This window comes from Megalops cyprinoides, chromosome 5, assembly GCF_013368585.1.
Source record: "Megalops cyprinoides isolate fMegCyp1 chromosome 5, fMegCyp1.pri, whole genome shotgun sequence".
In the NCBI taxonomy this organism is placed as follows: domain Eukaryota; kingdom Metazoa; phylum Chordata; class Actinopteri; order Elopiformes; family Megalopidae; genus Megalops; species Megalops cyprinoides.
Genome location: NC_050587.1, coordinates 14,948,949 through 15,013,651, shown reverse-complemented (window position 1 = coordinate 15,013,651; position 64,703 = coordinate 14,948,949). Strand labels below are relative to the sequence as shown.

At 41.1% G+C, this 64,703-nt stretch overlaps 1 protein-coding gene and 1 non-coding gene across 2 annotated transcripts; both read right to left on the bottom strand.

Annotated features, from left to right (window-relative positions):
- Positions 1–23,112: 23,112 nt before the first annotated feature.
- On the bottom strand, positions 23,113–33,976 carry LOC118777653 (centrosomal protein POC5-like). Its single transcript, XM_036528760.1, has 12 exons — positions 33,669–33,976; positions 33,040–33,187; positions 31,842–31,952; positions 30,515–30,678; positions 29,610–29,786; positions 28,812–28,916; positions 28,033–28,212; positions 26,815–26,974; positions 24,706–24,848; positions 24,353–24,454; positions 23,807–23,986; positions 23,113–23,512 (listed from the first exon to the last, which is right to left on the bottom strand). The coding sequence occupies exons 1-12, from the start codon at positions 33,750–33,752 to the stop codon at positions 23,369–23,371; spliced, it is 1,698 nt and encodes a 565-aa protein (XP_036384653.1). The 5' UTR covers positions 33,753–33,976; the 3' UTR covers positions 23,113–23,368.
- Positions 33,977–59,598: 25,622 nt separating this feature from the next.
- On the bottom strand, positions 59,599–59,670 carry trnaa-cgc. Its single transcript has one exon. It is a non-coding gene; the product is annotated as a tRNA-Ala (tRNA).
- Positions 59,671–64,703: the final 5,033 nt, after the last annotated feature.

Genomic DNA, 64,703 nt, shown 5'->3' with positions numbered 1-64,703 from the left:
TGCCCCTATTTGAAAAGTACCAATAACCATCTGGCAGCTTGACTAAAAGCAATTATCTCATATAGTATTTGACATGTTAGACATTGCCTCTTCAGCGGCATTTAATGTGTTTAACAATGGATTAACTAAGCTTTCTTTGAGTAAGTAAAGGAAACATATGGGGTTAAATGTCACACTGAGCATTTTTTGACAAAATATTTATCTTCATATTATGGTTGTGCTTACTGTTCACTGCTAGAAGGTCTTGCACACAATTTTTTTCAGGCACTGTTGAGAGCTAATTAAAGTGCAGCTAGGATATATAACTTCTTGAGGAACAATAAAATATGAACACTTCCATTGCGCTGGAAACTGTCCATGGTCCTCACACTTTCCTGCTAGCAGTTTCCCTGCTAGCACAGCTATTGAATAAGAGGATATCCTAAGCAGAAACACTTGTGCTGGGCCAACAGTAAGCTGTGGTGTTACATACATGTGGATGCAAAAGCCAAACAACATCATCTTCCATTTACAAAGGGGAATGTCCAATTTAAGCAGGCACAGACCAAACAAAGTGACTATATAATTCTAACATATTGTTTGAGATGAGGATTAGTGATGTGTTCCGTTACGGGTCTAATATGGATAAAGCATTCTTTCATTAGCTTAACATTTGTTGAACTTGACATTTGACATACACATAAGGCATCCTTGTAACAGCCTCATGTATAGCAAGAACATAAATACAAGTGTGCTGCTGAGGAAGTCAATAACATATATAATTTATCACATCCTGATGGTTAAACAAGCTAGAGCTTACCCCTTACAGTATCATGGCCGGATCTAGAGGTGGGCAGGGGTGGGCATTGCCCACCCAAATTTTAGCATTGCCCACCCAAATTATCTGGCCAGAAGCATGTGTAGGCTATATCTGTCAGAGTAGTTACGCTCATTTGGAATCCTGTAGACGAATCGCTTTTTTCTGCCCTCCCCACTGTCAATATCATTGGCTAGCTGAGCGATTTCAAACTGTTCTGATTTCTGATTGGTTGGATGGACACTACAGTGCATGGCTCTTGATTGAAAACTAGATCATAGCGACATTTCTCTCATATATGTCATTTAAAATTGACATATTAAAAAATCATTTATTACATTTATTTTTTGACAGTTTTACTATTATTGGTTTTGTGTTGTGCAGTATAAGGGGCATTTCTGGTGGGGTTTAGGACACTGGCGACACCTAATTTAGGACACCTAAATAATAATAATAATTAATAATAAAAAAATAATAATAAATAATAAAAACATTATTGTTATTATTTTCTGAAATCATTTTTAGCCCCCTAACGTTAGATTTTGTTAACTTGTCTGTAGAGACGGGGCACACAGTTGCAGGTTCAAATGGCTTTATTTAAACAGGTTTATACCACAGCTTGGTTAAATACTTGTTTCTGATTGGCTGGAGGGGTGTGCATTATTCCCTTCCCCATTATTTCACTTCAGGGTGGTTAACAGCCCCTTGGCCCTCGCCGTGGGGCCGCATCACACCACCCAGTCGTGGTTTATTTTCACAGAACTGCACCACCAGTCATGCTTTATTCCTTACTTAGAAAGTGTCTGGTTATAATTCCAAGGTGTGAATACTGTCAACGAACATTAGCTGACGTAGTTCGCTAGAGATTATTGCCTAATGTTAGCTTTCTGAGCTGGTCTGCTTTCACAGTTGCCAGCTAAGGAGTTAACTGATGCACTTTATTATTTTAGTTAAAATAGCCACATGTTTCTTATTCTGATAGAACTGGGCTTTATGGTATATTTACAGTACATTTGAACCATTATTATTATACACTACAATAGACCACCCAACTAATTAGGTTGCTTCTGAAGGTAACATTGTGTACCTAATTGAATTGAGGTTTGCCAAAGTGAAAGGGGTTGAATACTTTTGCAAACAACATATTTCATTTTTCATTTTCTTAAAAAAATATTTTGTGGTGTAAAACTCATGTTATTTAGGCTACTAGTAATTCATTAAATGTATTATTGTTGTAAATTAAAATATCATATATAGAACAATAGAACAATTTTAATGTATTAATTGTTATCCAGTGAAATGAGTGATTTAGCAGGGGGGGTGAACACTTTTGCAAGGCACTGTATGCATGTCACATTCTCATTAGAGGCTGAGCCCCCCTAAAGGTTTGATCCTAGAATCGCCCCTGATTTAGGATAGGCTACTTAGCTAGCTAGCCAGTTCCCCTACCACTCTTGAAAGAGTGGTAGCTTTAGGAATCAGAAGCTTTATAAATCTGATTTAAACAATTTCTTACCTGGCTAAATTATATGGAGGACTTCTGATATCCTGCATAGTTACAATCAAACAGAGTCAAAGGCACTGGGTCCGGCGCCTTCGCATGAAGTGCCGAGTTCACGTAGTGCATTTTCCGTGCCCACTCCGCATTGACACATGATGCTCATAGTTCATGTATATATAGTTAGTTCATAATTACTTCAGGCAGCCTGGTATTTACAGTTTTTCTCAATTGCTTTGGCTAATGATATTTAATATTTTCAAAACAACAAGTGCAAAACTCACTTTTTGAAAGTTAAGCCAAAGTAATTGAGAAAAACTGTAATAACACATCGATATTCCAGCATTTTTTCTATCTAAATGATTGGCTGTAGCAGATGACTTATCATCAACAAACATTGGCAGACAAGCCATGTTCAAACACCCTCAGTAGGATGCAACATGAAGTGGGATTTGAACCAGAAACCATTCAATTCCCTATCTGAGATACTGCCACCCCTTATATCTTACATTTCTGTCAAGTTATAGGCTGTTGGTAGCCTATAGGCTGTACTATGTATTTTTTGATATGCTGTAAAAAGAAAATTATGCATTGGTGAATAAAAATTGCCCCCCCCAAAACTATAATTTCCCCCCCAATTGGGGAAATCTAGAACCGGGCCTGTACAGTATTACAAACAAAGCAGCATAAAAACCCTAAGGATTACAATAAACACATCCCATTTAAATGGCAGGGGGGGATATAGTATGTATAGTATATAGGATGACACTGACCTTGACTCGACACTGTAAGCGGGTTGGGGAGAAGCAGGAAGGGTGTTCATTGGGGCTGCCAAGGATGTCACCCTTCACAACACATGGGGAGGGTAAAGAATACTCGCAATAGCTTCATAAACATCACTGACCTGAATTTCCATCGGATTCGCTATTTCAGTTTATAAACAGCATGTATCAAATTCAGTTCTGTTTGAGGGACTGAACAGAACGTGATTTTCCTGACAGCTTGACATAGCCTGTTCTGTGAACCTCCGGCACTAGTACGCCCATCATTATCAACAAGCCAGCAGTTCACGCACAATGAATTTCTTGAAACTGCCCGGTCCTGTATTGACACAATGATAAAGTACAGCGTGCTGCGATGTCGGTGAAGTCGAACAGCAGTGTTTGTGTCTTACAAAGGCTCGAAGTTCCATCAGGGGATGGAAAAGTAGGTGAACCAGCGCATCTAGGATACACGTCAGAAAGCTGACATCACAGAGCACCATCTACAAAGAGCACAGCCACAGGTGTAGACATCATCGCTCATCACCTGCAGTGCACACACATCAGCTGTGCAGAGTGCAAATATGGGTACGGTTACACATGACCGGCCCTCAGCTCCCATGTTAACAGCAGCAGCGAGAAGGGCAAACCCGGGTGGCACACCATTGGCCCTGGAGACTCGTGTACACATCGGCTCTGGAAAGCGCAAACACAGGTTGCCCCTATTCAGTTTGCTCAGCTCTCTTTTGTACCCTCTCCCTCTGCTCTAGGCTCAGTAATTTGCTCAATCTGTTGAGCTTTTCAGCCAGTCATGTGGGTGTTCAGCGCTTGTCCATGCTCATTACTTTTCTCTGCTGCTGAATATTAATCCCCAGATTGCACACACAAAGATTTCCACAGTGGCTTACACCCTGATCCGAGGGCATTGCCTCTCTGATAAGGTCCAGCTCCCAGCATTGATCCACTTACTGTAAGACTGCCATTTGTTGACGCAGAGGCACGCCTACCCCGCTGGTCAGTCATGAGATATGCAGCGCAACATGGCCTGTGTGATCATAAGACTATAAGAAAGCACAAGACCCCTGTTAACTAAACAGTGCACTCCTCTTCTTTCTAATCAACAAGATTACCACTGTTTCTGGAATTCTGCACATATTTCTGCTTTAAAAACAACCTAGTTCAGTCTTTCACCTCAAGCCCTGGTTTCAAACCCTTTCAGATAAGAGTGCACAGTCTCCTTTACTTAAGAGCACACTATTGCACAGTGTGCCTAAGAAAATACTGCCACACACTTTTTCTCACCCTCTTATGATGTGATACAGATAACCACACCTTTCACCATTTAAGCAGTGTAAATGGAAATTTATGCATCGTACGCTTTCAAAAACTTTATTATCGTTTAACCCCTGAGTGAACACAGTGGTCAAAAAGGGGCTAGTCCTTAGCTCTGACTCTCTGCTGGACTTCCCAGCTGTAGAATATTACACTTATTTGTAATGGGGCAGCAGATACACAAAAACACACTCTAATGGTAACATCTGACCCGCAAGGTCAGTAAATATGCATAGTGGGAGCAGGCTGTGGTCACTAAGAGCTATAGAATGGCTGCAGGATGAATGTCCAGCACTATTCCCCTGGGGACAGCCTCATTGGCTTCACTTGTTTTTTTTTAACTGTGATTGATTGCTGCTCAGGCAGGTGAGCAGCTCTCGTTCTTGCTCTTTCTTGAAGTGACAGTGGTTGCTAAAAAGTTTGTTACTGTTAATCAGATACATGAGCGTTCTTTCTTCTTTGACGTATCTGTTTGAGCTGGAATGTGCGGTATCTGATTCTCACTTTATCTTTTTCTCCCTTTATTTTTATTGGTTTTTTTTTTTTTTTTTACTCTGCTACCTAATCAAAAACTCCAAAGCTGATTAAAGAGCGTTGTTTTTGGGCTCGATCTGTCTGAGCGGTGATCCACAAGCGGGTCGATATGATATAAGAACAGACAGAAGAGATGCTATTATTTTTCAATTACTGTCCAGTCCCTAGATATGATAGCTGCCTTTGTTGTCAATGCTCTCTGCTATTTAATAACTCTGGCTTTACAGACCCATCGTATTGCCCGGGATTTTCATTATGCAGTATACCAGTATACATAAGCATATGTCAGGTGTGTGTGTGTTCACATGGCTCTGTCTCCTCCCCATAACCGCCCCTCCAAAGGCTGTGCCTCTGTAGAATTAGGCAGAGATGCATGCTGGCAAAGCATGGCCTCCTTATAGCTGCTCAGGGGGCTTTTATTACAGGGTGGTAAATTCTCTTCTAATGAGTGGCATTTATAGTAAGAGGTCAAAGAATTAGGAATGTAATCCCTTCCTATTCTTGTGCTGGGCAATTCCCACCAACGTGACTGCATGTAAAGCATGACTACCGGTTGCATGCAGCTTGCTAAGTGGTGGCCATGAGGAGAAGAGCATTTGGAAGACATTTTCAAGATCACTTACATGCCATCCAGAATCAATAAGTGCTCCAAAGTCACCATATGTGGCAGCTGTATGTTTATTTGGCTGATACCTACTAAAGCAGTACCCAGCTGCGTACTAGATGTCTTGACCATTAGGTCTCCTGGACAGGGTGATATTGATGTGAATTATCTGAATAGTCAGTCTTTGATATGGAATTTTGAAGGACTGATGGAGAATTCACAACTGTCGAGTGAAAGTGTGTTTTATTCACTTTTTTTACCATCTCTCTTTCTCTCTCTCTCTCTCTCTCTCTCTCTGTCACACACGCTCACACATATAAACATGCGCGTATGAGATGACACATAGGCCCAACAGCTGCAGAGGGGTTGACAGCCGTCTGCCAGCAACAGTACGAGTCACACACTCCCTGAGGAACGGAGAGTGATGGCTATTTTTCGAAGGGGGTTTCCCTCCATTTGTTTGGATCTGAACTCCCTCATCTGAACTTCGATGACGTTCCCTGTTCAGCTCACCTGACTACAGGGGCACGCTGTTCCCCAGGCATGCCATTTCTCACAGTGTCAATTTAAGAAAGCAAGATGAAAAGGCACTGTATGTACTGCTTCAGAGGTGTGGGAGGATACAAGGTACACCCCCTGGCACTCAGCTGACATTTTGCCAGAATTTGACTGTTTGTGAAAATGGGTAGTCGATTGTATTTCTCCCGCTGTTTTCGATATTGGCACATTTGTGGGTGTATTTGTAGATACGAGTCTCTTAAGTTTCATTGAGATTGACTCTGTGTAATCCTATTTTTAGCAGGCTATCATACTTTACATTGTAATATCCATGTAGTGATTATAATAAAGGGATTTCTTTTCATCAAAATGATAAAATTTAAATTCCTACTGTCATCAAATTTCCCGTAGTGTCATTGGTCATGAACTAATCTGTTTCCTCGAAGGAAGATTTGCCTCTGATAACTTTCACCAACTGTCCATCCTCCAATTAAATGTGAACTTAATAGCTTTACAATGGCTTTAATTTAAACACCACAGTCTTTGTTCAATTGGATGACTGCTGGGGCCAAAATAGCTGACATCTCACTCTGGTTATTCATGCGGTCTTTACTTTTATCTCAGAACAACTAAAGAAGCTTGTAAGGTGCCATAAAATTCAGGTATGTTTATTAATCTGGAGACTGGTTTTCTGTCATTGAAGAGATTTAAAACAACACTTGCTATATGAAGCAACATTGCTTTTATGTCTCAAAAATTGTAAACTTCTACATCCTATACAAACTAGTGTGACCTCGTATTGGATGTATTTCACATCTATTCATATATAGTATTCCATATACTGCAGACCACCATGCTGGCACGTATAACTTTAGCTATAGATATGTAGTTGCATTATGGCTAGCTAGCCATCTAGGTAATATATTACGGCAGCAGTGCAAGATCATTGACTGTAACATATCAGATCAGTAAACTGAAAGAGGACAATAGGTCTAGTTCCCCTGATTTGCATAATATTTGCACATAATAACAGGTAAGCAGGAACACGTGGAGGCAGTTCTAGTTAGTCTTTTGCATTAATCTGATTGGTGACAGCAATACCAATCCTCACTTCCCCTTAAGCATTTTCAGTGGTGAATGTGAGACATGTATGCACTGATGATCACCAGTAAGATCACCAGCACACACTTACCCGTTTGCGTTCTGTGACAGTCTCTTTCCTGCAAGTATGTGTTTCCCATTACACGAGAGTAACTGTCTGGATTTGGATCAATTCAGTGCGAGTCTGCAATCCATATTGTGTGAGTGTTTCTGCAGCCACAGCGGCCTCTGCAGCAAGTCCGGGGCCTCGGGAAAGTGCACATGTGGCACTTACCCAGAACAAGCGAATTGACATTGTTGCTTTTTGACTGAGCTGGCAGGGCTGTGGGGGGGGGAGGGCATTAAAATCTGCACAATGCCTCCGTTCCGCTGCAGTACAGAGGCCTGATGATACTTCTCCACACATTCTCACTTCCACAAGTAAGAAGGCTATGTTTCAGTTTGGCTTTCCACATCCACACCAGCAGCAGGAAAATGCCAGAAAAATTAATTTGCCTCGCACCTCATTTTGTTCTTCTTAAGTTACTGATACTGCAAGTAAATATTGTCATTGTTATTCAGTGATAATTTATTATCTTGCCAGACTCTTGTTTCTAGGGCAACATCCATTATTTACACTTACAACGCTTACAACACTCTGTAGACCTCTAATGTGACTAGGTACTTCATGCGGTAATTTAAGTTATGAAATTTGGCCAAGGGTGTGTAACAACAGCAGTCCAGCAGATTTACATTTGCATTTACATTTATTTATTGAGCAGACACTTTTATCCAATGTGACTTACAAAAGTGCATACAGTAAGTACAGCGACAGTACGGGGACAGGATGTGTACAGTTCCACAATGAGACAGTTCTCAGCTGAGAGCAAGGTCTGTTTGAGGACACAGTACTAGTATCAGATTTGTACAACTACAGCGTATAGGGCAACTAATACGATACACCTCCAAACAGCAAACTTCAACAACTTCAAACAGCGCAGTGAGTGTCAGGGTAAAGGCAGCAACAAGAAACAATTTAAAAAGCACAGCAATTTACGACAGCACTGGTGGGGGGGGGGGGGGGGGGGGGTCAGCAATTGTGTGCTGGGTCAGTCCAGGTAGAGTCAGGTAGGTGCGTCTTCAGGCCCCATCTGAAGGAATGGGGTGAAGGAGCTGTCCGTAGCAGGACAAGGAGTTCGTTCCACCACTGGGGAGCGATGTAGGTGAAACGCCGATGTCTGGCAGAATGAGCACCTCCTGCCTTGACCATGCAAGGAGCGAGGCGTCCAGTTGCTGCTGAGCGCAGGGGTCGGGCTGGTGTGTAGGGCTGGATGAGATTTGACTTCCTAGCTCTAACCAGAACTCCACACTGCTAACCTGAATCCGCACATCACAATGCCTCTCTGTGCCACTTTAGCAGGGTTTTAAAAGTACTGATGTTACATTTAATTATTTTCTTGTCTGAAACAGCTCTCACCTATGAACCATTAATTAGTGAATTCTAATCCTAATACACCCCCTGTTGCAGTACTGTGTGTGTGTGTCTCATATCTCTGTCGGAAAAAAGGGGGTAAAGCTATGCATTGTTCCATGTTCTTTCTCATTTATTTTTTCATGTCATTCATACATGACTGACAGGTTTCCATAGCAACCCCATAAAGAGTGTGGATGAGGAGAAAAGAGGTGAGAAAAAGTGAATTGAGAAACAGTCTCCCCAGCACAGGTTTTGCAAATATTTGCACCGCTCCTTCCACTTAAAGCAAACCTTGTAGCTATTATCGCCGTCTAGCCTTATAGTCACGTATCACACTCACTGACCAGGTGAAAGTGTCTTTAATTTCCGTGTTTGATATTTCCTCTCCTCCTTCCCGCCATCAAAGGTGCACAACACATTTGTAGAATGTGACCCCAATCTGTAGCTGATGTGTTTGAACAAGGCTAGCTCTGACACTGGAGCTCCCCCACCATGGAACACTGGCCGGACCTGGGAGCGTTTAGATGTGGTCCCTGCTGCTGAAGGTGCTAAACAGATTTAATGTGTTGAGCTGAGCCTGCTCTGCTGCAATGCGAAAATCATGACACGCTTCAGCAGGCCCAGGACACCTCTGTATATCCACCTGGTCCCAGCGCTGATCTCAGAGCAGCAGATTTTAATAGCCCGGGAAGAGTGGCCGGTATGTAACCTTCGCAATTTCACCCCCCCACCTTCTCAGCCTCACACAGAGCTGTGCACCTCTGCATGTGGAAAGTGGCCTATTTTTGGGCTTTGAGGACACAAGCATAGGCATGTTCTACTTAATTTGTCACATTTGTTTATTTAATAAGTTTGTATATGCTGTTACACTCTTCAAACCTGACAATCAATTTTATTGAGTCCATTTACTGAATCATTGATTCCCTAATTAGCAAAATAGCTAAGTTTAACAGGCTATCAAAGAAGTACACATCTAGCTATAATAACAATGCAACAGGATTCTGGTGATATGCTTCATTATTACAGAATTGCTTTGGTCGTGATATTTTTCATTGCTCACATCACTTCAGGAACACATACTTGTCTCATCATGTCAACAATATATAGTCAGACATTTGTGGCACGGAGTGAAATCTTTATACCATAAAGAAGGAAGATGGAATATATTGTGTAAATTTTACAGGAGTCAGATCTGACCAGACTGATGCTAGACACTGAGGAGAGAAACCTTCACACACTCCCATCGGCCACCCGGGGTGACTTTGTGATTGCAGTCACATCTTCCTTCGTTGATTTTCAACGTGCCCGGTCAAGCTGGCTGTGTCACCATCAGAGCGCTTGCCACACATCAGGGTCACAGGTCCCACAGTGCAGTGACAGCCAGTCATGGGCTCTGTCAGGGTGGACATCCTGAGCAGCATAACAACACCCAAGTGTTGAGGTGATCTTTAAGACTTCAGTGTTGATATGGAACACAGAAGTACAATATCTCAATGATAACGAAAAAAGAAAACCAACTTCAAGCTAGGAGCATATCTGATTAGTGGAAGGCCTTTTGATAAGCAATGCTAATGTATTTGAAAGAATGTTGCCTATGGTTAAGTGATCTTAATGTCACATCAGCGAGAGTGTGTTTCTGCTAATTGGACTGATGCATGTAAACACAGATACCGTTTGCAGCACTGAATCAAAAATGTATCTTTGGAGTCAACTCTTACTAATAGTTGGTATACTCTGAATTTTATTCTGGAAGACATAGGGCCGTTCACAGCAGGCTGTGTTATGGTAATCGTAGAGATCAGTTATAAAATGTGAGAGAGGACATTAGTTTGGAATATAACCATAGACTTATGTAGATGCTAAATATACTCACACATGAAATATTAAAGTACACACAGAGGGATAACTTGTAAAATGGTTAATATTTTACAGCTGTGTTCAGACTGCAAAAGCTGATGGCGTGTAAACTCATTGTCCTCTGTGATTTCCTCCATTTCCAAACGAATTAAATAGCAGATTAACTTGAACATTTTCCACATGAATCTGTTTCTTGATTGTCTTTTATTCCCAGATGGGATTCCTCTTAAACTGCCAGTAAGAAACAAGTTCAACAAGTTGTTCCATTTAAAAGTAAGGACCTCTGATAATTATTACAAATGAAGAATAAGCCAGGGGGGTGCATGATATCTGCTCTATGCACACCTTCCTTTTCCTCCTGTAGACTGTCTGTGATGAGGGGCGTGAATCAGTATTGATGAACAGCTTGCTTCCTCTTTCACTATCTTCTTTGTGGAAAGAAGGGGACAGTGAGGGGTCATATCTTAATAAAAATGTAATAAATACTATGTAGACACATAAGAGATATAAAGATATAAGGAGACAATTAAGGGTGCACTGCACACCCCTAAGCACCGCCATAGCACCCCCATAGCACCGTCCCTGCCAAAACACCACTGCCAGGAAGCTGGTGGGATTGGTGATGCTTCAGATCTAGTGCAATTTAGTTGTTGGTGTCTTTTTGTGTAAATAATGGTTTGCATAAGTTTCTAATATTTTCTATCCAGTACTGACTGCTATTGTGACCATTTCAGGTAGCAGGCAAAAGACAGCAGAATATGTGCAATTGTCCACTTTTCCCCCAGGTGCCAGGGAGACAATCGATGATGGACAGGGTGCTGAGATTTCAGACGATCTTCACCTGTATGAAGCTCCACCAGAAGGGGGCACCCATCTCCCTGCTTTTCTCTGCAACCTTCTGGCAGCACCTCCTGCAGATGTCTCTGAGCTGGGCATCTTGAACAGTGAGAGGCCAGCAAGCAACGTTCTTACACAATGTCAGAGTGATCCACACCACAGACTTCAGACTTCAGAGCACACGTGCACACCAGTGCAGTTTGAATGAAATACAAATACAAAAGTACTGGGTGAAAACGTTCTGAACAGTTTGGGTGATGAAACTCAACAATAGCACAATTAGCAGTAGCAAAATGGTAATACTATAGGATTTACTGCCACAGAAAAATGTATTGAACATTTTTTGCTAAAGATCTTCCCTTTCACTCCCCTTGTAAAACAGCATATTAATAAAAAATGTTCAATACATTTTTCTGTGGCAGTTAATCCTACAATATTACCATTTTACAAGCACGGTGTCACAAAACATAACCAGATTGATGATTTTTTAATGTTAGTTTTAACTATGCCAAACGTAACTGTTACTATTGTAGTTACTAAATTATCTTACATCCCTCTTAAGAGGAATATCACCTTATTCTCCGAATTAGAGCTGACTTGTTGAGCCTCCCTCATGATCTTAATGCATACCTCATGCTGTGCCTTGTCACTTCTTTTCCGTTTCTGTATTTCAGCGTGCAGACTGTTCAATGACAAACACTCCACTGTGCACATGTCAATACATGTGACATTATAAGGCAAACCAAACTGCAGGGACACTTGAGTATGTTGGTGAAATATAGGTGACACTGTGTGAGTGTGCATTTGTGTTCATTGTGTTCAATCTGGCAACAGTCTCCAGTCAAACTAGGAGCAAATCTGATGCAGTTAGAAACCAGGCAACTAGTTCTGAAGGCTTGTACCAGGCAAAATAAACTCTGTAGATAAATTTTAATTATTGATGTTTTGCTGTTGTCCAACTCTTTCAGCCATAATATATGTATATATATATATGTGGTCTCGGCACACCTCTGCCCCACATACATGTCTTTAGGACAGGGCAATAAGAAAAGAAGTGGAAAAAAAAACAAAGGCACAAGAAGGAACCTGAATCTTATCATATGATCTTCCACATACAGTGTTGCTGCACAGTCTTTCTCCCAGGGGTTATTGGTTATGAAAGGTTACACCAGGGGTCACATTAATGTCTGATTTTCAGATCTCAAAAGAAACAGGAAGCAATAAAACTAAAATCAGCTCTCTGAGTATCTCAGAGAAAGCTTTGCACATTGGAACAGACATGAGGCAGTGCTCTGCTGGGTTTCGTTGGCCGGCATTATGTTTTTGTTGCCCTGGAACTGCCTGTTGTGTCATGTCTGATGTGAGATGAGTTGCAGAAAGACAGAATAATTTGTTCTGTTATGTCACATCGCTCTGTGACTTTGCTGTTCAGTTGTCCCCAATAGAAAGGCCCTCAAGTGTAGCCATTCGGCAAAATTAAAATGTCTTTTCATTGTGATCCAACAATATTTTGTCATGTACTTTTCCATCACTGAAAAATAAGATGCTTGTAGAGAGCAATTTTTAATATTATCAAGAGCTATTATTTTCCAAAGCAGGAAATTACAGAGGTGGGTGTCTCCAAACACAGATTGCCATCAGGTGTGCTTTTACATGGAAAAATCCAAGCCAGTAGATACAATCAGTTTAACTAAACAGTCTGTCTGAATGGAGTAAGGGATGGTGGCAATAATGGAAACAGGAAAATGTTACCCCTGACTCAATGGGCAAATTTTCATGCCAGCTTCCATACCACAGCAGGGCATTATAGGGACACATGGCAAATTTTATTAATAAGGGAACTGAAAGAAGGACGTGATCCCTCTCAGATAGGACACAGAAGACAGAATGGTAATAAAAGCAGTAATGAGAACCATGTGACAGTTATGAGATTAACTGAGAATGTCTTAGCCTTGGCTTGTTCACTGCAAACCCCTGCAGAGCCGTCATCTCACCACATTTACGCTGAATATAGCCAAAACTGAAATCACAGTTCTCACTCTTTAAACACACACGTCTAACTGTGTGATTGTGTAATGTTCCATTTTTCAGTTCATATTTATAGCCATGTTTCACTGTCAGGACAATGGCATGTTCATTACAGGTCGCAGGACAATGGTTAGGGAAGTCTGGCAGATTTGGGCAGAGGATTGACGCCAGACCCTGAACCAGGTTCTTGCAAAGCCTGGATCATCTATGTTTGCCGTAACAGAATGATGGAAACACCCTCCAGTATGCTTCTCTAACCCCTCCCTCCCCCATCGCAACAGATATCTGAAGCAGAGCTCCCTAAACAAAGTAAATGAATTACCCTTGATACCTGGCAGAGAGGAAGGCCTGGCAGTTCTGCATCCCAGCTGTGTGGGAAGAAGCCAGCTCTGTATCTACAGCTCAGTGCAAGGTGATCTTTGGGCGCTTGTTAAAACTGCCACGATGGCCTTTTCTCCGTTCCCCTCACGCTCCTGGAGACATGGGTGTGATAGATGTGGCAGCTGTTCCGTGTTGCTCTGCTGTATGCTCTTCCCTCTCTCTCTCTCTCTCTCTCTCTCTGACACGGGCTGGCAGTGTCACAGCAGGGGGGGAGAGAGCGGGGCGGGGCGGGGAGGGACTCTCCCCCCCTCAGCCTGTCAGGTTTGAGCAGTTTTGTGGAACAAGAGCAGCTGAAAGGTTCCCACAAGGCAGATTGCCCGGATACATGCATCATGAGCTGGGGGGGTCGGGCAGAGCAGATCTCAGGAGCAGCAGCAGCAGCTTTGAGATACTCTTTGTCGGGTTTTCAGGCCGAGGTGCTGACCAAGGAGGGATCAGCTGGATGGAACTCTGTGATTTGTGATTTATACTTACTGTCTTTTACAGTAGCATCTGACCACCAATCATACTGATATGGCACAGTGGTCATTGGTGTTGCACAGCCTGCTGATTTTCCTTCAGAGTAAATACACCTGTAGCTGTGATAAAGTCGGAGGTGTGAACCAGTGGAGTGATCTTTTAACATTGAATAACAGATATTTATTGTTTTCAGTGATCTGCTGATATCTCTGGCCCTACCTGGATTTATCCAAGCGATTTTATTCTGGCTCAGTCACGGAAGTTGCCCATAGCTCTTTTCCAGAGATCGTAACATGTCTTGATTCACATAATTCCCTTTGTCATTCTGATTATGCCATTCCCGATTTATTCCCCATTGCCAGCAGTTAAACCGATTAGGTGGTATTATGGGTCGTCTCTACATCATACACACGATTGTGCCGTAACTTCCGAGGGAAGAGGCACAAATCCCAATCAGAGTCAATGGGATCTCGGCGCCGGTTCAAAGCGTGTCTCTCGGCGCATGTAATACCAAATTGATTACAACAGAATAGCTGATGAATTACTCCATCAATCAGCCCCGCCATGCGTCGCCCCTTATCAGATTTTACAGTCTGGGGACACAGCTGCCGCGCAAACGTGCCAGAGGGCTAGTGGCACCGGGACGCCACCGCAATCATTTCTACTCCACACTCTCCAATAAGCGTGCTCCTTTAGAAGAACATCCTCAATTAGCGATGCTTTACCTTTACTTCAGATGTGTGCTATGCATGGTTAATGCCTCTCCTTCACAGCTTCAGTAAAAGGCATTCCTGAGATGATTTGGCGTAGTCACTTCATGGGAGTAACCAATGAAGTCTTACATGGTGAACCACACGTGGCTTTAATTTTTGTTTATATGCAGCCTGTGCATTTCAGAGATTCATGAGTTCAGTGAAGCTGACCATTTATTTTGCTAAGGATTATAAAATGAATTAATGGTTTTGGCAGCAATGGCTTACAGGATTTGATTCATTTTGTGGTGTGAGTGTTAACACAAGGATACTGTAAACACTCCCACCATATCAAAGCATTACTTAAATTACTTAGAAGTCACAGATGTAATTAAAAAAAATGGCAAAGTGAATGTTTCGTCTCTGTAAAATGAACCTGAATTAAATGAATTTAGTTATTTGTTACTTTTTGGGTTGCTTTTCAGGTCACAATGTAGAGGTAGATCATTTACATATGGCTGAGGGAGCAGCAGTCTTTTCAGAAATCCAGCACACAGGATGTCTGACTGCTGCTTCTCAGGGAAGACCCCAGCACCCTCTACAGGACTGACTAGGGCCTGGCAGAGTTTAGGCAGGAGGAGGGCTTAGGGCATGGCTGAAGGCAGGGACATTTCACCTCTCTTGTGTCCCCAGAATGACTCTGGCTGCACACATCCTGAATGGGCCAAACAAGAGAAGCTAGTACTCATTGTGGCACACCTTCACTGTTTGGTCTGTGAATTCCTGTACGGAAGCCGCTTGTTAAAATCTATTTCTATCTTAGCTATGGTAAACAAGAGTAATGACATTTAAAGAGGGTGTGGTCATTAGCCCTGAAGGCCCAATGGGTCATCCGCTTCATTGATTTGATTAAATATACCCTCAGGTAGATCAGGCCTTGTCTTCTTTTTAGTGACAATAATTCACCTCAATCTGATCAATAGGTGTAATGAAACTAACATTTTGTTTCAGAGGATTTTCCTATCACTCATTCAACATCCACCCTCCTCAGTCATGCCTCTGTACACTATTTGGCTTTTTTTTTATAATTTAACAATAAGTACCTTTGTAAATGTGCAGAAAATGCTTAAACAATTCCTCTGGAGTCTTGAACTAGTCTCCTTCGAAACTACTGGGTAATTTTCTCCATGGCATTTCACGTCTATCATCAGTAATGACTCCCTTTGAAGCAGACAATGGAACCTGTAATTATGGTATCGGATAATGGAGCCCCACCAATCCGTCTTCAGATGCAACTACAGTATGTGCATAAAGAGAAGGTTACTATGTCTCTGCTCAGTTAAGGGGGAATCTGAGTCTTTACTAATCACTCCGATTCAGATCTAACCTGGTACCTCTTCAGACTTGAAGAAACAAAAAAAAAGGAAATACCACAGTAAGATCAAAAACAGCACAATAGGATGTAAAGCATGTGTACACTTATATAACTTCTGACATGAGGAAAAAAAAATTGACACTTTGCCAAGACATCCTTGGTTTCAAAGCGGGGTCAGGGAAAGCTAGGTACATTCTGTGCTGTATTATTGCACTGAGTACACTAAAAAGGAGATGGCCATTTTATGTCTTCTTGAGAACAACAAAGGCACACAGAGCAGAGAAGCAAACCTCCAAGCTCCTCCTATAGTTATTTCTCAATTCACTTTTATACCTTTGAAGTCTCAACGGAACAAAATCTCTCCAGATTCCAGTTTCCAGTTCGCTTGAACGTTACTGAGAGCAGAGATGTTTACCATGTATCATGCCTTCCTCTAAAATTGCACGCTGAATCAATTTATCCCCATTTAATCTTGATAATGGCAGGGTGTCTTTAGAGGGCGTTTAGGTTTAAACATCATGCTATAGAAGATTGGGGTCATTATGTTTTCAAAAGGAGGACGTTTGAAGCGCTCTGAAATTCCAGAGCCCCAATCAATATGACCCCATACAGGATTAAATCTTTATTGAGTTCTGTAAGTGTTATCCTTTTAGGCCATTATTTGGAACTGTAGCATTACGCTCACCAATGCTTTCCTCACAGGGAAACATGGAGAAGGCTACAAAAATCCAAAGAGGCAAAGAGGCAAAATGAAATATACTCAGTATCTTTGTAAACAGCATTTTGAATTTCAGATGGAGCTAATTTATTATTAAATGGTTAGGTATTTCTGTTACCAGAAATTACCATTTCAGATTGTGAATACTGACATTGATATTTGAGGCATTATTTTTATATTTTTATCACGGGTAATAACCATTAGAAATGCATATGTTCTGCATATGGTATTTTCAACTCAGGGAGTTCCATAACAGATTGTAGATCATGCAGTGTGTTTACTCATTCTAAGCTGGGATTTCCTCCTCTACTTTACCTGAAAAAAAGCCCAGACAAGCAGGGGGATTTAACCCTGTAGACTCAACCTTCTTCCCTAAAACAGCCCAAATTCAGAACATATTTTATACTTAAATATCAAAATCACAGACACCAGAATTATATCAATGAGTCTACTGCACTTCATAATGTAGCTGGGAGTGAATGTTTTTCTGGGGGCATTTCAGAAATGTCTCTGTGATGAATCACCAGTCATCTTTAAATCTTATGTCGGGATTTAAGTCATGCCATAGTTCAAAGGAGAATTGCATAGATATTATATCAGAATCTGGATTTGAACCAAATGTTTTTTTTTTTGATCAGTGCATTGTCCCAAGAAACATCAAACATAGAATGGCCCTCTCTCAGGACGAAAAAATAAAACTCAATTATCTATCTGTAGTGCCAAAACATACCTCTGGTACTGAGAAGAATGAAATGAAAGTCTAGTTTTTTGTTGACTCTAAATGCAAGCCACTCTGTGCTTGTGCTTCTTTTTTGGCATTTTGAGATGTCCTGCATAATGATGACACTGTGTCCAGGGGTTTCTTTTGGGTTCCACAGCTACCTCCCTCACCCAAAGATATACTGTCAGGGTTCAGTGACATCTCTGCACTGTTGCCTGTGCATGTGTATATGTGTGTACATGTCTGCTTGTGTGTCTGTATGTAGGTGTGAGTGTGTGTATGTATATTATTTAGTATGTATGCATTTGCATATGTATGCACGCATGTGGGCATGTGTGTATATGTATCGTGCTTGTGTGCATATGTATGTGTCCTGTGATAGATTGGCGTTGACCCACTTTGCGCCCTGTGCCTGACACACTCAGCTGTGGCTCACTGGAAAATGCACTGGAATCGGCGAGATAGATGGAAGAAATTTACAATCATGTTGTGAAGTAGATCTTAACATAGGATATTGGCCTTTGTTTTGCCATGTCCATTTCACCCATTTGTGTAGGTATGTTTGGCTAATGGGAAACAGGAACATAAATATGATCCTAACAGAAAGGAAACATATTAAAATCTAAGCTTCTCTTCCACAGTCCAACGATCACAGCACTGTAACTGCTAGCCGTTCATATGAATGACATAGGAAATAGGAAATCTTACAAAGGCATAAGAAAGCTATTCTAACCATGCACAAAGTTAATGACACCATCTACACTGACCCATGCAGAGTACATCACACAGAGGTATGGCTGATGATGTGTCCTTCCCCTGAACTGTGTGAAAACACAGCTCTGATTGAGCTCTGAACGTCCCATGCAGGTTCTTACAGCTAGACCCATGTTACAAAGCTGTGTGTTCAATGGAGGGAAAAGCATGTTTCCTCTCACCAAGACGGACCTCCTGCAGGACTTCTATTATGGGAATGACTCGCAGTGTGATCAAAGAAAAACCATACAGGTGGCAGAGAAGATGTGATCATTTCTAACTGTTATCTTAATGCTGCTGCCTATTGTGATGGTTCATGATCTAGTCCTTTTCCCCTACTTTCTATCAAACTGAATATAAAATGCACATTTGCTTTTCATAAAACTAGTGTCATAAAAACAACAAAAAAATAAAACACTGTAAACAATTCCATATCTAGCAATATACATACAACTCACACAAATGTGCAGAGGTAACTGGTTGCGTCTGATGAAGACTGACATTCTTACTATATAGAGATAATTGAAAAAGAGCAAACATGGGGAGAAAGAGTCTCCAAGGAAATTTAGCATTAGGCAAATGTAATGAGTGTTTCATTCTGCTGAAATCCTATCATGGCATAGGTATATTTTGCATTCAGCAGGAATTTGTTTTCCAAAAGACGGATTTACATTTCTGAGAAACAGACTATTTCAACAGTGTTGGCACCATTAGAGTGGAGATTATTTGCAATTTGCCTAATGGAATTGTTGGGAACATAATAGGCTCTCCTCAGAGAGACGGATAATCTTATCTGTATTCAAAGCTGGAGAGAGAGGAGCTTCAGGACCCTTGAGGAAATTCCATATCTGAACAGGCAGCTCCTATAATCCTTGTCATCCTTTTCTGACACTAGTATTTGAGTATGAGCTCGACAACTATCAGTAAGAGGCAGTTAAAGTTCTGTTTTATTTCAGCACACATCCAGAGTTTATCTATCTATCTGTTTGTGGTCTGAAAGGCACAATACGTATAAATTATATGAATACATTTTCAGAACGTAATGTCAAGTTGACTGTCGATTCACACTGAGGCCAAGGCAAACAAAAATCAAACCACTTACTTATGACAATTTAAATGCAGACATTATTTTAAAGTAGTGCTGTTGCTGTAATTTTCATAGCATGTATCAAAGTATGAAAATAACAATTTGACTTTAAAGTTTTACAATACTTTTACATTTACTTATCAGACACCCTTTTCTATGACAATACCCAGAGTAACATTGAATTGAGTTAACCCTAGCTACCCTGTTTTACTGACTGTCATGTGCCTTAAAACACCATCCAGATAATCGTAATGAATGACACACAGATGCCCCGCAAAGCTCTTAAAGTCTCTCAGAGCCTCATATCCGCTAGATGTTTACCAAGGTGCTTCAGAGGATGTGGATGGTCATCCGCAAATGTTTCTGCGTTGTAGCCCCCGACTTTTACACCTGAGGTGAAGGCCGTCAGGGTGAGGCGGTCTCTCTCGGCCAGGGACAGCTCCAATAAACAACGGCAGGAAGCGGTGCTCACACCCACACACAGCGATTGGTCCTTCCTGGCAGGACCATAAACACATGGCACCACTGCGAAGCCAACGGAAAGGGCCTTGCAAATGTTTATAAAAATGAGAGAGCCTGCTGATGCCGATGGAGTAACAAGGCGTGGTGTTTATAGCACCTCAGGGAAATCGGATGGATTATATTATTGGCCGTATGTTTGCCGACCCAGAACCCTCACGTCATCTGTTTGCAGTACTTTCACACAGCTCCCTAAACAAAGTTCAACTGTGACAATTATTTATGTTAGCCATGAGTAGCTGAGTTGCACAGTGTATGTGATTTTGGGTCTGTGGGTTGGTCTGCACAGCTACTGATGTATTCTTCCCTGGCAGAGTTGAAATCAGCAACGAACATCACCAAGCTGCCCATATGCAAATACAAACCAGTTTCAATACAAACCAGAAATCTATTGCAATATACTAAAATGGCGATCATTTCCATGTTTTAAATATAATTATTAGGATAAAAATATATTCTCTAAAATATATTCTCAGAAGGGCTGGGCGGTATGACCTAAAATTTATATCACGGTATAATTTGAAGCACGGACAGTAACGGTATATATCACTGTATATTCGTTTTTCTTAAAATTTCAATATAAATGCTTCTGAAGGAGTAAAGCACTGGTACGGCAATTGCATGGCAGCTATTACTGTACTCTTAACCGTATTACTAGGACATGTTTCACATAGTACAGAGGTATTTTAAGAACATTTATTGTGCAAAACTGCAATGATACCACCCACATCTTCCGACAGAGAATAATCCACAAGGAAAGTTTATTACAGCAGCTAAGAATCGTGAGCCCAAATGTCGCGCTCACCTGCATGCACACACTAATTTCCCCTCATCCCTAGCACTTGGCCTGTGCGGACGTCCTATTCATCTTCATTTCGCAAGCACACAAGCTTTCGCAAGCACACAAGCTACAAACAATCTGCGCTATTTCACGAGCATAATCATTTATTCTAATTATGTGATTGGTGTCGATTATACTGTGAATTATTTGTTTTATTGTTAATCAAGGAGGATAAAGGGGAACAGGTTGAAAGTAATGATAGATTTAAAGGTAGTGTTCGGGCTTCCCCTGTTTCCAGCTCACCAGCCGACACTGTTAGTATCATGTCTTTTCGATGAAGTTACACCTAGATCTGTGAGGGCTCTACCAGTCAGCACGGTATAGTCAAAATCCATACCGTAGGGCAAATTCATACCGGTGTACTTTCTATACCGTTTATACCATCCACCCCTAATTCTCAGCATATTATTTTTTGCATGGGTGTGCAACTGTGCAGGAGGGAAAAAGTCAAAGCGGTACAGAAGACACGTGAAGCCTCCATAAAGGAGTGTGACTGGTTTTTCTGTAAACCAAGTTAAAATCATCTGTTGGTGTGGACAGTCATAAAGGCATCACCATGCAGCTACATTTTAGGCCTGGCACGTGTTACATTTTACCATGGTTAACATTTTAGACCTGGCACTTTTAAGTCTTGGTCATTTTTATGGGGCTGTTGTTGTTTAGTGACAATTTCGCAAACAGAGCTGGCAAGCACACCTCATGGAAACGACGTGCACCAAGGCATGTCATGATACATTTATGAAAGATGAGGTCACAGCTGTGACCTCTGGCTTGGCGGTTTCAGCTGCATACTCTCTGTGGTCACTCAACTGCACATGATTAATGTAATCCTGAGCACGGTTCAGACAGGAATCTGCCGTTTCAATTACAACCTCCTCACTTCCTGATTCCATGATTAATCGCTACACAGGGGACTGTAGGAGGAAGGAGCTTCAGGTTGAATTTAGAAGTTGCCTGGTACTTTTAGAACACTGTCAATGGGTGAAGGAAAAGGTGTGACAGTTACTGTTTGGAACCGCCCATCAATCTGAGCTGTCACAGCACCCTGTCAGAACAAACGGTGTTTCCTTTTCAAGCTGTAGGGTTAACTGCACATACTTCACTTATGGTGAACAGGAAACAGCCACCTCTCCCAGGCTTTGCTTTACTTCCAAACACAGCTACATCTATGTGAAATTTGACTGGTCGTAACTGCTGTAAGCATTCATTTACAAGACCAAACATCACAAGAAATGCTTTTATTTTTCAATGAACAACTCAATGACACCGTTTGAGTCAGAAAATAAATAAATATAGCTGTGCGCATGCCTGTCTCCCCCACTTACTTCACCTGACTGTAAAGTGTCTGTCCTTTGTTACGGGAAGACTAGATTTGATTATCCTCTCAGACAAGCACATGAATGTCATAAAACTCTTCAGGGCAAATCTTCGGTTGCCATTACACTACAAGCAGAGACCATGTATATTCACAACACATGTCCATATAAATTGCTGGAAGAGAAACAATATTGGCACTTTGGTTGAAGAGCATTGGGAAGATAAGAAATTGCAAAAGGCAAAGGACTAATTTAACCTCTTTTTTTGCAGTACTAACACTACAAATCCCATCATGCAATGAGACGTTTTTTAAAACAATTGTTCATATATCTCTGTCATTAAATCCTCTTATCTGCAACATACCCATATCAAAACTATTCCTTTCTCATTTTCTCTTTGATGTATCAATGTCTCACGTGGTATATAGGTATCACTTTTATATTGGGGCAATTTATGGATCATTCTGATTTAAGGAAGTATTGTATTTATTTTCAATGAAGAATCATTTCAAAAAATAAACTAATATGCAAAATGCTCGCAAATAGAAGCATAAGATCAGATGGGGAGGGTTTAATAAAACGGGCAACTAGTTATATAAATGACTGAGATCTTGATTTGTATTGGGAATGAGGACTGTAATGCATTTACAAATTATCAATAAAATTTATTTGGGGATAACATGTACATGTTATCAAACATAAAAATAATTTTCAGTACATCATGGCACCATTATTGTAACAATGTGCAAATAAATGAAATGGAGATATGACAATCACAATCTTTCAGACAGACTTTGGTCTGCTGAATAACAGGTAGATTTTAGCAATTGTTGGCAGATCCAACAAACCTGATATCCAACACTCACTTTTTGCCTACCACATCAAATTAGACTGTATGATGTGCATCTGAAACCAAGGATCTGCTACAACAGGCTATGGAAGCTGTGGCACTTGTATTCAGCTTTCCTTTTGACACAGCAGGTGTTAAAATGTGCTGCTGTATTAATGTGCAGATGTCTATGGACAGATGTTTTACTTTTAGATGTAGATGAACATGTATGTGCATGCATGCATACAGTACTCACGTATGTGTGTGACTTTGAATGTGTGTGTGGACGTTTGCTCCACTAACTTGAGATTGACTGTTTCTCCACCAGCATGCATGGCTGAATGTGAGGTGGACTGGTGGATTACTATGTACAGAAGTTTACTGCACTACCTTGATGGACTGTACAAAACAAGAGGAATGTGGTGTGGGGCTCTGGTGGGCAGACTTCTTGGCACTTGATGATCCCAAACCGTTCTGGGATGATCTGGGGTACTTTGCTGCTGTCGCCTGACTGACAGTGAGCTGACAAGGAAGAACAAGAAGGAATGCAGTGTTACATAAGTTCACAATTATATAACACTCTAGTAAGAGGTACATTTGGGGGAAAAAAAACGTGCCTATATCCAAATGACCTTTTGTGTGCTGAAAAATTAACTGTAACCCAAAGTAAATCAAACCTACCCATAACCACCTTCAGATACTATACGCAATACCAAGTCACGGCAAACATGTTGCTGCTCGGTGGCAAAAGACTGAAAAGGGCTTTGACGGACGGCCCCGCTGCACTGCCTGCGCGAGGTGGGATTTAGTGCCCACCTGTGTGACAGGATGATGCCGCTCCACCACGACCGTGCTCATGGGCGGGGTCACCCCCATGACCTGGAGGTTGTCTGACACCAGGCTCTTCTTGGCCCTCTTGCTCAGCTGCCCTGCGGCTCGAGGCGCGGCGATCTTCGGGGCCCTCTGCTGGCCGAACGTCACCAGGCGTGCGCTGGGCTAAAAGCGGGCAGGAATTCCATGGAAATTACTTCACATCCGACTTAAAAAATATGATTAATTCAAGCATCAAGAAGCGGTTAGACATAAACTTAACCGGGTATTCTTAAAGCTCGTTAAAAGATACAATCCTGTTTTGCTCCAGGTAATGTTTAATCATATTTTCATTTCAATTTGAACAGAAAACAATTCAGACTTTTTTTTATTTCATTAAGGTTTACGTTAATAAATCAGTACGCTTCACATTTTGAAATGTGCCAGAAAAGCTTAATTTATCCTAATTCTGCAGAAGGAAAAAAATTAACTGAAATAATTCCTCTCTCCTTATTATTAGTGTAGTCTTAGAGGGAAAGTGGTGAATATTACCGGTCTATGAGTGGACGCAGTGCCTCCTGGTGGCGCGACACCACTGATTACAGTTCTGGAGGGGAGTGCTTCTGCTGAGCCAGGCCCAAACTGGAATATCAACTGGAATGACAGACACAAGGCAAAGATGTATCACCTAACAGCCCAGCTAAATGAAGAGTGGCAGTGATGCAGGGAGACTGAAACGCTGTCTACACAGTGACCTCTTGTGGTGTCTATTAACAAAGCAAAAAGACAGTATAAGAATTGACGTTTGACAGCCAAGAGGATGACAGACAGACTTTAGTAGAGTTTGGTGAAGGATTGCCTATTCCCTGCACACAGTCATGACAGCCCGGGCCCTGGGCTCTAACCATCTGTTCCGGATCGCTGCGGGTGGGGGACGGCAGACTGGCGGACTCCGTGCGGCTCGGACCCAAACGTATGGGGGAGGTGGGCTGGACCTGAAAGTGGACCGAGGCGCTGGAGCCGGGCTCATCCTGTGAGGGAGGGGCATCTGCAGGAAGGACAGAACCAACCCGTCACTTCCTGCTCAATAACCGACGGCAGACCAGAGCAATCGCTGACAGAGTCCACACTGCTATCTAGCGGAAGACATTAGAAAGATTAACTGCTTTTGTCATTTCAGCTTTGCAGCAACCTGTGTCATCTGAGGAAATCAGGTTTCTCTCATAATCTATTCTAATTCTTTTTCGCATGCTTCAGGAAGTAGCATTTCTCAAACAGTGAGAGCGTAATAAGCATTTAAATAGCACACGACAGGAAATCATTCAACGGACCAGTGTAATGGAATTTCAGATGACAGTGAAGTCCCCATTGCAGGAAATAAGAAACCGTTGGCAGGAGTGCTTAAGAGATTCAGATAAGCGGAGCGATGTAAAATGAACAGGAAAAGGTGACAGTTCCCTCAGCATCACATACTGTGCCACAGGGCGTTGTGTATTAAAACGTGAAAGGCTCGGCCGGCCGTTTCCAATGACAACAACAACATTCGCCAGCCGTCCCCCACGTCCTTTCTCACCCTACCGAGCACCACAGAGCGGAACAGGACACTCCAGAGTTCTGGAGTAAGAGAGAGAGAGAGAGCCCCAACCTTCCTGCAGAGCCAGTGCCAGTCAGCATTTCTCCCACCGACTCACTGAACGACAGCCAACCCCTGATCCACTCACAATGAACTCATGACAGTCGATGGCTGTGGAGCGGGAACACAGCGCGGTGCTGATGGGGTGGGTAGGGGGGGCGGGGGCTGGGGGTGTCAGCGGTGCTCCAACGCGCAGCCAAATCACAAATACTTCACGTTGCTGATTGCTGACTAATGGTTCATCATTTACCTAATTGTTGTTGTTCAGTGTTGCCATAAAAAAACAAGGGGGCTGAGATAACGAGTGGTGGAAACTGCATTCGTGAACACGTGTGATGTCAACAATTTCTGCAATTCTGCAAGGATTTGTAGCTTATTATCGTTAAATAAACGATGGCTGGTGAGGGAAAAGGAAACGGCCACGGCCTGTTGTGATGATTTTGCTCGGGACATGCGGTTTCCCAGCTCGGTTTTCACACAGCACGTTTTACATATAACCCACTTACGCAGCGGGCTGCTTTTACAGAAGCAATTAAGGTTAAGCACCTTGCTCAAGGATATAGCGGCCCTCAGGAGAATAAAACCTGCAACCTTCAGGGTTCACGCTCAGCCCTTTCACCACTGCGGCAAACTGCTGCCACCACTGCATGTGAGGCAGAGAGCCTGATGCACACTCACGGCACATTTCAGGATAGTATGTTTAATACTTCCAGCCTTTGGCACACTATGAAATATATATGGGATATGCTGTTTCAGTTCAGCATGTTTGATTATTAGGCTTCTTTGCACTTTAATATTGGAAAGTTTGAGTTTCAGGCTGAACTGGAAAGAGTGGTAGAAATGTAGGAGTCCATAAATACTGCAAAGGCAAAATTCAAGTGAAGATCCACATCCAGCCACTGTGTCTTTGCATTTTCGACAATCCACCGAACATTAGAGCTTTTTCATTCAGCTTTTTTGGGCTCTCCTGGTACTTTTCCCACAATATCACTGATCTGAAGCCATTAAAGGGAGGAAAGTATGCAGTTGGTCTATTCTTGTCTAAATGTATCCCCCCCAGTGCACTTCTGCTGCGGTGCAGAGCTTTAGTTACTACACAGATAATGTTCCTATTCCCCGTGTAATATTCTCATGACTCAAGAATTAAACTAAAGAAACTAGGGACATTTATTCTTTGATTACAGGTTGCATCCAGTAAATGCTGACACATATGAAAAAAAAATATATATATATACACATACGTGCCAGCATTCACTGACATATACACACATATACTCATATATTTTGTTTATATAGGCAATATCATGTTGCTTCAACATTAATGTCTGTGTGCAGGGTCTGGTGATGTCTGCAAGTGTGGCTCGACAGGTAAGGTACTCACTGGGGTCCAGCCTCCCCTCTGGGTGGAATATGCTCATGGCCTCCATGTTGAGGGCGCAGACCCCGCGCATGAAGGCCTTCTTCATGGACTCCTCGTAATGCTCCCTCTCATGCTGCAGCCTCTGGATCTCCGCTTGGGCCCGCTCCAGCGCCACCGCGTACTGGGGACAGAGACGGTTAGCATGCCCACTGCTCCCGAACACTGCCCCGGGGGCTCCTGGCTTTTATTCAGACCCCCTCCCATTGCTCCCTCCCTGCCCCACCGCCATCTTGGCCTTGATGACAGCTTTATTTGCCCATTTTGTAGCAGCTTCTTGCTATTCACGCTAATAGCTGTTGAACAGCTTGACGCTTTTATTGAAGGAGATTCAAACCATTCCGCTTCCAATGTATCACATTACTTCCTATCCACACTTATACCTGGCCTCCTGCGGTTTCTCTATTCCGTACAAACCATTTTCCCTCATATAAATACATTTTTTTCAAATTGAGACAGAAAAATTCATATTTCCATGCTCTGTCATAGGGTTATGACCCCAGGTAACACAGCATTCTTTGTGTAAGCGGTACATAAAAAGCATTCAAGACCTGCGCCGAAAGACAATGCAGCACGTCTCTGAAACGCTCTCACGATGCAGAGCAGCATCTGAATTGCGTTTAGCGGTGGCGTGAAAGGAAAGCCCTCTCTCTGTGCACGTCCCCTTCCTTCAGTAACGGCAGAGCTGCGGTAATGAACAGCCAGCAGGCTACACTGCTGCGCTGCCCTCCCGCTCCGCTGCTACAGCACCCTCCATCCATCAAGCTCACTCACTGTGACCGCGTCAGCGCCGCAATTACTCTCAAACATTATGAGCCTTTCCACACCGGCCGATTTACAAAAGAATGCTGGAAGTGAGCATCTCTTTAACGTATCAGAGGGGGCCACGAAGTCCATCGCTGTTTGTTATTTTCCTCTCGGTTCTTGTTTTTTGACATGAGTGAGTGCGATATCTCGCGACACTTCCAGAAGGAAAGCCTGTCTGGTGAGTGCAGGGCTTGACTGGCAAAGATGGCGACCAGAAAGCCAAGTGATTATGCAGGAGCATCCATCCCTTAATCTGACCACACAGGGCTTTCCTCATGACGTCCTCTGGGCGTGCCACTGAGACGAAATGACATACGCACAGACCGACACGCCCCTAACCCTCTGAGACGTGTCACCTATGCCCCGCCCCCTTACCTCAGCCATCTTGGATTCGTAGCCCGTGGACAGCTGCGAGCAGACCTCCTCGGCCCGGCCCTGGCACACCCTTTCCACCCTCCTCTTCCACTGGCTGTGCATCAGAGATTGCCAGGCCGTCCACACCTTCCTCTTCAGCTGGAGCTGGTAGTGCTGCTCCGCCACTCTGGTGCGACGCGACTGTCCACAGGCAGGAAAAAATGGGCCGCTTAGAGACACACCACCTGCCTTTAACTGTTATTCGTCCCATGGGCTCAAGTTTTTACAGTGGGACACCAACGGAGCTTCTAAGTCTTAAAAAAATGCACAGCGCTGCTAACAACAAAATGGTAATACTGGCTTCATGCGCTGAGCCCCTTCTCCTCCTTTTGACTGATTTTGTGCTGCAGTGGGTCATCAACATTGCTAAAAGACAAATACGACAGATAAACTGATGAGGATTTAACGTGCTCATATAATGTGGTGTCACGATGACAGGAGAGTCAGCAGTGTCACTTCATTTGCATAAACCATAATGTTTTTAGATGACTGTCATTAGGGTTTAATGGTGTAACGCACCAAAGATGGAAAAATGCAACTTGTGCATTTAGACCTGTTAGGCTGGTGTTTTTTTGACTGGAGCTGACGTTATTTTGTTCACAAGGGCATAAAGCTGAGGAATGAGCATTTGGGTATAATCTTTTAGGCAACAAAAACAAATGGTGCACAGTTCCGACTCGAAACAAAATAAGGATTTTCTGAATATGAATTAGGCGCATCTCCCTGCAGCGCCCCCTCACCTCCTCTCTGGCCTCGTTGTGGTGCATCCTCCAATGACAGAAGGTCCTCATCAGCTCCAGCCTCTCCTTCTGTCTCTCCAAGGCCTGTGTAAGGTTACTGATCACCTGTAGGAACACAAACACATACATACTTTACCTTATACTCCTCTTCCTCCTCAAAAAGCCCCATCCCCCTTTCCACCCACCAAAGCAGCTGCCAGAAGGAGCCTGGCATGACATTAGAGCTGGGAACATCTACAAAATATCTGATGCATTGATTCATTTACAACGATGGACAGTCGTTCAAAAAATCAGCTTTATTTCGTGTAGTTATGTCACCTGTTACTAACACTTCTCTAATAGAAGTGAGCTGCCTAAAACGACTTCACTGACAATATCAACAATGTCAAACATTGGTATGTTTGATTCTTTAATTTTGACCCTAATAAGAAATAAAGATAACATTTTACATTACATTACATTCATTTAGCAGATGCTCTTATCCAGAGTCACTTCCAGCACAAAAGAACATAAGTGCATTAAAGTTGAATGAGCAGCAGTGTCAGACCAGGCCAACACTCCCAGACCAGTGAGTGTGAGCATAACACTGTTCAAGGCCTAGCCCAATTTAACTTGTGCAACCTCACTAGACAAGGGAAGCCACACTCTACATTTCTCTACATACAATATCTACTACATTTTATACTTGATTAATAATATTTTCATGTAACACATAAAGCAGCTACACATGTGTCCCTGAATCGCTGTGTGGTGTTAAATCCGTGCTTGAGCCAGTGGCGGGGAAACGCGTGCGGTCACCTCGTCTTTCCTCTGGTTGGACGTGTCGTAGACGTGCAGCAGCTCCTTCAGGCCGTCCATCTCCGTGCTGAGCCGGGCCAGGTGCGCGGCGTGCTTCTGCCTCTCCCTCTTCAGGGCCGCCCGGTGCTGCTCGATGACGGCCAGCTTCCACTTCCTCAGCTCCGTCACCACACTCACCTGGAGGGGCGGGAGCGCGTCACGCGGGGAGAGGATGAGACGGTGCGTCGTGAAACCGATCTTCCTGATACCGTGCGTCCCCCCCCGGGGGAAGGTTTAGGAACATGCTTGGCCAAATCGGGTCTCTTACCTAATACCGTACATCCATATGCTCACTGCAGATACAGGGTCTTGCACAGAGATTTTTGTGCGACTGGATCTCTTAAGAAAATTTATTTTGACAGATGCATCCATCCATTTCATTTTACCTTGAAGTTTTATCCAGGTACCCTAAAAGCCACTGATTGTGGTAAGCCTTTCAATTAGATAATTCTAAATGTGGAAAAAGGCAGCACAGTACTGTCTCTTTCTTCATGGTCTTAGCCACATATTTGATGTCTGCACAGACAGTGATTTGCTGTGACAGATGCTGTTGGCAGGATATATCCGTGATTTGAGATGTCAGGGTTAATGTACAAGCCAGAAAGCTGGCCTATTTCTTAACGAGAAGAACACAGACTCCAGACTCCTTAGACTCCTGAGTAAATGACAACAAACTAGCGGGTTACCAAGAAATGTGGAAGTGTTTCACACATTGTGACAGAAAATGGACAAACTGCATATTTTCTTTTTATAATTTTGATGATATGCAAGTAGAGTATTTGACCAATTTCCATGCTTGTGACTTTTCCATGTCTAGCTAGGATGAGAATAATTGCGAGGATTTGATTGCAGGTGCAGTAACTTGCCTTCAGCTCACTGCTCCAGGTGTCTAGCAGATCCTCCATCTTGCTGATGTTCTCTTCAGTTATGAACATCTCTGTCACCACTGTGACCATGGGGTCCGAGCTGCTGGGGTTGGACCTCTCCAACGGAGTTTGTGCTTGCTCTGATTCCAAGTCAGGCTGTTCGGCTAAAACCACAAACAAACACCATTGATGTGACCATTTTCACCATTCGATTTTTCCATGGACGTGAACAGTTCCAGTTCATGTTATTCCCTTCCTTGTATTTAGGCAGAAAACCTGGTGATACTCTGCAGCTCAAGCATGTCAGCTTTCTCCTTCTTGGACTACTAAGTGCTATTCTTACTTTCCATTTATCAACATAGATGTTTGTGAAACCTAGCAACATAAGTTCTCTAACAAGTTCCACTCAAAACACAAATAGGTAATGTTGCTGCAATCAATACGCTTCGTAGAAAATCATCTTCCTCATCTGTTCAGATATCCCAAGATTAGTTTTAGATGAGCGTTACACTGACCTCTGCGCAGTAAAGCTTAGAAATCCCCATACAATATTCATTTTTCATTTGCTGTGTTTAAATTTCATTTAATATTTCATTCTTGCAAGAGCAAGACTGCAATGGGTATTGCCGTGAGATTTTATCAGTGTAGACAAGTACACATAATTCTTATGCACTTCCTGGCTTGACAAAAAGACATGTAATGCATTTTATAAAATGTCCCTGTAAAGACAGCCAGTGCAAACCAACAAAGAGAGAAAAAAAAGAAACAATGAATTATATTCCTTTATATTGGTTTGGTCAGTAGCACTTACAAAACATTTTTATGACACCAAGCACTGCAAATATACAACAAATATAAACAGGTATGTACAATAAAAGCAATGTATTATGTAGGCCGACATTTTGTGTAGAGCCTATAGCACGTAACGTGCTGCTAATGGTAACATTCTGACTTAGAAGAATCTTTGTTAATTTATGACACTAATAGCATTTGTTACCAATAGAAATAGGTGGCTAATTCCTTCCCTCAATTCCTGACATGTCCAATAAGACATGGCCATCTCTTACGCATTACTAAGTACAACCTAACAATATTCTAGTATGAAATAAAAGTTTATAAAGTTGTATTTTAACACGGATACATGCTAAAATGCTACCAAATGCTGTATTACTGAACAGGGCGTCAACCCCTATAAAGAATAATGAGAAACCACATGCTTTCCCAAACAGCCCTACTCCTGCCAAACATAAACTTCAGCCGTTCCCCACAAAACACAATAAGCTAAATTCAATTACATTCAACCACACAGGCTGTGCCCTCCGTTTACCTTCAGAACCTCTGGCTGGTCCTGCAGGGCCTGCTTTGGGTGGTGTGACGTGAGTGGCTGACGTCAGCTCCACGTTGAATGACCTCCTATCCTTGTGTTCAGACGCGGGCACTGAGAAACCAAGAGCTGGTGAGAACAGATACGGCAAGGGCTTCTTGCTTCTCATCTCTAAATGGTTTTATGTCCATTCTTAATGAAGTTACGGAGAGGGGGAAGATAACATCTTGAAGGACAAAAACCTGTTTTGGCACCGTTCCAGCAAATCGTTACGATCAATTGTAAAACCCACGGTCTTTTAGGACCAGCCCCTCAGGCTCATTGTGTTTCATTTCTGACACGCTCTGGTTTGTAGAGGAGTCTATTGATCAAAGCTTGTGAAAGAAAAAGGAATTCATGTTAAAAGTGTTGTACCAACAGAAACTGCCTGATGTCTGATGTTTGTCGAGAGTTGGGTATTCACCGTAGCTTAATGAACTGAGGTTGTGTTTGCTTTGTGTTCATGACCACTTACAGGTGTTGACCTTGTCAATTCATTGATAATTTAATTAATTTACCCTTGGACTTAAGAAAAAAAAATCACTTACCAAATATACTGTAGCATGGGAACTGAAGGTTAATAAAATCTTAATGGCTTTATGTAAGTAATATTCAACATTCCATTAGATATGGAGGCTTAATTTAGTACAGTTGTAATGTACAGTTAAAATGCACTAGTAAAAGTAACCTGGAGACTATGAGCTTATGTTTGTTGGGAAAGGCACATTAAGATTTTGTGGAATACCTGGAGAATTAACTGCCTGGGATGTGAATGTTTCCCAATTAGCTAATCACAAAGTATAATCCTGGCAAAGTATAAACCCTGTCAGAGCTATTTTATCTGAGTGCATGCTCCTGTGTATGTGTGTGTCAATACTGGAGAAGAATAACCATGGGAAACCAGACCAGACAAAACCTTGTATTTTCATTTAACACACTCTTTAAATCAGTCTGTAAGTTATATTTTTACTTTGAAAAGCTCACAGCACAAGCATACAATGTCCTATGCAACAAGGAAACGTTTTCTGTGAATATTAGAGACTTTAGGCTCTTCTTGTCCAGATGAAACAAGTGACAGGGGACAGAGCCTTGAAAAGCTTCGAGATGGTTTTTGTTTTCCTTCAAGCTAACCGAGCGTGTCGCCGTGAGGGCAGCATCTTACCCGCGGAACGCTGAGGGGGAACGTCATCCATTAACGCAGAGGTTCGGCCGTCTGCTGACAGCTGGGAGGCGCGCAGCGACTGCCGCAGGGCATCGGCCGCAAACTTGGGAGTCACAACAGCGTAACGGAGCAACTCTTCATACTCATTCTGTCAAGCCGTCCCAGAGCAAAGAGAAGCGTATAAACACAAAAATCATTGGCATTCTTGTATGGACGCAGAGATTGTTTGCGCTTTGCAGTGGCAATAGGAGAGCGATTCCCTTGGGTTTTCAAACACGTGCTGTGTTCTGGTAAAATATCATCTTCTAATGAAGCTGATCCGTTAAATCTGACATTCTTACAAAAGATTGGCACAAGGACAGACACGTTAATAAGTGTACAAATGTGCAAACATTTAACATCTAACTACAAACTACTATTTGGATCACCAGAAATGAATCAGCGTACAGTTGGTAACTGTTGGAAATTGTCAGACTGATAACACCGTGGTCTGGGATATTTCAATGTTGGCTCTGGCAAAAAAAGAGACTCTGTATGGATAGCCTTACGTTGTTCACTTACTAGTTATTAGCTGTATTTACCACAAACCATTTGCTACAATAAAGATACAGTATTCAGCAGTACCATACCTGCAGCCCAGACGAAACCGAACTTCCCGGATCAGAATCCTTTGGCAGAACGGGAGCATTTGACTCCCCTTCGTCTGAAGACATCTGTGTCAAATAAACTGCTGTAGCTTGAAACGTATTGTGGCCCTACTGTATTCAGCTAGATCAACTAACTTGCGCCCTATAGGATTTACCTTAAAGAAACGCGACATGATATGTAGAAAGTACCAGTTAAATTGACAACTTGCTATCTATTTAACTAAGGAAGCAAGCTAGCTGGGCCAAATTCTCAGAACTAGGTCTAGCTGGCTGTAGCTTTGTGTTACGTTTTAAAGAAAACTACAGCTAGCTAGCTGGCTAACGTTGGTTACGTTTATTTACTCATGCCAGCAGCTAGTTTGCAACAGAAAGAGTCACCTAGTTAGCTCGTTAACTAGCGAGATAACCAGGTAGCGTTAGTAGATTGTTAGTTTGCTTGCTAAAACACCTAACGTCAGGCCAGCTACTTATCGTGACAACGTCGCCATAGGGAGCTACAGTAGCAACAGAGAACCAAAAATTGTGTGTAGCAGTTAATGTTGGCTAGCAACAATTTCGGTGAAAAACTGCAATAAACTAGGTCATTAGCTAACTACCTTAAAACTCCAGGTGATATTCACGGTCCAGCCTCAAAGATTGCATTATTTTGTTAACTTTCTCTTTCCTTCCTGACAGTTTCAAACTGACAGACGCATCATCAACAACACAAAATTCTATTGGCTACTGTAGCACGCATTGTTCCTTATTGGCTTCTGTAGTATGTTCCCATGGCAACATGTTTGGCGGAAACGACGCAGAGACTCTTGTCAACACCAGTCCACGTTGTAGCAAGGTAGCCTGTTCAACTCTAAGGGCAGCAGCTCTAGTTTGTAAATGTGTGCGTTAATTCCAAGTAGGCTATGTAGTTTAGTAAACTTCACGCGTTCTTCAGAAAAATTCAGCAATCTTGAGGAAACAAAAACAAAAGCTACCTCCTTAACGCTTTCTTAAAAGCAAATCATGCTTGATCTGATAATAATAACTTTTGCTACCAGCAAGTGTCATTACCTAAAACTGTATTTTTATTATTTTCATAAACTCTTTGCGTTTAAATCAGCTCAGACTCAGCTGATGAAATTTGTGTACGTGTAATTCTATCAAGTTTACAAATATGTCTCAAAGTAAGTATTGATGAAATGGCCAACAACATAGTGCTGTATTGTTAATGTCAGTGACTTAATTACATACTCTGGATCATGTTCATAAGGGGGCAAAATCTCACTTTGATTTGAAGTGCAGTTTTAGGGTAGCATCGCTGAATAAAGAATGAATAAAAAAAGAATGGCATAACCTGCGATAAGTCACAATACTTACATTTTTACATGTTTATTGCGTGTAAATAGAGCTAAATTGTGTGAGTGTGTGTGAAACTATAATAGGAATGGCAGCTAGCTATGTAAGAAGCATTTTATCAGTTTTAATGGAATCCTTAAAGGAGAGGATAAAAATTTCACAAGCTCATCAATCAGTTAATAAAATTAGTCTCATAGCATTAGTGGTTGCCAGCAGCAAAAGCAGTTTCTGGTAAGTAGGTGGTGACACAATATGTGGTGCTCTGCAATGCAGGGACAAATATAGTCTCTCTAGTTGGATGCCATAGTCAGCCGTGTCAGAGAACCATGAAAACAAATACCAGATTGGACCCCGAAACATCTTCATAAGAGCGTGGGGGAAAACCGTCTGTGACCTGTCTCTACACTAAATTTGAAACAAAAGCCACAGCTACAGCAATAATAAATCACACTGTCAATGAAAGTCACAGGGGATTCCATTACTGTTACAGTACACGCACAAGGCCTATTACAGAAGTAGAAAGTGCTGGTTATTTTACCTATGCTTTCTCACACTATACATTATCATCCATGAATACAACAACAGGAGTGGGATGTTACCAATGTTATGAGATGGAGGAATATTTACCAGTAGACATATCTTTTTTGTATGTAGACCTCTGACTGTAGGGTGGTGCTGGTAAGGGCCATGTGAAGGGGCTGGAGCATGTTATCAAAACCCATGCCCTCGTTGAGTGGATGCATTGGGTAAGCAGAGTTTTTTGAAATATCTTTTTTCTCACATCATCTCGGCACTGGATGCATCAGACATATAGCAGGGCTTTGTCAAATTTTATCAGTTTCTGTTTCAGGTCAGTACTGAGTTTTCAGGTGTAACAGGGTGGGATGTGACATACTGCAGACTACAGTTTAAATTAGATAGTTCTTGGTGAACATTGAAAAATACCTACAGTTATTCGACCTGAATTGTTTTGCAACCACTCCTTGATCTATCATCCAAGTTCACAAAGCTTGAGATTTCTCAGTGTGAGATTCCTCCAGCTGTCCTTCTCTGGCTACATTTTTATAGTAAGGTGATGTTGGGCCTTTTGATCTATGAAGAAGAATTGATATGGTTTGGATTCTGTAACTGAGTCACTCCTTGATGCTCCTTGAGGATATGTCTGTCCTTGAGACAGACATATCCTTCCAAACATTAGCTACACTAGAGCAGCTGGATTAGATCCTGTAACACTAGCTCAGAATCAATCAAAGGTGAAAATGGTGCAAAACCTCAAACCTTTGCTGGGATGGACAGAAAGTCACACGAACCTGAACTTGTCTGTCTCCAAGGACAGAGTGGATGACAGTTTATATGATGAGAATGGTAACATTGGTGAGATCATGTGGATGCGTTAATTGGATCTGCCATAATCTGCGAGTGGGCCCATAGTGCCTTTGAACTCTTCAGCTTATATTTAAAGTTGCCAAGACAATGTCTTATTTTAGGGGAAAAGGGGAACTTTAGCATAAAAGCTATTCATATAGCCTTTAGTTGTAATCTATGTGTCGCAGTGGTACGATGTTGCTGGTGACCGAATGTAAACAGGCAATGATGGCATCTCTTTCACTGCATGTGTCACAGATGCACAAACAGAAGGCATTTCCTCACCTCAACATCACACTGCCTTTCAGACTTCATGATTTGTTTTGATTTGTGTGCAGCGTGCAGGCTTCCTCTCAGCAGATGCCACTCCCCCAGGAAGACTCATCATAAATTTAATTTGTGTTTTGTTCCTCTTTGTTTAATCCAAATGGAAAACTCCATGAGGGGTGTGTTATGCGGTCCCTAGTTGATTCAGGTCTGGTGATTTAACATCCTTACATGAATATATGTCAGTGCTTATGATTTTACAGGATCAGGTTTAAGGGAAAGGTTCCCCTTATAATCTGTGCTTAATCTGCTATTGATAATATTGTTATTCAGCCATCCGGTTTGCTAGTGGACCACCACTACAATATTTATCTAATGTTTAGCACTCGCAGTTGTAAACACCTGAGCAATAAGTCTGGAGCTCCAACTAATTTTGCTTCCTAAATTAAGGACTTTTATATGAAAGGCTCATGCAGTCTATGATTGGAAAAAATGAACACGCAAAGACTGTCTTTTCCCCGTGGAAAGACATCCGCTAAGCAAATGAATAATAACTGAATAATAATAATAGATGAATAATAACAGACATCAGGATATTTGCCATACATAATTGTGTTCCTGTATAAAATGCATCAAGTAAAATATTACAGATTTAATCACACCCTGGACACCAGACAGAGCAAGTTGGTTTTAAACTCTTTGTCTGTTATTCAGGCTTTAGATATATAATAATGTATATATATATATATATATATATATATATATATATATATATATACTTCCCTCTTTTCATGTATTGCATGTATTCTCACTGCAGGGTGAGAGTCATTTACAGGCCCTTTTATTTAATCTGCTTCCACGCATATGCTCCTCTGCTCTCACAGATCAGTGCGAAGCACTACGCGTACATTACTATGATACATGATAATATTTTCCCTATAAATAAACACACTTACAATAGTCCTTTGACATATGTGTCCTTACATTACATGTGTTGCTTAGTAAATGCACCTAATATAGCTTAGTCCTTTCAACATTTTCTCTTGAACTGGTTACACATTTACATGTGGCAGGTGCTCTTATCCAGAGTGTTGTTTGCATATTGCCACAGTATATTACAGAAGTATATGTGGGATTGTGTGTCCCTTGATAAGTGTGTACTGCGTGTCTTTATTTTTTTATAAAAGGGGAGCTGGCAGGCTTGACTCATATGGTTGGTTCCACATCCCAGTTCAGTTCAAACAAAGAAAAACACTGGTGTCCTCCTTTACATACAATTAACCTGAATATCTATATTAGTACTTCAGTTATCTAGTTTATTTCTAGTTTGTTCACACTTGCTAATATAAGTGGAGACAAGTCTGAAATGAAAAGTAGCGACAGTCTAGGCCAGATAACCAGGCATGGATGATTGCCAAGACTTCAATAGCCTTATTGGCCCAGTGGAAATTGACTTGCTGTACATTTTCCATCTCTGGAACATACTGAAAGAATTCAAAATTGGTAAGCAATATTGGAATCTGGTTTTGTGTGTCATTATCCTCTGGGATACAATGAGTATCCATACCAAGTTATGCGGAGAATGGACAGTGAGGCTACATTGCATGCAGATTAGTGTCTGACTCCAGCAGGCATTTGCATAGGATATGGGCTGGATCTGGGTCTTTTGTTTCTAAAAGATTTTTTATACATTATTATTTACTCCCTCATTTGCAAGTATGTACTTCCTGTTGACCACATTGGAAAATTGCAAACGCTCAGTCATTACTATAGACTAGCAGGACCGCTGAAAGGTAATTCTCACAATGCCTTTGAAACATCCAGCAGAAATCCTACCCAGCCTCAGCAGCACTGACCTGTGAACCGTAAATTAGCTACAACAAATGTCAATGAAAATGAATGGTACTTCTACAAATCTAAATGGCTCTTCTTATGAAATGGGATACAGATTGCCTCTATTTGTTTTCGTCTGTATAAACGGGTCAATACAAACAAATGGTATGTCATGAATGAATAATCCTTCAGAAAGTACAGCCCTATTTATCTTTTCTGCCATACCCAGTCACCTCGCGAAAGGATGGCAAGTGAGGCACAACGCAGGTGAAATTTAAAAACGACTCAGTTCAATTTAAACATAGTGTGTTAGGTTTAGACAAATAAAAATAGCATGTGTCAATTATCACAAGATTGTGCCAGTGACTGTGACAGCGTGAAGCAGAGTGTCCTAGTGTTAGCCCTTTGCTAGTGTTCCCGCAAACCGTCACTGTGTACAGAACTCAGCAACATATATGAAACGGGGTGCAAGAAAGACTAAGCGAGAATGCAATTCAATGCAGTTAATTCCTTTTAGCTGTAAATCATTTTGGATGTATAGATGAAAATGCTTTCTCCCACTGCTGGGTATACAGTAAATGTATTTTTAATGCCTCCTGGTAAGAACTGGGAGCAGTTAAAGGAATTGTTCTGTGTCTGGTCCCTCAGCATTGTGCCAATACTTCAGTTTGGTGTGTTAATTAAAACCATATTGAGAAAAGCACATAAAAAATTACATGGCAAAGTCTCCATTATGCTGGATATGCATGAGCGATTCTATCAAGGAATATTTTATAGCACTGTGCTGGAAGTGTGTAAACAGTTTGTAATTAGTCTTTTCTTTGACAGTACTCTCTGACATCTCCCCAATCCTCAGATGAGCAGTGCCGTCCTAAAGCAATATTGGTGTAACAGTAAATTAGGTGTAATCAGCCAATACATGATTAGGGGATTGACATTAACGATCATGCCTCAGAATGCTTTACAGTACATGAAACAAAGTAAGGATTATGCTCATAATAATAAGTCTAATAATGAGTCTAGTTGATTTTCAGCACATTCAATAACACTGCATTTGTGGCATAGAATTTTCACATTATTGCTTAATATAACACACATTTTACCATTGATACATGTATTTTTCATTATTTCCGGGCAGTCCTTTGCAACCCCGTTACCAGCTTCCTACATGTCTGTTCTCTTCCTCCATTTACAGTAATTCCTTTCATCTACTGCAAAGCTTCCGTTCCCCTCTGCTGCCTCTGAGGCGTTACATCAAAAAGACGAAGCCCCCGCTAAACACCTGGAAACACGACGCCGTACTTGAGCTGGCACGAGAGAGGGGGCGTGAGTAATCCTCGGAGACAATACACGAGCGAGGTGACAAATGTGTTTTTCACAGCGGGTTTGGAGCGTGCTTTCCACGCGCACAGCGCTGTGACTCACAGTGAGTCAGGTGGAGAAGAGTGGTCCCTGATACAGCACGATGCGCGGCCAACTCCCCCACCTCGTCGAGCCCCGGCAGCTAATTGTCTGCTGCCTTCCATCCGTTCTAAGCATGTCCAACAGGCACAGACAGGAGCGGTGGGTGTTCTGAGGGTGGAATCACGCTTCCCCGAACGATAATGGGAGACACGGCTTCCAGGGGTAACCGCACCAGGGCTGCATAATCTCTGGCCCTGACTGCACTTCGCCAAACATGAGGGATTTTTGATGAGACAGTACATGCATATGTGTCTGGTGACCTTTCGAACCATTATTGCCACATGGTAGACTGATGCCTTTTTCCCAGTTACTAAATAAAGACTATGTGGTGTCACCACAACCTTAATTAAGACATTTGAATGATACTTTGAAGAACTAATTAAAATTAATATTTGTATTTGCAGGATTCATTTACATATGGTGGGCCATGTTTGTGTTACTTATCAAATAAAATTTTTTATGAGTATTACCAAGTGCTGCACTGCAAGACTTTTGAGAGTATTAGAATATCTCCACTCAGATGTGTAAACAGTATCTTTGAAAATAAACAACAGCCCCTTGCTTTGAAGTTCAGATATCAATCTCTTCTCAATCAAGCAAATTTCCTCATTGGAAATAGAAGGGTAATCAAATCTTTCCATGATGCTGGATTCTGTCAGCAGTCCACATACGATACATTTTGTCATTTGGTGTTTGTCATTTAGTGTTTGCACTGTGTAGCAGGGACATATTTATATCTCGCCTTTATGGAAGTTATATGTGGAGCAGTGAGGAGGTCTGCTTTGTTATTTCTGTCCTGGGAAACAGTAATTGTGCTGTGGAGGAGGGTAATGGAGGAGCCGCTCCACGGGCCAGCCCATTATTGCCTCCCCAAACTCAATTAGGGAGACAGAGCAGGGCTGTTGACCAAGCTTTTGCACACTGCCTCTTTCCCAGGTTTGGTCCAAACGAATTCGCAGCTAAAATCTGGGGGTCTTCACTGTGAAGTTAATATGTTCAGTTCTGCAGGTATCACATCGACTACATTTAATTTTGAGGCTGACAAGACAGTGGTATGGGATCAGTAGGGGCTCTCTTAAAATTCCCTTTCCTGTGCAGTCAATACATATTGCTGTGAGGTGGTTGTATAGTATCTTACATAACAGCAGTTAGATAAATATAGCCGTGTTTTTTGTTTTTTTTTTTTTGTTAAAAAACCTGCTTGAAAAAATCTCATCAAACATAGGCATGTTTGTCTCTGAGTACACAGTAGCATTCTCTCAATCTCATGTAAGCAGAGAATGTTTCAGCTGTCTTACAAGAGGCTAAGCTTTCAAGTAGCAGAAGACAAATACAGTAACACCTACGCTCTACCCACCTCTACCCACTATTGATGAGGAATGATTCAAATACAGCTACTGTCTCACGTGAACATTGTGTTTTAGCAAAAGAATACTATTGCAATTTCATATATATATTTACCATTGGTTGGAGATAAATATGAAATTATTTTTGGTAGCCCTAGATTGGACATTAAGTAACCATTAAATCAGAGCTTGATGACAGTGCTATCTGTTTCATTCAATGATTAATTAACATATGACATTATTAGTGAATACTCTGTGATGGTAAAGGAGCTAATATTGCATGCAGAAGCTGTTCCAGCAGAGCTAAAGAGTATGGTGCTGCAGATGTTCATACTTCATCCTATTCTCTGTCTCTGTATGTGGCTGCCTGTACGAGTAGGTTTCTGCTCACCCCAGATATGTGGCTCCTTGCGTGTCACTGTCGTGGGGACAAAATTGGTCTTACTTCAAAAGGCATGACTAGTGGGAGGAGAGCTAATGAGTAGCTCAGGTAACTCCACAGAGCCACACCACCAAATGTGCTGGTCTCTTTGAAGTAGATTGACTGTTAGCAGACCATGTTTCCCTCTGTAAGGTGTATGTTCTTGGTTGGATTAATGATGGCACTGTACACCCCTGTGTAGTGTAATATTTCATACAGGGAGGAAACAGAAGTGCAGGCAAAGCACCAGCTACTAAGGAAACTACATAGCAGATGTAGTCAGTATCAGTGTATCAGTATCAGTATCAGATGTAATCAGTGATCTGATCTGCTAAACCCTTTATCAGAACTGTATTTTTCCATTTATTTTCCTAGCCTACGTAAGATGGCTTAATAAGAATAAACCCATTTTGGATGTGGTTTTGCTACATTCTCCCTGTAAAGGGCAACAAAATGGGCATATGACCAATTTATAGTCTTTTTTTAGTTGTGTCTCTAGCACAGTAACCACACCCAGCAACATGCCACACCTCTGCCCCTCACTTTGCAAGTCATGGCCGTGCTGTGCTGATCAGGACTTAGCCTGTCTGTGTTATCTTAAAGACATGTTAATAGCACATTGGACCATCTCTGGTTTGTTGAGTCACATTGAATGCGTTTGGCTCTTCATGGTATAACAGGCTTACTCACCAACACATTCATTTTAAACCCCTTATCTCAGTTTGCCTCATCCACAGTCTAACTGATCTCCGCCCTTCACAAAACAGTTTGAATTTAATGGTTTCGATTTTCTGACATTTTCTCTGATTTACTCTAAAAGAGGAACAGATACATGAAAACTAAAGAACACACGGGAACTTACGGCAAGTCTCTGATATAAAATGACTTGTTGCTCCTGCTGTTCAGAACAGATTGAGCACTATTCAAATTAATTAAAAGGAATCAACACAGCAAACTGCTGCAAGGGGGAAGCTACATCGATTGACATGGTAGCAGTTGTATAAGCAGCACTGTTGGTACTGTAGAAGCTGTAGTGTTCAGTGGGTGATTGATGGGATTCTGGAAGGCTTTCCCATTGTACAGAAACACTCCATTTCCATTTCAGGGTAACACAATCTGACATCACTAATGTGAAAATAGTTTCTTTAGTTTGATTTGGCATAAGTTAAACATGTTTTATTCAGCTGTCAAAGTTGTTTCATTCCTGTCATTGGCAACAATGCACATGCTAAACAACTATTTTACTTTATTTTTACAGTTTTTGGAAAATAAAGCTAGAAAATGTCTAGGCTTGTGATTTCTGGGCGGTCTTAGTAAAAAATTGCATCTTTCTGAAGCTTTTATTGTTATTATTACAGAATTGTGCTAACAGATCTCAAATCAGCAGCTCTAAATGCTCAGTGTGTGCTTTGTTTGAAGTGTGAACTCCTTCACATACAGATATACAATTATTCATCACCTCAGAACTAGTTCAGAGGATCAGAGGATGTGCAAAGCATACTATGGCTTGCAGTGCAATTGTCTTTCAAATAAAGATGCCTAAACCATTGTTGAACATTGCTCTATGAATAAAGTTAAAAGTGAGAAAGTTCTCTGAAGGCAGAAACACCAAGTCTTGTTTTTAATAATCACGATGCTTTAATTACAAAGTGTCTTCCCGAAGGCAATCAATTTACAATAGAGGAGCAAACAGTATATTAAGTGGAGACCCACAGGCCACTTGAAATTAATCAAGGTTCTATGAAATGTTGATTCATTTTTTATATAAAAAATGTAGATACGCTTAATCATAATGTTGATGAAAAGATAAGACAGTGAGATACTTTAGGTGGCCTTTTAGAGGAGGACAGACAAAGAATAGGATATGTCTTTGATATTTTAAGAAAGTTAGCCTGTCAACATGTGCTTTATGCAAATGTTTGGTATATTAACAATGCTTGACATTACTGCTGGATTGCATTGTGTGAAAAGAATTAATTTCCTGTAATGTGCACGTACATTTGTGAATCCACACCAGAACTGCAGCAGTAGTTCGCTTAACTCCATACAGTGCCACTCAGAGACAAAAAAACAATTCAAAGTAGGTATTAACAAATAATGCCAGCTTGGGCCCAGAAACAACATCCGGATGGAAACATAGAAGAGGTTGGGGGTGTCATGGTATGCTGTAAGGTAAACAATCTGAGGGAAGAAATCAGGAAGCCCTATTACCTTAAATTCAGAAAGAACTGAAGTGCTCCACACACAGAGCCAAGCAGTTCAAGCAAAGCACATCACCACAGGGATAACAGTAATTGTATAGCAGAAGGATTGACTTACCCCTAAAATGTGATGAGCTACTGTACCACTCCAGAACATATTTGATCTGTACCATCTTGTGTTATTGTGTATCTCTGGCCATTTCTAGGACAATTTCACACCAGTGCAAGCAATGATAACACAGAAGAGAGCCGCTGATGAAGGAGATATGCAGTGACCAAATGGTATGAAGCAAATGGAGTCTGGAGTTCATGGGGGTCATTCAACAACAACCAATAACATACCACGCTGTAATTGAGACGGATGATAATAGACTGAAATGGAAACATCCTCACAATATTAATCATTGACTAAAATGTTATCATTGTAATCATTGTTTCCCCCATAAAATACAAATACTGAATATGTGAGGATCTGTAATTAATTTTAATATCAGATGATCCAATTTAGGATACGCTCACATGTAGTATCCTTGGTTGTCTTCGGATTATGAAAGTAAGCACATTTTTACTTTGCGTTATCTATCAGTACCAATACAACCTCTGGTCAAGTGTGGTCAGAATGAAGCAAGCCCCAGTTTCCCAGCCTTCTAATGTAAAGCCACCAACTAAGTAGCTTTCTCCATATCACAACATGGTCAGGAGCTGATTTACATTTGCATATTCCACAAAATTTAAAAGCAGTCAGAGAAACTGTATCTCCAAATTGTAATTGTAAGTGCATATATAAACACACCCTTATTATGTTTACTTATTCCATATTACGTATCATTTTATTTCATTATTTATTTGCTTTCTCCTCATTTGCCAGCCCAGTTTTTTGGAATTGCCAATTGTATTCAGTAGAAGGCTCATTTCATCACAGCAAGCTGTGTGTTTGTGCAGCAGAGCTTCTGTGACACAGCTGGGATTAAATCAGGGCCATAGAGTTCATCTTGCACTCAAGGCGAGCGTTTTAACAACTGAGCTACTCATAAATGCCATATAGAACAATGGACAACTACGCTGATATATTAGTAGGAATGGTGTTTGAATTTACCGTTGATGTATCTCATTTCTAGGATGCTTATATTACTGTCAACTCCAAGACCATTTCAAAAACTTTAACCTTTAAGAATGAGAAAGAAGGGTGATTGAATTCAGTCCTATTAGATTTCAGGGATAAATATTCTTGGGGTAAATACCAGATTCTTTTTGTTCTAAGGAATCTTGTACAATTTAATGAAAAATAAAAATGTAAGAACTGGACTCTTGGTTGTATTAAAATTCCAACCTGCTACTACACTGCTTGCCCAGATGGAACTGGATATGGCATTTGCATATGTCAATGGTGATTTTCTCTCAGCTCAGGTTTAGTTGCCGTGGTAGCTCCTCCTTTGACCCTATCAACGGTTCCATGAACCATTAAGCATGGACAGTCCTTTTTCATTTGTGGGTCATCTTAAAGGTCACCAAAATCCTACTCCATCCGTCACGTTTCTTGAATGAGTTTGATACAAGGGAGGCAACTATGTGAGAATGACATGAGTGTGTGGACCATTTTTGTGATCTATTATTGCAAGGAATTTCAGATGTCAGCCTCCCAGCATGAAAAGTGGGGGTATATATTGGAATTATTTCAAGATGTGCATGGGAGTATGTATATTTTTTTTTTCCCAGTGAGAGCAACCTCCATGGCTCACACATGAATTAAATGTAACATCTGCTAAGGGAGTAGCAAATGAGAATAATCTTTATCATAAACAGGAGAGTTGTACTTTGGGATCTTTGGAAGTAATCCATAGACGGAACTTGGAATGCAGATTTTATGCTTTCCTTAATAAATGCAAACTGATATTCAATGTTCATCTGAATTAATTTGTAGCTTGCCATAATTGGCAAAGATGTTTAGTTTTATTCAAAAGCATGCAACCATGCCATTCAGCATGCTGGAGTGCATTCAGTAACGTGAGGATCCAAACCGCTGAGGGGTGCTGGATGAATATTTTGTTTGGCTTCAGCCTTCCTGTCATTATCCTCCCGTTGTGAGAACGAGTGTCTCTTCCAGTTTAATGGCAATATCTGTTTGCTTTGGCTAAACGTTGTTGGTCCCTGATCTCATTCGTAGTCATCTTCTCTTCATCCCTCATAGAAAACAGATGCAAATGAGCTGCTTTGGACCAGTCAGTTATTAACATGGACCCCCATATGAGGAAGGATTCGTGAAAGCCTCTGTTTTCCCTAGGTGAGCAAAGCCCTTTTATTTTTCCAGTTTAAGTATGAAATGCTATCACAACACTAACCAAATACCAGTAATTAAAATGAATAATCTTATAACCAAATACAAGGGAAAATGTAATCAAATCTGTCACCTGTATGTATATATGTGAGGCCATTTCATTAATTCTTAGTTGTATTTGATAATGATGGAATTATCAACACAATCATATAGGGACTTCAGTTACACCCTGTAACCAGCAATGGTCCTGGGGCCTCTGCCCATTTCTTCCAGTTCAGCTTCATTTATTTAATCTCCTTGGATGCTTTCATTGATTTCTTGTCCACCAATCTGATAAAAAGTGGGTGTGTTGGAGTGTGATGTATCATGTGATAGTCATGTGATATACAATTTAACTCTTAAGTTCCAAAATAAATAGCAATTTTAACACGTGACAACAGAAACCCGCAACCACAATCCATGCACCTATAAATGCACCTAACAATGTCCATAAATTCTGGTCTCCCCTGTGACACTAAATGCACTTTGAGGGGACAAGACCAGGTGATTGGTGTAATGTGGCAATGCAAGCACTCTTTTCATTACTAGATGTGTGTTTTGTAAAATGCTTTGAAGGCGGTTTGCTTGCTGGTCCTCCACTGTGGGGTTATCGTTTAGTCTGTGATTATAACCCATTTAGGTTCTGCGGAGGATTTGATAGCTTTGAGGGAGAGATGGCAGAACACAGAGAGAAGAGCCAATTAAAAAGCAGCACCACTCCCTACAGAAGGCCTAATCTACTCATGACTCCTGAGGATAATTATTCTCCCAAGATGCTATCATGTGACTCACAACACTTAGGCAGACTTTATCAGGGAGAATTCAAAGCGTGAGAAGCTATACAGAACTGGAAGCACACTGTAAGAAGACAAAGCCGAAGCACATTAATTCTTATCAACTATAGATGTTACAATTTTCATTGTTTTGATAAATCTCAAATATGCTATGGATGTACATTTCAAATAATTTGATTTTCAAATGCTCTGCGTCTCCCAAGATGGACTATTCATATTCAAACCATCAGAGTCTGCTTTTTTCCTTCCCAAGTTTTGTATGAAGCATCAATTCTTTCTGTGTAAATAATGGTAAAGGCATTTGCATTCACTCACAGCTGCAGGCAGGCAGGGCCATCGACAATATCAATGAATAATCCAATTTCAGGCACATTCATTGACTCATAACTTTCAAAGACAATAAACACTAGACCCTGTGTTTTATATTTAGATTAAATTTAATTCATTAACAAGCATTTTAACACTGGCCCAAAGTTATTGGTTATAAATCTTAAGGTCAAGTCTTTGAATAGTTGCATATTCATTCTCATTCCTAGCACATATTTAATGAAACAGCTCTACCGAGTGTGAATCATGATTTTCCTTTTGCATTTATTGGTTTGAAAAGCACAACACTGTAAAATGGTTTATCCTCTCGCTTTGCAGATTTCAGTAAACCTGTGCCCTTGATTATGTTCAAGTGGTGGGTGCACTCTGACATTTAACTGTCATTACTTTGAACTGATATTTCATTACTTTTATATGCTCAGTATGTAAATGTTGGGAAATGGAGAGAAAATGAAAAGGAGGATGACTACTCTGCTTTGCGTGGCCTGTTCTTGGCTAAGATTATTTGAGACACATGGGGTCAGTGGGGTCAAGGACTCAAAGCAATGAAAGTCACTCAGCCATTCATTTTCACACAGCAGCATCTAAACACAAACACCAGCTTGTGCTAACATTGCATTATTATTTTGGCAGGTCTATTTCAATGTTCAAACTTTCAAAATCGCTAGGAACAGTCTATAGAAAGATAATGCTTATGGTTACTCTTAGCGGGAAGATCAGTCAGCAGATTCAGTTATTAAGGGCACACATTTTTGACCGAAGCGAAATTTTGCTCCTCTCAAACAGCAGCAGCACTGAAAGAACAGAGCTCACAAAAACCCCCCAGATTCTCTTGCTTAAAGATCTGCATTGTGTTTGAGCCCCTGTCCCTCATGTCTTCTGTTGAATGGGAGCATTAAACTGAAGCCTTTTTGGTGTTTTTGCGGGGTGAGAGCAGGTTTTTTGCTGTACAGTTGATTGCTTGGTTTTGTGGCACTCACTGCCCCTGCATTTGGCTGCTCCTGTGACACTGTGGGGAACTCCCTCTTTACTCCACAGGCACGCACATGTGTTTTTCTGTCTCCCCCCAACATCAGATCCTGAAAAATCAGATGTCAGGCCCAGCTTAAATAAAATGCAACTCTCACTGTTTCCGTTCAGGTATGAATGCGCTTACAACCGTTTTCCATTTCCATCTGCTACCATCGGATAAAGGGCCTCTGTCATCTTTGCACAGCAATTATTTTTCACAGGGTTTTTTCATGAAAATAAAGCTGTTCTCACTAGCAAGAGAACACCATTATTAACAGACAATTTGCCTTCATCCCAAAGTCAAGCAAAGATCAGCATTTTCTGCCAGCAGAACTGTGATGGGTTTGGGTTCTATAATTAGCTTTACACTAAAACAATTTTTAGTTAGACTCTATTTAGAATTATGAATTATGACATGATTTGTTGAGCATGTTGAACTTTGTATTTAGTGGTCTTGTGGTTAGAGCATGCTCTCTTGAAGCTGGATTGTAAGATTGCTATAAAGCTTATTTAAAAGATCCAAAGACTTGGAAAATCACATCCCTGGGGGCTTGACATTATATCGACATGTATAAGTCCTAGCCCTTGTATCCTTCACATGGAGTGTATGGTAAGCATATCACAACAGAATCTAGAAAGAGCTTCCATATTATGAACCATGCAGGGCAAGGTAGGGTTTTAGTAGTGCCATTATGAATTTAGCTACTTCCTGGAACTATACAGGGAAAATACTTGGTATCCATGGCTGAACAGAATAACAAGTATGTGCAGTTTTCACATTTATTATGCTAAGCATTACGAAAAGGTTTCTAGAGCCATAAGAAAATGAATCATAATAAGCCATTTTGTTCACCACGCCTCTCTCTGTCCTTTCCCTTCCCCTCTCTTGTGATAATTCAATAGGAAGGGAGTCTGCACAATGTCACCCAGCGCATGGTGCATCACTAATTCACACTCCAGCATGAGCGATGTGACAGGACACAATAAAGCTAATGGAAAATGGAACCCTGCACTCTACATGAATATTCATTTAATGCCCTTCTATCATTCTTTAAAGTACATGTAAAACAGATGAACACCCCTGCAACCAGTCCATTCTTAAAACAGTAATCCCTTAACAACATATTCATTGTCAATCTGAGGCATTCCCTGCTTAGACACACACACACACACACACACATACGCACACACAAATACATGTATAGCACACATGCAAAAACATACACAGGCACTCCCATTCACAAACCCACATCCACACACAAATGAACGCACAAAAACACATACACAGACAGTCTCATTCACAAAGTCACACACACACACACACAGCTTTCCTTGATAGGAATAGACATTGAGTCATTATCAAGGTAGCGGCTCACTTGCACTGGACAGTGGCATTTACTTTGACTCTTTTGCTGAACCCCAGATTCACATTTATCTACTTGACATCGAGCGAAAGCGGATTTTGTTCTGAAAATCAATGTACAACGAGTATGCTAGAGGACTAGAAGAAAAATCTGCCCACAAGGCACACCAGACAGGAAGATGCAGAAAACTGTAAGTCTGTAGTAGTGACACATGTTGCAGAACTCTCATATCTGTCACAGTAAAACTACCCTTTGTTAAAAAAAATATATATAAAAATAGATTGCTGTCATTTTCAAAAAACATGGTTAGTGTGTGAATGTGGATAGTGTGTAAAGTTATAAAATACCGACTGTATACGACAGCATGAAAAATGTCAAACAAGTAGTGTCATAGTGTTTGTTTTAGAAAGAAGGAACCAAGGGGCTACACCGCGCACCCCGCCCCATCAGGAAACCTGCCGCTCAAAGCTGTGTGCGACACTCGCCGTGTTTATTAGGCAGCTGCTGGGAGGACTCTCAGACAGACAGGTAGTAAATTACTCTGCCCCATCACAGAGATTTCACGGCGCGTCTCCGGTTCCCGCGACACACTCCTTAAAATTCAGCCGCCGGGGCTGTGGACGGGAAAAAGAGGATTCGCGTGGTGCCACAGACCACTGCGCCTGTGTCCGTTTTCATTAGAGAGTCTCCCGTCTCGGAAAGTCAAAGGGAGGGGAACAGCTATCCCCGGGCCTATTAGTGCTTAAGTAGCAGCGCTTTATTAGATTTAGACAAGATTCCATAAATTACTGTGCGTGACTCAGTCTGCTATATTACAGCCAGCACCGGCTTGCAGAGGGTATCTTTCAGACTCTGTGTACTGGAAGTCTAGTAACTGAACTGTAATTTTTTTCTATAGAGTGAGGACACATGGAAAACAGTGAAAATGTGGTTGAAAAAATCTGGATAAGCAAAGATCATGGAATAGAGGGACACATGGTACCATCTGTTAAATTGAACTTTAAAGAGACAAGAAATGGTCTCAACAACTGATTGATATTTACGTATGGTAGCGAAAAATAAGTGCAAGGTGTTTGATTTCTCCGGTGTGATGCTCTTACATAAATCCTAAGCATACATAGAGCATTACAATAACACAGCCTGAGCCCGAATCAAACTGCTGGAGGCTTCCGAGGCCCCTTCCGGGGGTTAAGGTGACATCTGACGCTAACCCGCAGCCGGGCGCCCCCCTGTCACATCGTCCCTCAGTTGCTGTGGATACCGAGCCGAGGTGTGTGTGTGCGCCTCGAGAAATATCGCAATGGATTTCAGGTCTCAAATGGATTTTCTGTCTGGGCTCGAGCGTCGGTGATGCATGGCCTGCTGGCAGCCAATAGGAGCAGGTCTGCAGAGCGCCCATGAATGAACACAGTCCGGAGTGAAGGGTTTCCCCCGGTGGTGATGGCATGGTAGTGCGCAAATGTGCCACCGCTGAGACTAGATGTCCCTCTTTCTCGACATACCGTGGCAGGGCGTGTCACACATCTGCTCTCGGCATCAGCATTCATGCTGAGAGGGAATACTGTACCGAGCCTTTGTTTTCCTGTTGCTCCTCTTTGGATTCTTTATCATGAAGCACCAAGCAAGGTAGCTTGCTCTGTCACGTCAACACTCAGACTAGCACACCTTCACGGAAAGTAAATCATCTCTTGTTTGATCATATGATATGAAGTGCAGAAGGCAAGCTCTTCGATGGTCTGTTCCTGGTCACCGTCTTAAGGAACTGAGAGGAAGATTCCATCCCTTTAGAAAACCACTTGCCATGTAGAGAACAGATAATGTGATTATAGCTGTGAACACACAATGATACATTATTCATTTGGGTAGGCAGGGAGAGGCGGGTCGGGTCCCGGGTCCCGGGTCCCGAGGAGTATCTCGCACAGCTGTAGAAGGAGACACTTATCTCTCCCTACCTCTGCCCGGCAGAAAAAAAAGCAATTAACATCAATGTCAGAATCCATCTATTATCATCCAGACTAATATAAGATGACAAATTATAGTGCGCGTAGCACAATGTAGCAGAGCCCGCCTCTCCAGCCCACGTCCTGTCCCTCACTGCTGACTGTACACAGGGCAGGACTGAAAACCTCAGCCTCCTCCTGCAGTTCCTCTTTAATAACCAGGAATTACGCCACACAAATGCCCCGCGTGGGTCACTGGAAAATAACATCACCAAAGCCTACACAGATCAGCGCGCTAGCGGTATCAAAAAGATCATTTAAATTCTCTAATACAATGATAAAAAAGCAATAATCAAGCACACTGAGTTAAGGAGCAACATGAAATGCGAAATTAATGCGTCAGAGGTAAAAGCGGTTTGGGGTTCAGTGGTTGTGGCAGGGTTGTGAGAAATCCATCTGCGTTCTGAATCAGATATGTTGACATGATGGAACTGGTGCTGTATTGTAACATTTGAACACCAGGACCGGCGTCATGGTGCCCATAAAAGCCTCTGAATCTTACGTTCCCAAAGCACAGAGAGTGGTTCCACACGGTAATGCTGTAATGCTGATTTGCAGAGTAATTCTCACCTCCAGTCTTGTTACTGTCTTAAGCGTCTGCTGTCCTGCCCTCCTGTTTGTCTCTGAGCGGGTGCAGACTGGGCTCTTGCCAGCACAATAGAATTGGTCATTCGGGCTTTGACGGCAGTTATTAATATCCTTTTCTCATAACGTGTCTCCAAATAGATTCTTTTGATTTGGCTCAGCTCATGACGTGCATAAGGAACACTCTGCCAGGGGTGTGGAAAGTAGCAATATTATTTGTATTGAGAGGCTATTGGTCTGCTTAGTTCTGAATGCACATATTATTTGAATCAGCAACATATGACATTTTGCAACAATTAATAAAATGAAGCAAAATTTCAAAATATGCCACCTAAAAATGGCCCCTTTTTGTTAATTTATGATTTGCTGTCTGCTTAAGATGAACCAAAGAAATAAAATCAAACTATCTGTACCATATTGAATTGCATAGCATCATATTCTTTTGCATCGCATCGTATTGCATTGAATCGCATTGTGTTGAATCAAATCTTGTTGAATCGCACTGCATCGCAATAGGGGTGAATCATATCATATTGCATTAGTAGTTCCTTCATATGTGTCTTTAATGTATCGGATCGTTGCAATGTATCGAGATGTGTATCGTATCGGCCTCAGTGATGGAGATGCACATCCCTACTGTGTAGTGATAGCATTCCACTCTCAAACTGGAAAGATAGAAAGATAGAATTGAGGCTTTCACGAGTCCTTCCTCATATGGGTGTCCCTCCTACCAAAACAGCTCATTTGCATCTGTTTTCTACAAGGGATGAAGAGAAGATGACTATGAATGAGATCAGGGACCGACAACGTTTAGCCAAAGCAAACAGATATTGCCATTAAACTGGAAGAGACACTCATTCTCACAATGGGAGGAGAAAGACAGGAAGGCTGAAGCCAAACAAAATATTCATCCAGCATCCCTCAGTGGTTTGGATCCTCACATTACTGAATGCACTCCAGCATGCTGAATGGCATGGTTGCATGCTTTTGAATAAAACTGAACACCAATTATTGCAAACTACATTTTGATTTAGATGGACATTGATTATCAGTTTATAGTATAATTATATTATACTATAGTTATATAGTTATATAGTATATAGTTTTTACTATACCATTGCATTATATTATGAAAATAATCTGCACATCATTTTTGTCTGTGGATTGCTTCCAAGGATTGCAAAGTACAGCACTCCTTTTTATGCTAATTATGATAATTCCTATTCATTGTTCCCTCAAACGATACTCTACTTAATTCGTATAATAGCCACAAATGTTGCTCTAACTGAGAAAAAAAAAACATATCTAATATTTGCATGAATGTTTTGACATTATTCCCACATACAAACCAACAGGCTTTTCATACCGGGAGTGTGATGTTTGAAATTCCATGAAATGAAGAAATTAGTAGAGCGTCTCCCCAAAAGCACGATGCTGAATCTTCCTTTACGTTGGTCGCCATTATAGAAGCTCGGCAGTAATGTATGGAACCTGTGAAACATTAACATTCTACTCAGACAGACGTAGAATAAATGTGCAGCGCTGGCATATTTACCTGAGCAGCCAAACATTTAGCCCTTTTCCGTGGGCAAAAGCAGAGCAGTGAATGTGTACCATTTCTGCAGAGCCAACAAAGAAATCCCCAGGCTTTCTCGCCACTGCCTCTGACTCCAACACTCAGCTATTCAAGGACAGGTGAGAAATTACCTTCACAAGAGTGAAGGAACAACAGAGTCAGGTGTAATGTATGGCAAAATCATTTCTCAGGTGTGACGAACTTTTGAATCCTGGATATGGCTCATTATTTATTGTTATTTATTTATTTTGTCCATGTTGTTGTCTGGAGAAAATCTTCACATTGTGGCAAAAATAACTACCAGGTTCCTCTTATAATGAACATTTAAAATTTGTTGTTGTTTTTTTTTTTAAATATCAAACTTGGAGAAAGCAACATTGTTGATTAAACTTTCCCAGAGCAGCAACTTTACATGCTTGCGAATGTCTGGCCATAATGTACGATAATATTCCAGTCCCGTCTTTTTTTTCCGTCTTTGTATCAAGATGAATATATAGAAAGCAATGGATTCAAAAGAACGATATTCATCATTAATTTAACATACACCTTAATAACACATTATTTTATAGCCTATGGAGGATTCCTTTAGTAATTTGTTCATAATGTTAATGCATACACCATAGAAAATGCGCTATTTTACATGTATCAATTTAAGTAGGTGTTTAATTAACCACTCACACTTTGTTTTTTTGCAATTTCTATGAACTTTTTAATTACAGACCAGGACAGACCTGATCCTTTAAGCTCCTACCTTGAAAAATGGCAACGTGGCTCCCCAGCAATCAGGGGGTAATGAACATGAGGTAATTTTTCAAATGGAACCTTATTTATGTTTCTGGCTTCTTTGAAGTGGCCATTAAGGTGATATTGTGCTCCGCTCTTGAGCGATTACAGCACCTTTCCCCGGTGCTGTGTTCCATTTAGCCCCATCCCATGGCAATGCTGCAGCATATTTTTAGAATGAAGAACACACCGCACGCTTGGTGCATTAAGTTGTAATTGAGAAACCAAAAGGTTTTGTGTGGTGTTTCCAACCACACCATGTTCATGTAGGCGAACAGTAATCTGCAAAATACTGTATGCGTTCAAATGTTCAAACAAAAACAAGATAAAGCCAATAACTGGAAAGATTTTAGAGGGTTCCCTGAACAGTTAAATAGTGAGAACTTTGTAATGAACTGTTAAAAGTAACATGATCAAGAGGGTGCCTAGGGTTGTCTAGTCCTGATCTAGGGGAAAGGGCTTCTACATGATGTTCCATGAAAACCATGTACATGCAATAACCAGTAGTACTACTTCTACTACTACTGCTACCAACTATAATAACAGAATCATAAGAAGAATTAAACTTTACGAGACACTGCAATCTCATTGATAAATTGCAGAATAAACAGAATGTTGTATCTTTATTCCTTAAGGGAGATGTGTGATGAAAAACACAAGATAAGCCTTTGGACTCAATGCTATTTCAAAGTGACTGTTGGAAGCGAAGAAGCAGCAAGGGACATTTATTTGGAACACGCCACAGGAGAATAATCAGTACTTCCTGCTCTTAATCCTTTGTACGGCCAACTCTGCTGTGAGTAGAATTGCAGAATTTGATATTCTTACAAGTTATTAGACCCTATACTTGAAATGAATCAAACATTTCATTTCTGTTCTATTATAATATTTTACAATAGATGATCTATGATCCAATCAGTAATTTCTTATTTATTTATTGCATTATATTTGACCAGCAATACTGGGTCATTTTTACTATCATGTTATTATAAATAGTTCTTTAATAATGGATATGCCCTTTTTTACGTAAGCCTATCATGACACATTTTGCAACAGGTAATTATTTTCACATTTGCCTTGAATTCTGTTTGAGAGCTTTTTATCTGCCTCTCTACCAGGGATGCTCATTAGTGGGTGGCGGTCCAAACCATATTCACATTAAAAATAATTAAATTATGAACTCTCACAGAAGTATGAAAATAAATGAAGGTGAATCAATTGAGAGAAGAGCCGGCTTAATAAAGCATTTGTGCAATCAGGAGGATAAGAGCCCGCCAGGACGAGGATGAGGGCTAGGACTGGTCACATATGTAATATTAGGTTTCCTGTGACACAGCGTGAATTGTGAAATGTTTGATTAAGATTACTGCAAGCGCCAACACACAATATTCCAATATTATTTTTCTTATGGGGAAAGGTCAGGGAAGGACATGCATGTGCATGTGCAGAAGGTAGAAGATCTTTCACAGGATCCAGTAGTCAACAAAGATTTTAAATGAGGATTTCTCTTTGTGTAAGCCCAGGGAACATTAGTCAAAGAGTAGTACCTTCACCAGATCCTGGTAAGACTCTAAGAGGCTCAATAGAATTAATGTAAGTCACTTCTGCTCAATCCCTGAACTGTGAATGGCACATCGGTTGTCTATGCAGGTCAGAATTATATATAAATATATTGAAAAATTGAGTGGAATAAAATTTAACAGAGCCAAGACTGTTGCAATTTTTTTCCATTTACACATTTCCATTCATTTCAGTGATTGTCAAAACCATCATGCTGTCTGTGAAAACTAGGAACACCTGCTTAAAAGCATTAGTCAAAATTAGGGACAACACACTTTGTGGTTAGAATGGATCTGGGCCTTTGACCTATCTACATGAGCACTTTTAAACTCATCCACACTAACACCAGAACTAATGTTTCCATCTTAGCGCAAAGTGAATTCTGAAGAATAAGCATAACAATGCAGGAGCCATATTGTTCCAGCCATCATTCTCAGGGATGTCTTCCTGACATTAATGACTTAAACCCAGAGGTATTCTGTGGAAGTCGAGTTTTATTTGTTGTGGTAGTACATTAAGATAAGTGCTCTTTGCTCTCCAGTGTTTTCCAGCAGAGATGACCAGCCCGAGGACATCCTCCAGTGAAGGAGTGGTCAGAGGTTCGGACCTGAAGGGGGATACTCACTGTATGAATCATCAGGATTAAGAGGATAAAGAGATCACCATTTTTAGATTTGGTGAATCACCTAAATTTGAAGCAGCTCCTCTTGCAATGCATACTGAAAAATATAACCTCTGATAGACTTGCAGTGAACTATAAATTTCCAGTAAATTGTTCTTTTGACTGTTCGTTCATATTCACCCATTTTAGCAGCTCTTTATTTCCAAAAGCCTACCGCTTAAAAACTAGCAGGACCAGTTGCATCAATCTGCATATTAATGAGTAACATATTTACAATATTTCAGATAATTCCAAAATTCCATTTTTGCTATTAAAATAATAATTCATACTGTATATAACTGGTTGTATTGCCTCACTAGCTAGATTACAATATTCTACCTTTTGCATTGGTCAGTAACAGAGCTAGCTCATAAGCTGTTCTTTTCTTTCCTATTTTTGGCAGGATAGTTAGCCAGTTAGCTACCTAGTTATATATTCATCATGAGGGATTACTAGTTGATTTGCTATCTATAGTGTGTTAGCATCATCATTATTACTAAATAAATTCATGGGAATTAGGTTTCAAGACATAGCTGCTTAGTTTAGCGAATAATGATCCAACTGATCTGCCATTGATTAATACACACAGTAAATACAACTGTGTCCGTTTTTGAGAAAGTTTCATTTCTTAGATTCGCTAATTCTTTAGCCATTACACAAATGCAATAATGTCTATCACTCACTTCTGAACTAAGTAGTATTAACAGTGAAAAGTGTATTCTGTATGATGCTACTCATAGCTTACTTCAGATTTGATAGCTATAGCTGTTGTAATATTGTATATTGTTGTAGAGGACTGTTTTAGTATAGCTTTTATACAGCCATTATAACTCTAATAGTGTTTCAAAACTACATACATGCCTTTCACATGTAGTTGAAAAACTGTTTCATTTATTCCAGTTGTTTTAAGTGCCATTAACAAAAATACATTATGATCCTTATATAAGGTATAATTACATTCTGCCTGGGTTTCTTGTTGAAACCTGAAGCAGAGCCTATGTCATCAAAGAATGAGAAGAGCAACCAGCGATCGGTATGTAAACATCCGGAACCTACACATGGCGTGGATCCCTTGATCACTTGTACCCACAAGTTTGTCCACTTAAATAAGCACTGAGAGTTCAGGTGGTTGAGGACATGGAAGTCATGAAATTTTTGAACATCGCAGAGATAAAATATCTCTGTCTTGAATAATTCACGATGTTGCAATATTAAAAGACTAAGCCTGATGAAAATTTGATGCCACTCACAAGAAATCCTTATTATCCTCATCAAGATGAAAGATAAGAGATCTGCCAATACAATGATTTGTGTAAGTATCCTCAGCCAGAAATATGAGGTCCACATAGCATTCCACCATGTCACGGAGCAGGTGTTCAGGGGGGCATCAGTGAGTAGAACAGTTCTAACTTTTGTTATAATGACTCGGGGTGTTTTTTTGTGCAGCTCAGCAAAACTCTCTTGCAAATTTGAAGGCTTGTATGAAATCAGCAATAATATCACAATACTGACAAACAACTGAAACATCTGTATGATGTATGCCTTTTATTGATTCCTGTTTGGTTTTGATTCCTGTTTGATGTACCCAATCTATGTAACATAGATAATAGAATTACTATTGATGCTGTTACATATATATAGCTAGGCCATCACATAAGCAGCCCTTAATGCCCTGTCTCTAAAGTATGAAATTGCATACTTTTTATCAGCACCGAGCTGGATGCCAAAAAAACAGAACAGCTGAACATTTTACTCAGGGCTTTTCAAAATAACCTGGTTTCCAAAAAAATACTTGCATCATTTTCCTTTGCATACCGCACTCAGGGGAACATGGTGACATTTTGGTATTTGCTGAGCATTTTCAGACAAAAGTAACCATCCTCACCATTCTGGTGTAACTGTGCAAAAGATCAAGGGGCAAAATGATTGACCTGGAAATGTAAAATATTCCACTGGTGGAATTTTCCTTGAGAATGTGCCTTAAGACACATTTAATATGTCTCTGGATAACTTCACTTAACACAGAAAATGCAATTCCTTTTCATTTATTTGAAATGTAGCGCTGTTATGTAAAATGTGCAGTGCACAAAAAGCACATGTATTTGTTGTCCGTCCTCTGTCTGCTGAAGAAGGCCAAAAAACCCTTCTGAGATCCATCTGTGTCCCCTTACCTCTGTCTATGAAAACCCTGGGAGCAACCCCAACTGGGACTTTGTGCAGGGTGCATCTGTCTCTCAAACAGTCTTTGCACCTAGCGGTCCTCTCTACAAGTCTACAATTTCATTATAAATCTGTATCTAAATCTACATCTATAAATGACAAGCAAAACACACAGAACCACATTTTTTACATGTCTTTACATGATACAAGTGTATCTATTCATTTTAAATGAGCAACAGTGTCAGACCAGGCTCAGGACACTCCCAGACCTGTAAGTGTGAGCATAACACTATTCAAGCCCTACCACAAGTTAAATTGTGCACTCTGACAAAAGCCAAATACACTACGATACAACTGTCCCTAGAACACAAATTCATAATACATTGTAATACTACACATAAAATTAACATCAAATGCAAGAGGTATTAGTTATTATGCGGGGGGGGATAGAAGTGGAACCAAGATGCCATCTGAAGAGGTGGGTCTTCAGTCTGGGTCGCAAGATGGCCAAGCGATTCTGCTGTCCTAACCCTTATGGGGAAAAGTAGTGGAGATGCCGGGGATTGAACCCGGGGCCTCATACATGCGAAGCATGCGCTCTACCACTGAGCTACATCCCCACATGTCTTTTCTGTGTTTATTGTATTTATTAGTTAAAATTTATAACACTTATCTAATACCTTATCAGTGCTAAAGTGTGAAGGGCCTCCCTGAGTGTGAGTGATTTGTATGTCATTTCTTCATGAAGGCAGTTGAAGCTATTGGTACAGACACAGAGTTCAGACACAAGTGTCATTGACTCAAATCAACATCAAGTTAAATATAATAGGTGTATTATCTGAAGTAGACGGATGTGTAGGAAATTTTCAGGCAAATTACACTGCATATAATATATTGTTTGTGTTAGGGATGTATCCAAATCTGAATACATTATTCAGATATGCACAAATGATGTAATTTTCAGAGTGTTAAGGTTTAACAAGTACACGCAGCAAGAATTGTTTCTGTTGTACACAATTTTCATTTTTCATTAGTCACACCAAGCTACCAATGCCTGTGACCCCTCTTATAGTTTGCCTGTCTCACAGACAATTGGAGAGGAGAGGAGAAGGCGTACCTAGTAGAATATCTGTCCTCACCCGCAGTACAGCATTCAACAGGCAGCCAGCCAACCATCTTTCAGCAGGAGGTAGAGAGTAAACTCTGAAAATAGAATTGCATTTATACAGGTGCAATTTATAGTTCATTATACAACCAACAGTAGTCTGTGGACCACATCCAGTATTGGCCCAGCCCCCTTGTGTGAACTAATGAATATCTATAAGAATAGATACAAGTGGCAAAGACTCATACAAACGCATTCTCTGTACCCACTATCAAATCATCTTCAACACTCACACACTAGGTTTGTAAGTAGGGTAACTTGTCACAACAATGGCGGTACTCAGTTTCTCTCCCCCAGTGATGTCGCCTGCTTATCTTTGAAAGTTGCATCCTATTACATAATTATCATAGGGGTGTTATATAATCACATTGAACCACTTCATGCTAAGCAGCCATTGAAACTGCATGCAAAAGAAATGAGCAGCACTTAATGTACTGTGAGTTGACACTTGATCTGACACGTAGCAGAGCTGTGTTTTGTGTGTTAACTGGGCTGCAGCAGAGGGTATGAATTATCCAAGGAAGAAGTGAGTGCGCCTTTTCAGTATCTCTCTGTTCTTCATTGACAGGGCACACTTTAGCCTTTGAAAGACTTTCTATTCTGTGTGGCCTCTTTCAAATTCACGATGTGTCAAAAAAAAAACCTCTGACTCAGAAAACTGCTGTCAAATCACAGGATTCCCTCTTACACAATACTCTCTTCCCCAGCCCTACCATCTTAAATGTCCACCTCTCCATATTATAAGCGCATTATTACCTCTTTTTAGGCCTGTTAATCTTCTACCCATTCCACCTCACCCAGTGCTGTGTCATGCTACTCAGTAGTAATGCTTACATTATAAAATATAATGTGGCTCTAAGAGGTTGTATAAGGCAGGTTGTGTTTTGTATATACACTTTGCAGCATATGAAAGTATTTTCAGAGAGTAGGCAGTATTATGGTTGATGAAAGAGAGGATTTGAAAGCATGTAATTATTTCAGGGGCAGCTCTCAAAAGGGATATGCTGATAAATATAACTCAAGGCTTCATCATTTATTAAATGGCGCTTAGTTACAGTCGCTGGGTCTCACGTTCAGCCAAACAGTGCACAGATGATGTTTAATTGAAACTTTCTGTGGCCTTATACAGGAAGGACATTCACTCTCCTGCCTTCCATGTGCATCCGCACGCTGAGCCTGTCCTCTTTGTGGATCATTGTGCTGCAGTTGTGGCTGTGAATTTTTGAAACCCATGCAGATCAAAGCAATGTAACTTCAAACAATGTACGCACAGGCTGTGGTAAACGGATCCCAGTTCTGCTCTTCTAGTGAGACTGAGTGGTTCATGTACATCAGTGTCAACTCCTCATCTAATCGGCCTTTTGGTTGTTGACAAGTGAACTGTAACGAAATCGTCCACCCATTCCAATACTCAGTTTCCATCATAAAGGCCCCAAAACAATGTCATTTTGGACAGTCTTCCATTCCTAAAACATGGCCTTCAGATGCGAGTTGTCATACTCACTCAATTGCTTGTGTACATTGCTGTAGTTGAAGGTGTGTGGGTATGTTTGAATAACCGATCGGTCTCTGGTGCAGGAGGGCATGGATTTGCGTTAATTATGTGGAATATGCAGAGTATGTAGACCTTGAGGCTGAGAGCTACAGGAAATAACATTATGAGCTCAGATCACCCTGATTACCAGCAGGAAGCTGAGGTGTTAACAAGTAAAGTGACATTTTTGTACATTTATCTTTGCAACTGTTCCTTTGGTTGCCTGTATCTGTCTCCTTATTTAATTAACAGAGAAAATGGGTCAAAGGTCTTTGATGACATTCAGATACTGTGGCACATGGTTGGAAGGCTATCCGAAAAAGAAACAAAGACAACTGTGGTGCTGAAGAAGGAAAACTAGTTCACAGTTCAAGGTATACAGTTCTACAGTTGATTCTCTGAACTCGCTCAAGATACTGGATGCAACCAGAAAGGAAGACAGGAAGGTTGAATCATGCTGACAATCAATAACTATCAGAGGCATTCCCATCTCCCATTCTCTCACTGAATGTAATTGTGATGCTATCTCTTCGGATGCCTTTTCTCTGTTTGCAGCCTTATATTGGCAGACAGCTGCTATTGCACACCATCATACATAAAGCACAAAAGGGGACACCATTTTGGAAGTAGAAAGCATTTCCTTGACGTCATCATGGCTGTTTCATGTGTCATCAGTTATGGAGGGTGGTGACCAACTAAGCAGTGAGAACAATGTCCTCGCCTTCTCTTTCCCTGCCTATATATGACATAGTGTCGAGAGATGGGTACCATACTGAATGAGTGCCTGCAAAGGTGTATGGTAGGAAGACTGAGCATCAATGGCAGCTAATCTCATGGGACCAGTTAGCGTTAGGCCTGTTGTTTGTCTCAATCAAAACAGCAAGCAAAGCAAGAACCGACAAAGTGACAGCGACCCCTTGGCCCACTGGCTGCAGCATGGTTTTATTATCGCTTTATGTGTCTATATACATCCCCTCCCCCGTCCTGCTGAGGTGACTTCACCGGCCGGGTAAACCGGGTATATCCCATCGCAGGCCGTGGCTGGTGAAATGCTGATCTTATTTTTCATGAGCTGTGCTCTGCCTCGGCCATCTGTCCCTGTTGCTCAGAATAAGGAAGGCGCGGCAGCACAAGACAATCACTCCCACCTCTTACCCCTGTAAGTTAAGAGATGTAATTAACCTTGCAGTCACCTCCCACTCTCTTTCTGGGTGCCATTTGTGATGCTACTTAACACTGTGTCACTATCACTCACTGTTCAAAGGCTCCCTTTTTGTATGGTGTCCAGAGGTTGGTATAGTCATTATGGCAAACAGTGGAGGTCAAATATGAAATGTCAACCACAGGTTACAAATGATACTATTTATTTACAGAATAAATAAATATCCTGAGGAAGAATGTAGGAAAAAAATCATTGGAACAAAAAAAACAATATTAAATCAATGAATTGTCAATGTTCATGCCTAAATGTATTGTCTGAATCTTTCATAGATTGAGAAACACGAAAGTCTCTCTCTCACACACACATATACACATGCCCACACACAAAACACAAAGAAAACAAAAGACACAGAGGAAAGGAAGTTTGTTTAAAACTACACATAAATTGCTAAGCAGCGGGGAGGAGAGCTGGGTAATATGCCTGAAAGCCTACAATTAACTCATCGTTTGTTCTGACACCTACAGGTGTCATTTATTTCCATAGCAAATTATATATTTTCACAAACACAGCCCATTTCATTCCTGCCACTGTAAGATACACACACACACACACACACACACACACACACACACTCAAACACACAATATGCATATTGTGCAATTAGCAAGGAGGGAACCAGTGAATTATAAAAAAGATCATGTCAACAGCTCCTTTTATGTTTAGGCAAATTTGCATAAAATCATGTGCCAACCAGGCTATGTAATTAAAAAATCAATTAAAAGTAATATTGCACATTCTAAATGAATCCTACCTAAATTGCATAATTAAGAATGTGAAAAACATCTTGCTCTCTATCCAAACACACACACTCACATTATATACTGTGTATACTGTATGTATATACAAACATATATTAATTTACAGGCGAATAAGGAAATAGTTCATTATTGACTATTTATGATTGCCTGAAAATACTTTGGAATGTGTACCAAACCTCTCCTGAAACACTGAATATTCATTAGAACGTAGCTCTGGCAACAATGGCAGATGAGATGACACTTCCGTATGTGCAGCGTGAAGCTGTTTGGAAAAGTCGACCCCGCTGACAGAGCTAACGCTATAGTTGATGTCTGGTCATGTGCCGGGGTTTTAGCGAGTCCCTGCCACACAGAGAATGAGGGCACAGCTATTCAGGCTGCGCACGGTAATGGACGAGGAGAATGAAACCCCTAAGGCCCTTTTGTCAAACCGGCCAGGGCTGTGGAGAGAGGCCTGAACGCTCTCCCCTCCGACTGCGCGAGTGTTTACCGCTCCAGACCTCATTAAGCTTTCTTCCAGTTAATGAGTAGAAATCCGTCGCGCAGAAACAAGGGCCGTTTGCGCCAACGCAAAGCTGTGGCACCGTGGAAACACTCAATAATCTAATACTCACTTTTGCCTTTGCGTATTACTGTCCGTGTCAGTAATGAATGGGATATTCATTATTCGGCAGTGATTAAGGAGATCCGCTGCGGCTTTTTCTGTCATTCCCCAAAGGACATTGCTGGAACCTCCCGTGACTTTTGACCTGGGGCCGACTTCTGTGCTATGTGTCTGAATCTGGAACAGATCCTCACAGCTTGTGTCTCTCAGAACCGCTTCCCTTGTGTTTCCCTGCTGACGCCCTGCTGGGGAGCCGCATTGAGCATCAGAGTCTGATCATTATCGCAGGAGTTCATCTAATTGGTGAAGAGGTGGGGGTTAATTAAATCAAATGCTGTGTGAAATGAACCAGAAGCCATTGAAATATGAA

Excerpts from the sequence above, each read along its gene's own strand:
- LOC118777653 (XM_036528760.1), bottom strand. The coding sequence starts at position 33,752 with ATGTCTTCAGACGAAGGGGAGTCAAATGCTCCCGTTCTGCCAAAGGAT. Across the intron at positions 33,188-33,668 it reads CGGTTTCGTCTGGGCTGCAG|AATGAGTATGAAGAGTTGCT; the intron begins GTATGGTACTGC and ends ACGGCTTGACAG. Across the intron at positions 28,213-28,811 it reads ACAACGAGGCCAGAGAGGAG|TCGCGTCGCACCAGAGTGGC; the intron begins GTGAGGGGGCGC and ends GCCTGTGGACAG.